Raw genomic sequence first — 72,089 nt, forward strand, 5'->3', positions numbered from 1 at the left:
AATACATTTCCTTCAGCCATTGGTTTGACATTGAAGATGCAGAGCCAAAGCACCACACTCTTGACATCAACGCATCATTGATGCTGCAACTGGAACTGAGGCCTCACACCAGCAATGGACGCATCACCTGCATTGCATACCGCATCATCCCAAAGTGCCAACACCTCAACGACGTTGCACTGCCTTCAGGAACCGATGCATCACCTGCATCCATGATGCATCATCTCCTCTGGAGACCACATCATCTACAATTACCAAGATACTGTCAGCGTGTCATAACTTAGCTCAGCATGTTAATGTGTTTGCTTCAGAAATCCTTTCATAAACTGCAGAAAACAAGTTGCAACCCTTTTAAAATGGCTCAGTGTATTTTGCATCTGTTGTAGAGATGACGTCAAGGAAAAGGTTTGAATCTTTGTATGAATTCATTGAATCTTTTGGGAAGGTTTCAAGTTCCCAAAATGGATACCATTGAGTGGGGTAGTGATAAACATCTTTTATAAAGTACCTGAAAACAAATCACTTTGTATAATGTTCTATGTAAATAATTGTAAGGGGGCAGAGCTTGCACGCTACTAAGATGGGCGCTTAAACCGATAGCTCTGCATAGCCATCTAGCTATCCTGAAGGAATCCTACATCTGTGGGGTCTTTCTGACCAGTATTGTGCTGCCAGCGGTTCTGGAGCAGGTCGGGAATACAATGAGCTGTCCCTGCGCTTTCCATACCCAGAAACGAGCGAACGGAGAGCAACATTGGAAGGAGGAGCCCATGTGCTAGGCTGACATCCCCAGACTGCAGTGGAGAAGAAGCGACAGACATAGACCCGATGGCTGTGTGGCTCGCGGGCGCTGCATCTGCTGAGGTGCGCACGGCAAAGCTTGACGGGGCTGCAGGCGGCTGCTGCTCTTCCCGTTGCTGTGTAGGCAGCATCCCTGTGAGGTCCAGCCTTCTTTGGTGCTGATAGAGTGCGGACACCTCTTGAGGCCGGAGTAACAGTACGGAAACAGTGCAGAACACAGCGCAATTTTCTTTTTTCTTGGTGGCAGCTCTCTCCCTTAGCACTGCTGTGAGAGCCGGGAAGGCACGAAGGAACATCCCGTTGCGGGCCGCAAATGAGCTGCAACGAGGAGCACAGACCCCAGATTGCCATGCGAGGTACGGTGGGCGGTGGGTCGATGTCCCCACGAACTGCCATACGAGCAGTGCGGTGCTAGTGGTGGAACAGGGAAGTTGCTGTTTGGGGGCAGAAGCTGTGATTGAATGATGTGGTGCGCTGTGTATACTACAGCATGGGCTGACACATGTGACACGACGCTTGGAGAAAGTGCCTGGAGGGCTTCAGCTTCATCTACTGTCCTGGTGAGGGATTCCTGATAACAAAGGCGCCATTTTGTGACCCCCCCCTATGAGACGTGCACTGCTTATTCTGAAGCAGGGTGCCAGCGGAGGAGGACTAGAGTTGTGTTGCACACGCTGAGAGGAGCTGACTGAGTGCAACACTGGTAGGCCCCAAGGTGTGAACCCACGCTAGACGCTACTGAAGGTGGGAGTGACCCCGAGTTACTACGGGGAATGACGATGTGAGCACCGGCAGCCTACAGAGCATTCAGTTTGAACTTGAGTGCAATGCCTGACAAGTCTTGGATTCCCAGATTGGTACATTCACTCATAAAGCTTGGTTGGCATCTGGGTCGTGGTGGCAGACGACTGTTGCTTTGTGGTGGAGCACGGCTGGGCAGTAAATATATCCCAGGTTTGATCTGGGCACCTCTCTGGACAGTGATTACGAGCTGGTGTGGAGGTTGCCCTGAGAAAAGCTCTGCCTGTAGGACCCTACTGGCCTGGCTTGAGTGCTGAACACAGGTCACCTGAGTAGGCTGAGGACTAGCTGCAATGGGTAGAGTAGACAAGACACAGCTTAAACTTACATTTGATCCAAATATTGCCAAGGGGAAGGAAAATGCCCCAGAGGATGGGGACAATGTGCAGGACCAAGCCCAAGAGGAAACAGAAGGAGACATTCGCACTATGCTTATCCCAATGGAAAAAGGCCTGCAGAACAGCCTCTCTACTCTGAGGACAAAACTGGACTCCCTCTCATACCGAATGGACAGAATGTCCGAATGAATGGACAAGCATGCTGAACGGCTAGATATATCAGTACGGCGGATCACAGAGGTGGAAGAAGCGCAGACAACAATGGACACTGATTACAAGCACATGGGGAGGGTGCTGCAAATATTGCAAGACAAGACTGAGGACCTTCAGGCGAGGTACCGCAGGAACAACTTAAGGATTACGGGCCTTCCGGAGTCGACCCAGACCAGCAACATGGACAAATTCATTGAGAAGTTGCTGGTAACACTACTTGGAAGTGAAACATTCTCTCCTATGTTCAGGGTAGAGAGGGCGCATCGCTCCTTGGGCCCTTGCCCAGGCCCTGGTGCTCCCCCTAGACCAATAATAGTGAAACTGCTGAATTAGCGCGACAGGGACTCAGCGCTGAAGGTAGCCTGAGAAAATCAGTGTTTGCAGTATGAGGGATCCAACATATCTTTGTATCTGGATTTTACGATTTGGGTGCAGGAAGCTCACAAACAGTTTGCGCCATTGAAGCGCCAACAACGGGATCTCAATCTAGACTATACCATGCTATATCCAGCAAGACTTTGCATCAATCTGCAGGACCAGTCAAGAATTTTTACAGATTCAAAAACTCTAAAGAAGGCCCTGAAGGAGTCGTCTAAAGGGAAGCGCTGCAGCCCGGAGCGGAGATCTTTGGAGGGAGTGGTCAGGGCCGCTTGGACGATCAGGACTGAACGTTGGACTACATGAGTTACAGATAAGAGGGTCGCACTTGAGGGTAATTGGTTGGGAAAGTTGCAAGGGTTTGTGGGACTGCAAGAGAGTTGCCTTGTTTTAATGTGCGACAGTTAATCAGAAAGTACCACTGAAATGGTTGGGCTATAGAATACCTCGCATAGAATATAGCTCTATTCACTATGATACTTTGGGTGCGAGGAGATGGGTGGTGGTGGGGGAGGGGAGACTCATATTGCAGATGCTTCATAATGGTTTGATAGCAAGCGGAGGTGGAACCCGGTCTGGTTTGGTTATATTAACCTACTAGTCGGGCAACACCTTCCCACAATTGTATCACACACCCTGGGAGTTCAACTGAGGTGGGAGGGTTTCTTTGTGCAATACTCACCTGGTTTAGGTTACTGAATGTTCCAATGGCGAAGGGGAGGAAATTTTGGGGGTATCTCGTGTAGGCCCAATTGGAGTATAACTGGCATGAGTGGGGGGAGGGAAGGGTTTCAGACTAATGACGTATGGCAGTTAATATGTTGGCTCCAGGTTGAAGTTTAGTACATACATATACTGCATGTCTGAGTGGCTGGTCGAGAGTTACAGACACGGCACACCCCCATTACAGCCCCTACTAGGCCCAGTACTACTGGCACTACTTGCATGGTCAGAGCACTCACGAGGCCTCAACAACCATAGGAAACTTAGAAAGGTCCTGGCCTACTTTGTGAGACACAAAGTGGATATTGCACTCTTATGAGAGACGCACCTTCCCCTAATAGTCCTATGATGTGCAGTTAGGGACTTCTGGGCAACACACATGCAGTGGCTTTCACCACACATGCATGAGGAGTGCTTACATGGGTGAATCCTAGGGCCACACTAAAATTAGAGCCATTAAACACAGACCAGGATGGGCGATTTGTGATTTTGAGATGTAGGGGCAAGGGAATGGAACTACTTCTAGTTAACGTATATGGCCCAAATTTTGATAATCCCAACTTCTACTCTTCCCTGCTGGAGACAGTTTGTGGGTGGAGGGAGGGGGAACAGCTTTGGGGTGGTGATTTCAATCTAGTCATGAACCCACAGAGGGATCGGTCGGGGGGGCCGGATAGACATGTCATGACGTCAGAATGCACAGTCACAGATGTGATGATACAGCTTGACTTATGTGATGTATGGCGACAGAGCTCCCCGGAGAAGGGGAGATATACGCACTGCTTGGCGTACCATGATTTGCATACCGAATAGAATATTGGCTGACCAGCAAGCAGCTTCAGGAGAGGGTCCAGGCCTGTGAGGTATACCCGGTACGCTTTCGGATCATTCCCCGATATTGCATGTATTTGACACCACAGAAAATCATTCCCCCCTTTACATGGAGGTTCCCACCCTACTCTTTGCTAAACACCGTTTTTAAAGAGGAACTGGCAGAAGCAATGGAAAAGTTTTTTGCCACCAACGTAGGGTCAGTGGATAGTTTCCAAGTCGTTTGGGAAACATTTAAAGTATATATCCGAGGTATTACGATGACCAAACACTCTGGAGTTCTCAGAGCGAAACGCACAAGGCTGGGGGATCTGGAGGTTTCATTGGCAAACCTTGAGAAACGACTCCTGGTTAGAGCGGACAATGATGTCACACAGGAGTTCAAAACGCAATTAGGAAAATATCACGACGCTGCGGATGCAGAAATTAAACACCTGGGTAAATATGCCACGGCACGCACGTTTGGTGAGGGTGAGCGGCCGGGTGCAGTATAGGCCCAGCTCCTCAGAAAGAGACGGGAGAAAACAATAGTTGCGGAGGTCAAATCTGCGGAGGGGGATGCACTGGTTGAAGAGGAGGCTATAGCGGAGATGTTCCGACAATATTACTCAGAGCTTTCTTCCACTCGCAGTAGTGGCACTGAAGCAGATATATTCGACTACTATAAAGCTCCCATGGTTAACAAACATGCACTGCAAATTCCTTATGCGGCCTTTGGAGAGAGACCAAGTCACACTGGCCTTGTCAGGTATGAAATCAGGGAGCGTGCCAGGAGTAGATGGCCTGACAGAAGTGTTTTACTAGGCGTTCATGGACTTACTGGTCCCGCATTTAGTTATTCTCTTTGACGATAAGTGTGTCACAGGCACTATGCCACCTTCGATGAATGACCGATTATTGTTACTATTTTGAAGCCGGGCAAGCCTCCAGATGAGTGTGCTTCCTATTGTCCGCTTTCACTGCTTAATGAAGATGCAAACATTTTTGCAAAGATCTTAGCCAACCAGCTGGTCCCACTTGTCCCGATATTGGTGGCAGCGGAGCAGGCGGGTTTTGTTCCAAGTAGAAACTTTTTTTGTGTTCAAATCATTTTTATTGCTCAAAAGAATGAAAAGAAAGTAAATACAAGACAATAATACATATAAGCATGGTTCTCAAATGCTGGATCAATTAAAATAAAACAATAAGTCAAATGCAGATACAGATATAGATCCACATAGCTTGTGTAAGTTAGGCGGTCAATTATTAGAATAGTACCTACATGTGATTTGGTATTAAACAACAATATGTACAAGTAGGAGTAGGTCCTAGACCATAACCAAAATTCTCAATGACAATGTCAGCGTATAAGACAGTAATGCGAGCTTATGTGGTCCGCAGCAATAAGCAGCAAATAAAATATGCAGTGAATAAACATCCGTTGTGTTTCCATGTTTTGTGTTCTTATGATACAGTTTATGAAACCACAAGGTAGCACCACACCTATTGCCAGTAGCATGATCTATTAGTAGCATTCTCACTAGTGGGGAACCTCTGGGTATACTTGTGAGGGGAATTCTATAGTGGTTTAATGAGTATTGAACAACCTACGCCGGATCAAAGGAGAAGGAGGAAGCGTCAAGAGCGGACCAGAGTTTTTTGTTAGTTACGTGCCATGGGGTTGAGTGCAGAGCAGAGTTATCTATCCCTCTGATGCATGACAGCCATTCCTTCCACATAGCGAAGGAGACCTCTGAGGCAGTCTTCCAATGGCACAAAACAACCTTGCACGCTAGAGTGAGTAGTAGATCAAGGGGTTGACAATCATGGTCTCTTGGTAACATTGGGTCAATGGCACCCAAAATTATGTAGATAAATTCCCTCTTTGGCTTAATCTGAAATACGTGCTCAATATAGTCAAAGACGTTAGACGAATATTTGTGAAGTAAGGGACACTGGAAAAGCATGTGTGGTAGGTCCCCATCATTGAGAGAGCAATTCCAGCATGTGGGGGTATCTCTCAGATTAAGCTTAAATAATTTTTGGGGGGTCCAGAAAACCCTGTTAAGTAGCATGTATTTGGTTTGGGAAAGGATCAAGGACACCTTGTGTGTAAGGGCTGAAGCATGGATCCTATCCCAGTTAATGTCTATGCCCGTAGTGTTAGGTTCTTCTTCCCACTTAAGTTCATTACGTCTTTGTGGCTTGCCTAATGCCGGTGAGTGCAATTTGTATACCTTCGAGACAAAGTGGCCTGTAGACTGTAGGCGTGGGAGTACTGATTTTAACGAGGGATCTGAGAGTGTGAACGAGCGTGTGGATAAGGCTGATTTCAACTTCAGAAATGCATAGAAGTCAATTGGCTGGAGGAAATGCTTAGTCTGAATCATAGAGAACGGCATTGGCATGTGCCCCTCGTAAAGATCCGAGACCATGTTGATGCCTTTAACTGACCAGTGTTCCCAAAAGGGTGGCGTCCCATTGATCTTGATGTGTGGGTTGGGCCATAGGGATGAGGAAGCCGTTTTCTTTACCAGTAGCCCAGAGTTATGGGTTTGGTCTAGTCTAAGAAGAGCTCTTCTGGTGTTGAGCATAATGTACTTAGAGTGTGTAAGGTGTGACAGGTCCATGGTAAGTATCGCTGGGAGAGGAGCTTTGCCTATGATGGACTTCTCTATGTTAATCCACAATGGTGTATAACAGGAGTCCTCAGTAAACCAACATGCCCCTTGCTTGCACAGAAAAGCGGTTTGATAGTTCCTGAAATTGGGTAGGCCCAGGCCGCCTTTAATTTTTGGAAGCTGTAATTTCTTCATAGATATCCTGGGTTTCTTCCCCTGCCACAGGAAATTACTGAACAACTTATCTATTTTTTGTAAAAAGTCCTCTGAGAAAGTCATAGGGAGCATGCTTGCCATGTAGTTAATTAGGGGAGTGACCATCATCTTCAATGTCTCTGCTCTTCCCCACCACGATAAGAACTTGGGAGACCATCCCTCTAGGAGCTTGTGTACCTTCTTTAGGAGTTGTTCTTCGTTAATTTTTAGTGTCATAATTAGATCCTTCTCAAACTCTAGGCCCAGGTACTTGAAACTCTTCAGCTGCCAGGTGAGTCCCGAGTCACCTAAAATATTTTTATCACCCATATTGTTTAGAAGTTTGACCTCAGTTTTGTCTTTGTTTAAGGAATAACCAGATACGTCAGAGAATTCCTTGATCGTGGACAGCAAGGCAGGTATTGCTTTATCAGCCTGTTCACTTAAAACCAAAACATCATCAGCGTAGGCTGTGAGCTTTACGATGCATTCGTTAAATGGAATTCCTGGAATGTTGTCGTTGTCACGAATTCGGTACAGGAAGGGTTCAATTGCCAGGAGGAATAAGGAGGGAGATAAGGGGCACCCTTGTCTAGTACCTTGTTCTAGTTTGAAAGGCGAGGAGAAAGCTCCACCAGCCCTCACCCTTGCAGTAGGACAGGCATATAGCGACATTACCATTTTAGTAAAAAGAGGACCCAGCTTAAATTTGTGTAGAACTGCTTCTAGATATGTCCAGTCCACCTTATCAAATGCCTTTTCTGCGTCGAGTGTTATCGCAGTAGTGGGCGTGGATAAGAATTTTGCCTTTTCAATGACGTGGGCTAGGATTCTAGTATTGTCACTTGACAACCTGTTTTTTAGGAAGCCTGCATGTGAGGGGTGAATTAGGGACGGGAGGACTTTCTGGATACGTTGTGCTAATATTGAAGCCAAGAGCTTACAGTCTAAGTTTATTAACGAGATGGGTCTATAGTTTTTTGGGAGCTTAGAGTCTTTCCCTTCTTTTGGTATTACGGCAATAATCGCCTCAGCCAGTGTCCCTTTTACCTCGCCTGTTTCGCCAATCTCTCAAAACATATTCAAAATTGGCGATGTGAGCGTTTGGGAGAAGCATTTATAAAATTTTGCCGTAAAACCGTCTGGGCCGGGGGCCTTCCCACATTTAAGTGACTTAATCGCACATCTGACCTCCGTCTCTGATATCGGTTTGTTTAAGGACTCTTGTTCTGAGATGGTAAGTGTTGGTAACTCACACTTAGAAAGGTAATCCTCTACTCTTTCCTTCCTCACATTGTTGTTTTTGGCATATAACTTCTCAGTTCTGGGACACCCCCGCGCCGCACGGCCACCAGCTGCTGCGTGTGCCTTCCCGCCCTGTGCCTCGCCTGCCCCGTCTCCGCCCCGAGACCACGCCCCCTGCCTCCGAGTGGCGTGGTCTGCACTCGATTCCTGCACTGTGTCCCTGTAATCGTTTTTGCCTTGTTTCTGGTCCGTTTAAATTGTAATTGTATTGCTGTTTGTTGTTCAAATTGTTTTTTCCCTCCTCCTTTGTTTTTCCTGGTTTGCCTCCTTCTGCCACCCCCGTCTCTTCCCTCCCCGCTCCCCGCTTCCCGCCACCACCGCTAACCCCGCCCCTTTTCTTTCTGTACCCTCCCCGCTCCCGCCTCCCAGCTGCTCCGCCCACCCGCGCACTTGGCCTTATATGGCGACCGTGCGACGCAGGTGAGTGTGACCCAGTTCTGGGACACCCCCGCGCCGCACGGCCACCAGCTGCTGCGTGTGCCTTCCCGCCCTGTGCCTCGCCTGCCCCGTCTCCGCTGCGAGACCACGCCCCCTGCCTCCAAGCGGCGTGGTCTGCACTCGATTCCTGCACTGTGTCCCTGTAATCGTTTTTGCCTTGTTTCTGGTCCGTTTAAATTGTAATTGTATTGCTGTTTGTTGTTCAAATAGTTTTTTCCCTCCTCCTTTGTTTTCCCTGGTTTGCCTCCTTCTGCCACCCCCGTCTCTTCCCTCCCCGCTCCCCGCTTCCCGCCACCACCGCTAACCCCGCCCCTTTTCTTTCTGTACCCTCCCCGCTCCTGCCTCCCAGCTGCTCCGCCCACCCGCGCACTTGGCCATATATGGTGACCGTGCGAACGCGCAGCGGCCACGCGCAGCAGGCGCGCCGATTGTGCGCCGAAGGCGCGCCAAAGGTAAGCCCGTCTGCGCCCGTCCGCGCCTGGACCGCGCCCAGTGCCAGGACCCCTGGCCCCCACCGATGGAAGCCGACCCGACGAACCTACAGCGCCGCCGAACTCATCGCACTCAACACCGGCGGCACCCCGGGATGTCATCGCGCCACCCCGAGGCACACCCACGGACCCTTCAGCTGCCACGCCTGCAAGTTCACCTGCATCCGGACCTACCCTGCACCCGCCAAGCCGAACACCAGCAGCAACCACCTCAAGTGCATCCTCCTCAACACCCGCTCCGTCCACAGACACGCCATCGAACTCTGGAACCTCCTCGACACCACAGCCCCTGACATCGCCTTCCTCACGGAGACCTGGATGAACGCCTCCTCAGCACCCGACATCGCCATCGCCATCTCAGAGGGCTACAAGATCACCCGGAGGGACCGCACCGCCAACCAGATGGGAGGAGGCATCGCCATCATCCACAGAGACACCATCCGGATCACGACCAACACCGACGACACCCTAACCACCGCCGAACACCTGCACTTCCAGATCCACACCGACCCGAAGACCACCCTCAGAGGCACCCTGATCTACCGACCCCCGGGACCACGCACACGATTCAGCGAGGACATCGCCGACTTCATCAGCCCGCATGCCCTCCCCTCCGCCGACTACATCCTCCTGGGGGACCTCAACTTCCACCTGGAGAACAACAGCGACCGCAACACCATCGCCCTGCTCGACAACCTCGCCAACCTCGGACTCAAGCAGCTGGTGTCCACCCCCACCCACCTCGCCAGACACACACTCGACGCCGTCTTCTCATCCAGCAAAGACATCGCCTTCAGCCACGCAACAGGACTCCACTGGACGGACCACAGCTGCGTCCACTTCACCTTCAAAAGAACGACCATCCACCACCACCAGCAACAGGTTGCCCGAAGAAGCTGGAACAAGATCACAGCCGACCAGCTCACCGCCTCCCTGAGCCAGCACCCTCCTGCCGGCTCAGCGAACCCCAGCCAGGCCGCCGACAACCTCACGAAGTGGATCAGCAACTGCGCGGACGAACTCGCCCCTCTGAGGACCCCGCCCAGCAGACCCGGCAGCAGAAAAACCCCATGGTTCACCGACGAACTCAAGAGCTCCAAGAAGAACTGCCGAGCCCTCGAGAAAGTATGGAGAAGGGAACCAACAATGGACAACATGACCACCCTCAAGCTTGCCACCCGGAAACACCACCAACTGATCCGCGCCACCAAGAAAAATACATACAAGGACCGGCTGGACAACAACGCACACAACTGCAAGGAACTCTTCAACATCGTGAAAGAGCTCTCCAACCCCAACGCCGGAAACAACGACATCACCCCGTCGCAAGACCTCTGCAACTCCCTCGCGTCCTACTTCCACAACAAGATCGCGGACATACACAACAGCTTCAGCATCCAACCAACGCACGCCACAACCGCAGCAACGCCACCCACCACCACCCTCCGCGCCTGGACTCCGATCAGCACCGAAGACACCATCCGCACAATGAACTCCGTCCACTCCGGATCTCCGACCGACCCCTGCCCTCACTACGTCTTCAACAAGGCCGACGCTGTCATGGCACCCCACCTGCGGGACATTATCAACACCTCCTTCGACACCGCCACCTTCCCGGAGAGCTGGAAGCACGCAGAACTCAGCGCTCTACTCAAGAAACCTACAGCCGACCCCACCGAACTCAAGAACTACCGTCCCATCTCGCTCCTCCCGTTCCCGGCCAAAGTCATCGAAAAGACCGTCAACAAACAGCTGGCCGCCTTCCTCGAGACGAATGGATCCCTCGACCCCTCACAGTCTGGCTTCCGAGCCAACCACAGCACCGAGACCGCCCTCATCGCTGCCACCGATGACATCCGAACCCTGATGGACAACGGAGAAACAGCGGCCCTCATCCTCCTGGACCTCTCCGCGGCATTCGACACTGTCTGCCACCGCACCCTAGTGCAGCGCCTCGGCAACATCGGAATCCAGGAGAAGGCACTGGAATGGATCACCTCCTTCCTCGACGGAAGAACACAGAGAGTCCGCCTACCACCGTACAAGTCAGAGGCCACCGAAGTCATCTGCGGCGTCCCTCAAGGATCCTCATTGAGTCCCACCCTCTTCAATGTCTACATGAGCCCCCTCACGGCCATCGCACGCCAACACAACCTCAACATAATCTCCTACGCCGACGACACCCAGCTGATCCTCTCCCTGACCAACGACCCCGCCGCCGCCAGAGCCAACCTGCACGAAGGGATGAGAGATGTAGCCGAGTGGATGACGACCAGCCGCCTGAAACTGAACTCAGACAAGACGGAGGTCCTCATCCTGGGCTCCTCGCCCTCCACCTGGGACGACTCCTGGTGGCCCCCCGCCCTGGGCACCGCACCCAAACCAACGGACCACGCACGCAACCTGGGCTTCATCCTGGACTCCTCCCTCTCCATGACCAGACAAGTCAACGCCGTCTCCTCGTCATGCTTCAACATCTTACGCATGCTACGGAAGATCTTCTGGTGGATCCCCACCGAGACCAGGAAGACTGTCACCCAGGCCCTCGTCACCAGCCGACTGGACTACGGCAACGCCCTCTACGCCGGAACCACCGCCAAGCTCCAGAAGAGACTCCAGCGGATCCAGAACGCCTCGGCCAGACTCATCCTCGACATCCCACGAAACAGCCACATCTCCGGACATCTGAGAGACCTGCACTGGCTCCCCGTCAACAAAAGAATCACCTTCCGCCTCCTCACCCACGCACACAAAGCCCTTCACGACCAAGGCCCGAGCTACCTCAACAGCCGAATCAACTTCTACGCTCCCAAACGCCACCTCCGATCAGCCAGCCACGCCCTCGCCGCCGTCCCCCGCATCCGAAGAGCGACAACAGGAGGAAGGTCCTTCTCCTACCTGGCCGCCAAGACCTGGAACTCCCTCCCGACCGACCTGCGCCTGACCCAAGACCACCTCTCCTTCAGGAAGAAGCTCAAGACCTGGCTGTTCGAGCAGTAACGGCACCCCCCCCTCCTAGCGCCTTGAGACCCTACGGGTGAGTAGTGCGCTCTATAAATGTCTTGATTGATTGATTGATTGATCATAGAATTCTTTGAACAATTCCGCAATTTTAATGGGGTCAGGATTGGGGATACCTTTGTCATCTAACAGGGAGTTGATCAAGTTTTTTGGGATTTTAAATTTAAGGTAGGCTGCTCGTCCTTTCCCTGCCTTATTAGATTCGCAGATTTTAAAACGTTTCCTTCTGTCCAACCAGACTCCTGCTCTTTCACTTATTAATTTGTTGTAGGCATACTTCTCGTTAGTTAAGCTATTTAGCGTTCCAGCAGATCTATTTTTCAGATAATCATTCTGGAGTTTCGAAATGTCTTTTTCTAGTTTCAAGAGAGCAGCGTTATGATTTTTATTTATCGCAGACGTTATTTTTATGATGAGTCCCCTTATGGTACTCTTTAGAGCTTCCCATCTGATGGAGTCAGTAGTGTCCCCCTCTTTATTAATTGTTAGATACTCCTCGATGGCGGTTTCTATGGTCTCCCTGTGCTTCTCGTCATTTAGGACGGCGTCGTTGAGGCGCCATAATGATTGACGAAGTATCGATTTAACGTTTGATAAAGTTAGTGAGATGCATGAGTGGTCAGAGACGAGTCTTGGTTCAATGTTTGTGTCTTCTATTCTAGCTGCGGCGTTCCTGGTTACGAATAGGTAGTCGATTCGTGAAAATGAATCATGCGGGGGGGGAGTAGAATGAATAGTCTCTGCCATCGGGGTTTTGTAGACGCCATGTATCTATCATGTTAAATCTGCTGCATAGTCTAGTGAAATCTTTATGGGCCTTGCTTGGACGGAAGTTACACCTAGAGTCCCTATCTAGGGCAGGGTCGAGCGGAAGGTTGAAATCACCTGCTAGAATATGAACCACTTAGTCCGGAATAGTGTCTATTTGCTTTGTGAGATCTGACCAGAAAGATGGTTCATGTGTGTTAGGGGCATATACTGTTGTAATGTAAAATTCAGTGTCATCCTTGATCAATTTCGCCGAGATCCATCTACCTTTCGTGTCCATGGAGGATGAAACTACTTCCACATTGGCCTTCCTTGCTATCAGCATTACCACCCCGTTCTTCTTAGCTATTGCTTCAGAACCCACCATTTCAGTAAAGAATTTGTTTCGTAGAGTATGGAAGTGTTTTGCCTCTAGTTTCGTTTCTTGTAACAGAGCTATGTCGCCCTTTTGTCTACGGAGGTAATCTAGTATTTTCTGCCGTTTAATCGGTTGGTTCAAACCCTTCACATTCAGCGAGAGTATTTTAAGGTTGTCTATTGTCGTTGTCCCTATGGGAGTATCTACAGTGGGAGCCATCATGTGTCATAGACATAGCATATCGAGGTACTGTTGAAAGCTATAGTACTATAAGCTATTGCGATAAAACACAGGTACAATAGGTGCAATAGGACGCAGGAGTTGGTGTTAGTGCAGGTAAGAGCAAAAGTGGTTTCTAGAAACACATTCGGATGCAAAATAGAAAATATAAGACAAAACAGAACAAAGTATGCAACCCCCCCAACCCCTGGAGCCTCCCTCCACCCTCCACCCTCTCCCACATCCCTCCCCTCCCACCCCAATTGTAGAAAAAGAACATGGCGACTCGGGAACGACCGCGAGGCCGCCTCCAAGCAGCTTACTCAGAACTATGTGTTGTAAGAGCTGCAAACGCATTTCAGAACATAAATGCAACATATATGTAGGCAAGTGAGACTTAGTAGAACTACAACAGTGAACTCTTCAGTAGCCACAACAGTGACTGTATTTGTGGAGTATGAGGTACCGGCAATGACATCTAAAGACCTGACCAAATGAGTCATGAGCATGCCAGTATACCTGTAACATCTGGTAACCATATCTGGCGACAACAAGGAGAGCATTCGTGAATCCCTTCCTTTGAAGTTTAGTGTAATTACAGAGGGTAAGATTTATAATACCTCGGTATTAATTAGACTCATCGAGTAATAACCAAAACCATAGAAACATAGCACATAGAGCAGAATACAGAGCGGAAATCACCAACAGTGGGGTCTGCGCTTTGTTTTCAGACAGTTGGAGTACAAATCATAGGAGAACAGGACCCAAGGTGTGTTGGAATTACCCCAGGATTCGATATGAAGTGGTCACTTGTATCTGGACGCGGTTGCGCCTACCAGTTCCGGGGGGGAAACTTCCATGTTACCATATCCCTGGTTATATAGTAAGCGTCTTAGTTTTTGTGGTTCAGAAAAAACATGGGACACACCTTGAATTGTTACTTTAAATTTAGCTGGACCAATGAACCCATACTGATGGCCAAGTGATTTCAGTTGTGGTCTCTGTTAGACCTGTCTGACTTTTTGCGTAGTCCCTCCAATTTATGATTTATTTTTCCCCTTTTTGCCCCTCATGCCTTTATTTATTTTTGTGTCCACTAGATTTTTATGGTGTTGGCCTGGGGGGATAGGTGCTCTTTTTCCCTCATAAACAGTCACCTCAGTTTAGGTGCCTTTCCTGTCAGGGATTTACTGAGTTTCACAAAATGGTGGCCACCAACTGTCCCCAACTGCCACATCCTAGACTGCCCCATAGGTTAACATTAGGCCTTCCAGAACTTTCTGGACCCTACTGGACCCTGTGTGGTTTGGCTATAAAAGGGCAAGGGTCAGGGAGCCATTTTGTGTAGAACAGGGAGTTGGAGGAGAGAGGCAGTGGTGTGAGGAGGAGGACGCACTGGAAGCAGTTAGTTTGTCCGTGTGATAGACAACCACTTCAGGGAGACGTTCCCCCTCTGGCCCCTGACCAAACCCTCCCAACCGCCTTCTTCTTCTGTGAAATTGGCCCGGCTGTGGCGGAAGACCCCCCCCTTGAGCCCTTGGCCCCTCTTTCCCCCGTTGTCCTAGCTCCTGCTGGGGACCTTCTCCCTACATTCCCCTGGTAAACTTCACCTACCAGCGTTTTGGTGGAAGCGGATTGGAGCGAGGTGTGGCGCCCTGCGCCTCCAGGAAGCTGCAGTAGAGAGGCGAGTGACAGCGGAGCTTGTGCGGCATTGAGCACAGGAGGAAGTGAGCGTTCGACTCTGTGCAGTTCCAATAGTGCGGCAGGGTGAGGCGAGAATTGCAAAAACAACAAGTGATGGACTGAATGTGGATCAATGTCACACACTCCCCCAGTCAAAGGATCTGGGCCCAAATCCATCGTTTTTTTGCACTCCACACCACCCTGGGTTAGACAATGGCGATATGCAAATCAGCTCTGACCCTGTTGCCCCATGGGAACAGTCCAGTCCGAACTACAAAAGCCATGTCCTTCCCAGAACGGAATCAAGCATCCGAGGACCGGACCGGTTTCGAGGTAACACCTCTCTTCAGCCCGGCTAGCTTGACTCCAAGTGGTGTGGAGTGCCTGGGACCCACGTCTGGGCATCCCCAGCGCACTTAGGGCGGCAATTGCAAAAACAACAAGTGATGGACTGAATGTGGATCAATGTCACACACTCCCCCAGTCAAAGGATCTGGGCCCAAATCCATCGTTTTTTTGCACTCCACACCACCCTGGGTTAGACAATGGCGATATGCAAATCAGCTCTGACCCTGTTGCCCCATGGGAACAGTCCAGTCCGAACTACAAAAGCCATGTCCTTCCCAGAACGGAATCAAGCATCCGAGGACCGGACCGGTTTCGAGGTAACACCTCTCTTCAGCCCGGCTAGCTTGACTCCAAGTGGTGTGGAGTGCCTGGGACCCACGTCTGGGCATCCCCAGCGCACTTAGGGCGGCAATTGCAAAAACAACAAGTGATGGACTGAATGTGGATCAATGTCACACACTCCCCCAGTCAAAGGATCTGGGCCCAAATCCATCGTTTTTTTGCACTCCACACCACCCTGGGTTAGACAATGGCGATATGCAAATCAGCTCTGACCCTGTTGCCCCATGGGAACAGTCCAGTCCGAACTACAAAAGCCATGTCCTTCCCAGAACGGAATCAAGCATCCGAGGACCGGACCGGTTTCGAGGTAACACCTCTCTTCAGCCCGGCTAGCTTGACTCCAAGTGGTGTGGAGTGCCTGGGACCCACGTCTGGGCATCCCCAGCGCACTTAGGGCGGCAATTGCAAAAACAACAAGTGATGGACTGAATGTGGATCAATGTCACACACTCCCCCAGTCAAAGGATCTGGGCCCAAATCCATCGTTTTTTTGCACTCCACACCACCCTGGGTTAGACAATGGCGATATGCAAATCAGCTCTGACCCTGTTGCCCCATGGGAACAGTCCAGTCCGAACTACAAAAGCCATGTCCTTCCCAGAACGGAATCAAGCATCCGAGGACCGGACCGGTTTCGAGGTAACACCTCTCTTCAGCCCGGCTAGCTTGACTCCAAGTGGTGTGGAGTGCCTGGGACCCACGTCTGGGCATCCCCAGCGCACTTAGGGCGGCAATTGCAAAAACAACAAGTGATGGACTGAATGTGGATCAATGTCACACACTCCCCCAGTCAAAGGATCTGGGCCCAAATCCATCGTTTTTTTGCACTCCACACCACCCTGGGTTAGACAATGGCGATATGCAAATCAGCTCTGACCCTGTTGCCCCATGGGAACAGTCCAGTCCGAACTGGCTCAGAAGCAGTGTCAGGGCAGGCGAGCAAGCAAGTGAGGCGGCGCCAAGCGGGAACACTAATCACCCGCGCCTGCGCTGCCTCGCATCCTGACAGTGAGTAGTGCGTCTTGCCCGGGAGCCGGAAACCCCTATTGCTTCAGCCCAGATGCCGCCCCCTGCGAGCCCAGGCGTCTAGGGCGTGCTTCGTGAGCGGGTAGCAGCGGAGGCGGGAGAGCTGAGGGGAACCGAGTCAGCGCCACCCTCCGCTCCATTATCAAGTAAGGTGGAGGCTTAAGGGAGGAGAACAGCTTGACTGAGGGGATCACACGAGAAGCGGAGGAGGAGTTCTCTTGAGCCCTTTATTGGAATCACCTGACAGAACCCTCCCTCATTACCCGCTATTTCCTGGGGATCTCCGTGTTGAGTCAGGAAGGGCCCGGGAGAGCCGGAGACAAGCCTACGTTTAACAAGCTCAGAGGGAGGCGTTTATGAAAAATCTCCACAGTGCTGGGGGAGTGTCCTGCAATTGCGGAAAGTTATAAACTTGAATGCTGAAGTGTGAGATTCTTTTACAGAGGGGGAGGGGAAGAAGAAACGGTGACCTCATTTTATTTACCTATGTGCAAGTGATAATTGAGCTATAGAAACATTCCATTTGAAACTTGAAACTGTCATCTTGGGGTTACTGATCTCTTGCGAGGAGGGTGTTGCTCTGTCAAGGGGAGGTAACCTTCCAGGGTTCTAAGACCTGGACATTTCTAATGTGTTAAACTGAAGTGGAGGAAGTGTCAATGTTGTGGACGTTATGGTGATATAATTAGAGAGCCTCCACTGGGGTGAGAAACCTAACACTGTAGAAGACCAACTTCTTTTGAACTAAATTCTACTGAGGTTATATGTCAACTGGAATCTTCTGACCAATTTGTACAGTATATTGAGATGTAAAATGACTGAAGAGTAGATAAAATATTTTTATAAAACAAGCTCGTATTTTTACACAAACATTGGTGTAGTGTCATTTTTGAGTGATATTGCATTAGATTACTGCTGGGTGGTTTGCAACCTTTACACATGTGCCTCTGTTGATATTGCCTTACCCTAGGCCAGGCTACCCTAGGTGACCTGACATATTTAGGTTCCAACAAGTTGGTGTCTAGCGGTGGGATCTTGACTGTGGTTGCAACTACTCTGTAGTAATTTAGTGTAATCCACTAGCCTACACCTGGAGTTTTCTCCTAGCGGCCCTCCTAATTTTTACTTTTGTTTTTCCAAATTTGTTCCTGGTGGTGGGGTGGAGGTAGCTTCAGGTTGCCCTTGCCACTCTATTCTTTTTGTGTGCTTAACCTTGTGTTGCCCTTTTGCAAAATGGAATTTGCACTGGAAAAACTGGACACTTATTCATTGGCCCAGCTAAAAGATTTCTGTCAACAATTGGGAGTGTTCTTTAAGCGTGGTGCCAAGAAGGGGGAACTCCAGACCAGTTTGAGGGCTTGGGTGGAAGCGCGCAATGAGGAGGGAACGGTGGAAGAGGAGGAATCGGACAGAGGTACTGTCATTGATAGGACTGCGGAATGTTCCCCGGGGGTGGGTGAGATGTCAATCAGCCCCAAGGCAACCTCACGGGAGGGCAGCAGTGTGTCATCGAGAGGGTTGTCAGAAACCGAGTTAGCTGACACGAGAGAGGATAGACTGTTAAGGTGGGAAATAGCAAAAATGGAGTTGGAAGAAAGGAGGGAGGGGAGGAGGTTAGAACAGGAGAAGCAAGAGTGGAGAATGGCTCATGAATTCAAACTAAAAGAGTTAGAACTCCAGGCCCTGCAACGGGGACCCTTTCCAACTCCAAATGGTGGCAGCGAAACCAGAGAACCAACCAGGGAGTCCAGACCCTATCTGCCTAAGGATATAATTGCCAGCTATAGTCAGGGGGATGACATAGCCAAGTGGCTGGCAGCCTATGAGGTCTCCTTAAGAGCCCATGGGATCCAGGAGAAGCACTGGGGGGGGTGGGTTGTATAAGTACATGCCTCCTACTGGTCGGGACACCTTGCTGGCCTTGGAATCAGAGGAGCAGACCAACTACCCCACCATGAAGCTAGCATTGGTCAGGAAGTTTGGGCTTACCCCGGAAAGGTATCGCCAGAGGTTCAGGGGGAGCCACAAGTTAAGCACCCAGAACTGGGTGGACTTCCTTGATTATGCAAGAAAGGCATTGGAGGGCTGGGTAAAGGGCAGTGAGGTGAGGGATTATGAGGGGTTGTATGATCTACTTTTGAAAGAGCACCTCCTCGAGAAATGCTTTCCCGAGCTGCGCCAACACCTGGTGGACAGCAAGCTGACCAATCCCCGGAAGCTTGCAGAGGAGGCGGACATCTGGGCAAGTACCCGGGTGTCCTCAAAGGGGACTGGAGGGGATTCCCAAAAGGCTGGACAGGGCGCCCCTCAGAAGAAGGAGGGGGAGATAAAAAACGGGAGTTCTCTAAAGGTCCCCAAAACAATTTCCAGGGAAAGGGAACAGGTTTCACCCCTAAGGCAAACCCGCCCAGGAACCCTAATCCTGGCCAAAGCCAGCAGCCAAGAGTTCTCCACTGCTTCGAATGTGGTGGTGTTGGACATTATAAGGGAGATGTCAGATGCCCAAAAAGACCACCCCCTCCCACCGGAGGAAAACCACCGGGAGTAGGTAGTGTAGCGCTCTGGGAGGAGTTGCCCTTAGATAAGGGGGGTGAGTGGGCGGGTGTCACCTTAGTGTCCCTGGGAGAACGGGAGATGGTTCCTAAGATCCAGGTGCCCCCAAATACTGTTAAGTATGGGCAATGGATCACCATCAATGGCCAGAGAGGGGAGGCTTTGAGAGATACAGGAGCCAGTATGACTATGGTGATAAGTCAGCTGGTGTCTCCAGAGCAGGTGGTTCCCAATGTACTCCACTCCGCCGAGATGGCTGACGGCAGAATGGGCCACTATCCCGTGGCTGAGGTTCCCTTTGAGTGGGAAGGGGTTGCAGGTTCACTTCGAGTTGCCGTAAGCCCTGCCGTGCCAGTTGATTGTCTGCTGGGGAATGATATGGAGCACAACGCTTGGAGAGAGGTGGAATACCGGACGCATTCTGCGATGCTGGGTACACCTGACTGGGCCTGTGTGAGCACAAGGTCTGCGACTACCCGGAGAGGGAGTTCGCTTGGGTTGGAGCCTGGAACAATGGCCCAACCCGCTGCCAAAAAGGGACAGACCCGAAGACAGGAAGAGCCTGCTTCGGCTTCCACATCCCATGTGACAGATCGGCCACCTGCGTTGGTGGACCAGGAGTCCGTGGAGGGGGAAGTAGTCTCTCTGGAGGACCTACCCATCCCTGCTGAGTGGCATGTGGAGGGAGGGCCTACCAGAGAGGAATTCTGTAGGGGGCAGAGGGAGTGCCCTACCCTTGAGGGACTGAGGCGACAGGCTGAAGCCCAGGCAGCAGGTGATGTTACGGGACACTACCACATTTACTGGGAGGATGGACTCCTCTACAGTGAACCCAAGGTACCCTTACCTGGTTCATCAAGGGCCTTGGTAGTCCCGCAACAATACCGAGCCTTTCTGCTGGAATTGGCTCATGCCATACCCTTGGCAGGACACTTAGGTCAGGACAAGACCTTTGCTCGGCTTGTCCTCCACTTTTACTGGCCTCAGATGAAAGTGGCGTCCAACACCTACTGTCGGACATGTGTATCCTGCCAGGCCAGTGGGAAAACAGGGGTGAAGCTGAAAGCTCCCCTGGAACCACTTCCAGTCGTTAGCACCCCCTTTGAAAGGGTGGGCATCGACATTGTAGGGCCTTTAGATCCACCAACAACAGCAGGTCACAGGTTCATCCTGGTTCTGGTGGATCATGCCACACGGTACCCAGAGGCAATTCCTCTGAGGACAGTCACTGCACCTGTGGTGGCCAGGGCCCTAATGGGGATCTTTACCCGAGTGGGTTTCCCCAAAGAAGTTGTGTCTGACAGGGGGACCAACTTTATGGCAGCTTACATGCGGGCAATGTGGACGGAGTGTGGAGTGACCTACCGGTTCACCTCTCCTTATCACCCCCAGTCGAATGGACTGGTTGAGAGGTTCAACAAAACCTTGAAGGGCATGATCAGAAGTCTCCCCGAAAGCCTGCGGAGGAAATGGGACGTCCTCCTACCCTGTTTGCTATTCTCCTACAGGGAAGTGCCACAGAAGGGAGTGGGCTTTAGCCCCTTTGAACTTCTGTATGGGCACCCTGTACGCGGTCCTCTCAGCCTGGTGAAGGATGGTTGGGAAAAGTCTCCCAGGAAACCCCCCCAGGATGTGGTGAGCTACATGCTGGCCTTCAGGAGCCAAATGGCGAAGTTGTGGAAGCAAGCTTCTGACAACTTGGAGGCCAGCCAGGCAGTCATGAAAGAGTGGTATGACCACAATGCTCACCAGGTGGAATTGGAGCCTGGCCAGAAAGTGTGGGTGATGGAGCCTGGAGAGCTTAGTGCCCTTCAGGATCGCTGGACAGGCCCATTTGAAGTGTTGGAAAAGAAGGGTAAGGCCACATACCTGGTGGACCTTAAGACCCCTCGACAGCCCCTACGGGTGCTGCATGCCAACCGACTCAAACCCCACCATGAGAGGCCCGAGGTCATCTTAATGATGGTGACTGATGGGGGAGAGGAAGCGGAAAGCGAACCTCTCCCAGACTTGTTCACGTCTCAAGAGAAGGATGGGTCAGTGGAGGGAGTGATTCTCTCTCCCACTCTAACTCCTGAACAGCGGGAGGACTGTCGCCAGATACTGGAGCAGTACTCTACGTTGTTCTCCCTTGTCCCGGGAAGGACTCACCTGTGTACCCATGATGTGGACACAGGGGACAGCCCACCAGTGAAGTCGAAGACCTACCGGCTGTCCGACAAGGTGAAGACTAGCATCCATGGAGAGGTTGCCAAGATGCTAGAGCTAGGAGTTATAGAACCTTCCAACAGCCCTTGGTCCAGTCCGGTGGTGCTAGTGCCAAAAGCCGCTCCACCGGGCACCACGCCAGAACTGAGGTTCTGTGTGGATTACTGGGGACTGAACTCAGTTACAAAGACTGATGCTCATCCGATCCCTAGGGCGGATGAATTAATTGACCGGCTAGGAGCTGCCCAATACCTAAGTACCTTTGACCTCACTTCAGGGTACTGGCAGATCTCCTTGACAGATGGAGCGAAGGAAAGATCAGTCTTCTCCACGACTGAGGGACACTTCCAATTTTGCGTGATGCCCTTTGGGCTCAAAAATGCCCCAGCCACATTTCAGCGGCTGGTGAATCAGGTCCTCTCTGGAATGGAGGGTTTCTCCGCTGCTTACCTGGATGACATTGCTGTCTTCAGTAGCAGTTGGGAGGACCATTTGCAACATTTGCAAGCAGTTCTCCAGGCCCTGAAACAAGCTGGATTGACAATCAAGGCCAGCAAATGCCAGATTGGGCAGGGGTCGGTTGTGTACCTTGGACACTTGGTTGGTAGGGGGACAGTGCAGCCCCTGCAGGCAAAGATTGAGGCAATCATGGCCTTGGAACCCCCCAAGACACAGACTGAGGTCCGAGCTTTCCTGGGCCTCACAGGATACTACGGTCGCTTTGTGAAGGGGTATGGCACTATTGTAGCGCCCCTCACAGAGCTCACCTCCAAGAGACAACCTCGACGGGTAGTTTGGACGAAAGCTTGTCAGCAAGCTTTTGAAAAACTGAAGCAGGCAATGTGTGCAGCACCGGTCCTGAGGGCCCCAGACTTCTCCAAGGAGTTCATTGTCCAGACAGATGCATCAGAACATGGCATTGGGGCAGTGTTATCGCAACTGAATAAAGAGGGCCTGGATCAGCCTGTAGTCTTCTTATCCAGGAGACTGCTTCCCCGGGAACAGAAGTGGAGTGCAATTGAGAGGGAAGCTTTTGCGGTGGTGTGGGCTCTGAAGAAGCTGCGGCCATACCTGTTTGGCTCGCACTTCCTGGTTCAGACTGACTACCAACCCCTTCGTTGGCTAATGCAGATGAAGGGGGAGAATCCCAAGCTGTTGAGGTGGTCCATCTCCCTACAGGGAATAGACTTCCGGGTGGAACATCGGCCTGGGGTGGACCACGCCAATGCAGACGGTCTCTCTAGGTATTTCCGCCTTAGTGATGAGGACTCCCAAGGGGTTGGGTAGCTCTCCCCATTTTCAGCTGGGGGGACGCGTGTTAGACCTGTCTGACTTTTTGTGTAGTCCCTCCAATTTATTATTTATTTTGTCCCCTTTTTGCCCCTCATGCCTTTATTTATTTTTGTGTCCACTAGATTTTTATGGTGTTGGCCTGGGGGGATAGGTGCTCTTTTTCCCTCATAAACAGTCACCTCAGTTTAGGTGCCTTTCCCTTCAGGGATTTACTGAGTTTCACAAAATGGTGGCCACCAGCTGTCCCCAACTGCCACATCCTAGACTGCCCCATAGGTTAACATTAGGCCTTCCAGAACTTTCTGGACCCTACTGGACCCTGTGTGGTTTGGCTATAAAAGGGCAAGGGTCAGGGAGCCATTTTGTGTAGAACAGGGAGTTGGAGGAGAGAGGCAGTGGTGTGAGGAGGAGGACGCACTGGAAGCAGTTAGTTTGTCCGTGTGATAGACAACCACTTCAGGGAGACGTTCCCCCTCTGGCCCCTGACCAAACCCTCCCAACCGCCTTCTTCTTCTGTGAAATTGGCCCGGCTGTGGCGGAAGACCCCCCCCTTGAGCCCTTGGCCCCTCTTTCCCCCGTTGTCCTAGCTCCTGCTGGGGACCTTCTCCCTACATTCCCCTGGTAAACTTCACCTACCAGCGTTTTGGTGGAAGCGGATTGGAGCGAGGTGTGGCGCCCCGCGCCTCCAGGAAGCTGCAGTAGAGAGGCGAGTGACAGCGGAGCTTGTGCGGCATTGAGCACAGGAGGAAGTGAGCGTTCGACTCTGTGCAGTTCCAATAGTGCGGCAGGGTGAGGAGAGAGAGCGCAGGCTCAGAAGCGGTGTTAGGGCAGGCGAGCAAGCAAGTGAGGCGGCGCCAAGCGGGAACACTAATCACCCGCGCCTGCGCTGCCTCGCATCCTGACAGTGAGTAGTGCGTCTTGCCCGGGAGCCGGAAACCCCGATTGCTTCAGCCCAGACGCCGCCCCCTGCGAGCCCAGGCGTCTAGGGCGTGCTTCGCGAGCGGAGTAGCAGCGGAGGCGGGAGAGCTGAGGGGAACCGAGTCAGCGCCACCCTCCGCTCCATTATCAAGTAAGGTGGAGGCTTAAGGGAGGAGAACAGCTTGACTGAGGGGATCACACGAGAAGCGGAGGAGGAGTTCTCTTGAGCCCTTTATTGGAATCACCTGACAGAACCCTCCCTCATTACCCGCTATTTCCTGGGGATCTCCGTGTTGAGTCAGGAAGGGCCCGGGAGAGCCGGAGACAAGCCTACGTTTAACAAGCTCAGAGGGAGGCGTTTATGAAAAATCTCCACAGTGCTGGGGGAGTGTCCTGCAATTGTGGAAAGTTATAAACTTGAATGCTGAAGTGTGAGATTCTTTTACAGAGGGGGAGGGGAAGAAGAAACGGTGACCTCATTTTATTTACCTATGTGCAAGTGATAATTGAGCTATAGAAACATTCCATTTGAAACTTGAAACTGTCATCTTGGGGTTACTGATCTCTTGCGAGGAGGGTGTTGCTCTGTCAAGGGGAGGTAACCTTCCAGGGTTCTAAGACCTGGACATTTCTAATGTGTTAAACTGAAGTGGAGGAAGTGTCAATGTTGTGGACGTTCTGGTGATATAATTAGAGAGCCTCCACTGGGGTGAGAAACCTAACACTGTAGAAGACCAACTTCTTTTGAACTAAATTCTACTGAGGTTATATGTCAACTGGAATCTTCTGACCAATTTGTACAGTATATTGAGATGTAAAATGACTGAAGAGTAGATAAAATATTTTTATAAAACAAGCTCGTATTTTTACACAAACATTGGTGTAGTGTCATTTTTGAGTGATATTGCATTAGATTACTGCTGGGTGGTTTGCAACCTTTACACATGTGCCTCTGTTGATATTGCCTTACCCTAGGCCAGGCTACCCTAGGTGACCTGACATATTTAGGTTCCAACAGTCTCAGTGCAAGAAAAGCTTTCCTGATGTCCATAGTTTCTTTGCTGAAGTCCTGTGAAATGAAAATGTTGTGACCCTGCCATAAAACGTGGTTGTGTTTGCGGACAAATGTGAGTATCTGCTCAACATGTTGAATTCTCGATGGCTTACATACTATCGCTCTCGGTCCTTTCTGGTCTTTTGTTATTCTTCCCGGGACTCTATGCGCCCTGTCAAACTGTAATGGCTGGGTGAAGGTTAGGTTTGTGGCCTGTGTGAACCATTGTTCGAGGAAGGCTATGCATGATCCATGGGATTCTTCTGATTTTTTTGGTATGCCAAAAATTCCTAGGTTCCCTCTCCTATTTATATCCTCCAGCTCCGCAACCTTCCTCGAAAGGTGGTCAGAGCTCAAGGTGAGGTTTTTGATAGCTCCACAGGTACTGATCTCAGAATCTTCCAGTTTGGTTATCCTATTCTCAGATTCTGTCAGCCTCGAGTTGATGTCTCTAATGTCTTGTCTGACCGCAACTACCTCCTCTTTGGTGGATTTGGCCAGGTCTTTAAATTCTTCTAATTTATTCAAGATAATCTCTATTGCATCACTGAATTCCTTTTTCCCTTTAAATGGTCAGACCGGTGTTGGCGGATCAGACTTCAGACGTTTGGAAGTTTTCCCATTCTCTTTATCCCCCATTTTGAAGGTAGACAACAGGAGGTGACTGTTGATCTTTATACTCTCTTGTGCACAGCCTGGTCACAAGCCGCCTGTTTGTCTAGCGCATCAGCGTTGAGCAGCGCACTAAGCTTTTAAGGTTGCTTCCGTCGTGCCTACAACGCGCAGAATTGCATTCAGAGCTGGCAGGAGGTTGTAGATAGCGATTTGCGCTACATTTAGGGGCTTGTTGATCTTTCCTTGTACACGAGGTACGCAGGCGTAGAACAAAATCAGCTCAATGAGTTGTTGTAATGGATATGATCAAATCTGTGTTAACATTGCGAGGCTATGTCGGTGCGCGTTCCAAACAGTCGGTTTACGCGGACATTCAAGTAGGTATTGCATCAGCAGCCGCCATTTTGTGTATCGTGTAATGCGTTTTCTTGTCTGGTTGTGCGCTGCTTCAAGACACTGTAAGGGCCTCCAGTCAGTATATAAATGAGCCTCTGCCCTCAAAGAACTTTATGTCCAATAACGTTATATAGATCATCCCCGTGCTGATAAATACGCGCATTATCACATTGATGGTATGCTAAAGTGTACTGGCCTTGTTACTATGCGATTTCCATAGTCGATCGCCTTCCAGCCAGTTACGTGTTGATTGCGCTCGTCGTGGAGTGCTGCATGTAAGCAAACTACCCTTATTATCCTTGTATCGGTAGCATGGGTCGCAGGAGCGGGGACGCTGGATGACTTCGGGCGAAATGCCTGTGGAGCGCGATCAATCCGCCATTTTAAACGGGCAGATTTCGCGCCATTTTCTTCCCCTTACTTTAGCCGATAAGCGCTTGGGTGTAAAGTGCTTTCATTACTCACTGCCTAGATGTAAGTCTTGTCGCTGTGTCTACTTTCTTGAGACCATCATCAGCGCTGTGTAGGGTCTGCCTCGATCAGCGGTGAAGCGGACCAGGTACTTCGGGAAGCCGCGTAGTCTCAGCCGGCGTCGGGTTCCATCGGGTTCTGTCCCGCCCCGCACTCGCTAGCGGTCAGGACGAAAAGGTCTTTTTCTCAGCCTCCCGAGCACGAAATCGGCACAAACTTGCAGGATAGCTAGGGTTGATGGTCCGACATCCGAGTTCACTATCGGGTCAGGAAATGGGATCGGAGTGTAGCCCTCTGCATTCAGAAAGTCGTAGCTGCCTGGAGGAGGAAAGAGTTACGCCGCCATTCTTCCCGGTGGATTTATCGACATGGAGAAAGCCTTCGACTCAGTTGAATGGCCCTTTATGTATCAGGTCCTAATGAGGATGGGGTTGGGAGAAATTTCTTTGCAGCTGATAGGGAAATTATACAGTGCACCACTCCTAGAATCAAACTTGGCAACCTGGTGATGGATGCTATACACATCACTAGGGGCACGCGACAAGGCTGCCCACTATCTCCTATTTTATATGCATTAGTGGCTGAGCCCTTAGCCTGCGCGCTCCAAGAATACAACAGATATAAGGGTTTAAGATTTCCGAGTTACGAGCTGATAGTTTCCACCTATGTGGATAATACTCTATTATATGTACAAGACCCAGAACAACACCTCTCCTCTGTCCTGCGTGAAGTGGTGAGATTTGGAGCTGTGTTGGGGCTACGTGTTAAGTGGCCGAAATCTATAATATTTCCTCTCACACAGGTTACGACCCCATTTGAACCTGACTACCCACTGCAATGGACAACAGAGTTGTGAGATACCTAGGCATCAAGATACATATGGACTCAGAGGTAATGTTCAGGGAAAACTACGGGGTAGCAATAAGCAAACTGTAAGATGATGTAGTAGGCTGGATTTGTTTGCCACTGTCCTTGTTGGGTAGAGTTTCCTTCATGAAAATGGTGATACTCCCTTGTTTTTTGTTCCTTTTTGCTGATATTTCCCTGGCTCTCCCTTCCTCTTTCTTTCGGCGACTCACAGCATTAATGATCAAGTTGGCTTGGGCTGTCAAGCAGGCGCAGGTCAGATGGGACGTACTTACGTTACCATACCATATGGGGGGGCTGGGTACACCGGACTTGGATATTTATTACAGGGCATAACAGAGCGCACACACTTACCACTGGATGCATGGCTCACTGGACACCCCACACTTGTGTATAGAGAAAGTAGTGGCCTAACCTCTACCCATGCCAGTATTACTGTTTTTGCCTCCAGATCGTAGGACCAGGATATTAGATACAGTGAATGCTACAACGCATGCCTGGCACCACCTCCTGAAGTTGCAGGCACGTGCCATACTGTACTTCCCGCACACACCGCTGGAGTGGTGTCACTGGCTGCTCCCTTGCAGGGAAAGGGGGTTACATGAACGCTCAATTCAATAGGGGTACGAACAGTCTGGAATTTGTTTTAGGGGGCACAGCAAAGAGCTGGGAGGAGATGGAGACTGGAGATTCAGTAGTAAACCTCTTACTACATTGCAGTTCCACAGAACACGGCAGGCATTGTTACATATACTGGGTAGGGACTTGTGGGAACCACCGGAGCTGTCCTCCTTATCCTATGTTATCAAAGCTGAATCGTCACTCCTGATAGTGTCGAAGATTTATAGACTGTCCATGGCTCGTCTAGCTTGGCAGAGGGATTTGGGCAGGGATATTGATGACGTTATGTGGACATATTGCTGTACTAGTACGTAGCGTATATCTTTAAATGGTAGACACAGACTGATTAACTTCAAATATTTAAATAGGTTATACTACACCCCAGAGAGATTGTTAGTATATGGTCTGAGTGATGGGGCTGATTGTGACCTCTCCAGCGAACAGATAGCTGATTTTCTACACTTGGCCTGGCTTTGCCCTGGGGTCGCCACATTTTGGGACGTCGTTTTTAAGGAACTGGGACAGGTGGTCGATCTGGCCCTCTCCCCGGAGCCGGCATTGGCACTATTGGGCTTCTCCAAACTGATACCAAAAGGGGCCCGTAGGTTGGTTGATATGGGGTTGCTGCTAGCTAGGCGCAGAGTTGCGATGTGTTGGTTGAGAGGCCCGACCCCTATGATAGCACAGTGGTCAAGTGACATGTTGTATTGTAGCACACAAACTGAGAATTTTAGTGACCTCGTCCCGCCACGAAGTAGGCCTAAGAATTTTGGGGCATTGTACAAAACATATATAGCCACTAGGGAGAGGGACACTACACCCAAGGAAGCTGAAAATCAGGAGTTAAGTGTGATCAACCTTGCTGACTAGTGGCGCAGGGTTCACGTGGTTCACGCAAAATGTCAGAAGTGTATCATATTGCTGCTATGTGGGATGTATTCGTTAGGCACCTACAGGATGTTATTACATGGGAGTGCAGAGATGGAAAGTCTGAGATGGGGCGGTGGGAGGTGTGCTCTGCTAATAAAATGCCACGTGTTATGACAAGCCTGATAACTTTCGGAGATGTATTGTATGCTATGTGATTGAAATGTGTCACTGTTATTACCATACCAAAAGACTAAGTCTCATGTTTGTATTAAACAAAAACTAATAAAGTGTTTAAAAAAAATCATTGTAAGAGTAAAATACAGATATAAACCTACACATCTTACATAGTTGCAGAGCTTGAGAAATCAAAACACTTTTATATGTCGATTTATCTCTTCTTCAACTTGTGAAATAACAAAGAGTGCATCTTTGCTTTCCCTATTGGGCCCAGGAATACGGTGACAAGGCATGACTATTTTTCACTCCACCGACCCTAGAATCACATAATATAACTTGTCTCACATGTTTCACATTTCAGCAGCTGAAAGTTAAAACTCAGCAGCCATCATCACCTTAATCCTTGCTTTGCTCTCCCAAATTTCCAGGGGAAAAGAGGCAATTGTTAGATTGTTATTTATTGTATGTTGCACGCTCATATCAGATTAACAAAACACATATATGTTACATAACAAAGAAGCTCACACTTGAAAAATGCCAGTATGGAGAAACATAATGGCGTCTAAGTGTTAATTTTACAGCTTTAGGTTTGAAAAACGTGGCAAGAGTCGATAACATGATTAGATGGTTTGGGGGGTTTGATAATGTATGCCATTTAATGTCCGAAACTCGAGTTGGGAGGTGCCTCCCATGTATGAAGAGAAAGTCAAAAGTGATCTCACAGTGTCTGCTAAAATTACTTCGAGAAAAAAGAAGCTACACATGCCACTAGACACAATGCAGAATCAAACAGATGCCCATTTAGTTTTAGTTTTTTTAAACTCTCAAATATCCTAAGAAGAGTTCATTTACAAACAGATAGTGAATATGTATTGGAAATCATCGGTGATATCAGCGAATCTGAGGGCTGTTGTTGATCCACTGAGCAAGAGCAACTGTATCTGGTTTATATTGAGGCATAATGGGTAAAGAAGCTATTGTAGCGACCATAATTGTCTGTTAGTACAACACGTTTTAGTTTTTGCCAGAAAAAGCCTTCAGCATTTGGATTTTTAGGCCACTCAAGAATGGAGCTTTTGCAAAGGCGCTTCCTCAGGCGCATGTACTGGGAGTGCTGCAGTACGGGCTGCAGGAGAATGAGGACAACCACATCCAGGCTCTCGTCCATCAGTCTCTGCAGTGCGATATAGAATGCAGTTTTGAAGGTACCACTTTTCACATACCGCTCTGTGAGAACAAATATTGTCTTCCTACTTTGATGGATGCTCTGCACAAGATTGTCAATGACGGCTTTGCCTGGCTCCCAGTCTCTTTCTTCCAAACAAAGAAGAACCGGCTTATCTCCCTGCCCTTCCAAGTGAACAGATAGCTCCTTCAAAACCCAATCAGACGCTGCCGAGTCTTTCGTGTCATACGATATGTATGCATCATAAATACATTTTGCCATAGAAACAGAATGATAGCCTTTAAATTTTGCCAAACAGAAAAAGTAAATATACCGCAAATCCCAATAGAATAGATGTTTGAATACTGATAATATTGTGGTATTTAAGATGATGAGGAAGGACAACAAAAATAATAGCAGTCCAATGTGATCCAAATTACAGGTCTCCAAATTGAACAACACTACTTTGGCACCATTCTTGTCAGAAGGGGTTAAGCATGTTACATCAGTTGCTAGCCGCGGTATACTAAGGTTATTTGACTGAATCCACCTCAAAAAATCACTAGTTTCACAGGTGCAGTGAAATGGATTTCCCCTTAGCGCCAGAATCTTTAAGCTTCTTTGATTTAAAAATGCTGTTTGGTTGATGATCTGCAGTTGATTGTGACTCAGGTCGAGTTGTGTAAGGCAAAGGGCATGATCCAGAAACCCATTTTCAATTTGTGCAATTCTGTTATGATTCAGGAGCAGGGTCTTCAAAGACCACATGACATTATTGGCATCCGCACTCAACAATTGTAGATTGTTTGTACTCAAATCCAGCTTTTCTAGGAAATGAAAGTCCTTCAGTCCTGTCCAGAAAAAGTAATCCAGCTCATTATTGTTCAAATACAACTCTTTGAGGGTCAGGGGTAAAGAGCTGAAAGCATCATTGGGAATTCCTTTCAAGTTGTTGTATGAAAGATCAAGATATGTAAGATTGCTCAGAGATTTGAAACATTGTAGGTATCTTGTATCTCCCACTCTCCACATTTTATCAAGTCGGTTCCCTTTGAAAACAAGTTCACTCAAGGAGCTGCTGTTGATCTGTGAGTGTGTGAGAGTAAAAATCTTATTCCAGGTCAAATTTAGTACCTTAAGATTTGGAAGGTGTTCCAGGAATCCCAACTCGTGAATGATTCCTTCGACAACGAAATAGTGTGAGTTATAACTAAGGTCTAGTACTTCCAGCTTATGCAATTCTGTGAATGCAACAGTAGTTTCCAAATCCAGCTTATTATAGGAAAGATCCAAATAAGTTAGATTAGTCAAGTAGATGAATTCAGTACCATTTACAGATTGACCAATACCATTGTTTGACAGGTTTAAACAAGCAATGTCCCCAAAGCCTTTAAATTGTTCTGGATCAATATAGAAAATACTATTTAAGCTGAAATCTAAGGTTTTACCATAGCTACTGCACTTTGCCTTAGTTAAGGGTTGGTAATTATTGTGGATACCATTGCCAGTGATCATGGTAGAATCCCACATGCCGGAATTTGCCAGTGCCTTCGAATTTTTTAAAATAGAGCGTTTTTTGATTCTATGGTCCCGCATTCCATTTCTGTGAGTATTGTGGAGTACGTTTTTGGACAGAGGAGAAATTCTATTCTCTGACAAGCAAATTACACTCAAATTGGAAAACTGCTCCAATACTTGGAGGTCAATTTTTTGGATGAAATTGATTGCAAGGTTAAGAATATTTAAGTTGGTAAGATTTTTAAGGGGAGTTAGGCTAACTTCCGACAACTTTTCAAACACATATCCTTTTATGTGCAATTCCTGGAGAGAAGATAGTTTTGAAAAATTGGGTGATAAATTCAGATATTTTGGATATGACCTTCTGTTATAATTAAAAGACAGATCAAGTACCTGTAAGTTTGGTAGTGTCAATAAAAATGGTGCTGTAGCAATTTCCTGCATCAAATAGTTAGTTTCCAGGTTCAGCCTCTTTAATTGTGTTGTGCCTTCAAACCAGGCAGCAGGTATATGCCTAAGTGAAGTGCTGCCAAGGTTCAGTTCTTGTAGATTAACCAAGTTTTGAAATGCCAGGGGGTGGATTTCAAGAGCAGCACCGTTTGGGCACCTTTGGCATGGGTAGGGAGCATTGTAACACCTGGGGCAGTTCCCACTTAAATGAAGAATTTCCAAATTAGAAAGGTTCTTAAAAACATTTTTAGTGATTTTTTTGATCTGATTATTGCTGAGATAAAGTTCCCTCAATGAAGCTGGCAGGCCGAGGGGCACATGGGTGAGGTTGTTAAAAGAAAGTGTAAGTATTTCTAAATTTTGGAACTCTTCAAAAGCATCTTCTGGAACTGAAATAGGTTTGCCACATGCATTGCCATAGTAACAATTGTAACCCAAACTAAAGTCAGTCAGATGTATAAGTTCGGAAAGGCTTTTTTTGCTGATTGAATGTATGTGGTTGTATTGCAAACTAAGTGTGCGCAAAGATGAAGGGATTCCCACTGGAATTTCGTAAAGGCCGAATCCATCCACAAACAAATGGGTAAGCTTGTTTAAATTGGCGAACGCTCCCTCGGAAATATTCACCCCTCTCTCACAGAAATCACTGGCACTTTCGTTGTAGTAATGGTTCCAGCTCAGAATAAGCTTTGTGAGTTTGTTCCACCCTTGAAAAGATTCAGCAGCAATGGACTCTATCTTATTGTCTGACAGATTTAACTCTCCAGAACTTTCGTTGAATTCCACGGATTTCGGCACTTTCTGTAGTCGGCGGCTTCTGCAGTCAAAGCGAATGATGGAACCTTTTCTTGCCACGTCACAAGGCAGCGTCTTCCAACTATTTTCCACAGCAAGTGATTCCAAAGCGCCGTAGATGAGCAGCACCGAAATTAACTTGTGTGCCGAAATCATTGTGTGGTCTGAAAATAGAAAAAAAACAAAAATGCATTAGTGACATTTAAAAAACAAGCATTTACAAAGCAACGGTCTCGCCTTTGCAAAAGTTAGAGCTATTGGCATTGTAAATGACCAATTTTTTATTTATGTGTTGGTTTTGAAAACAGATAAATAAACAGAAGCATGGTCTGAAGGAGGGGTGATATGGTGAGAAGGAGGGGTGATATGGAGATGGAGGGGTGTATAAATAAGAGTGAGGCTGGTACAAGGAGTAGCAGAGGTGTTGGGAGGACACGAAGCAATGCGGTGTGTGGGGATCGGACAGGCAGGAGGGGGCAGTGATACGGGTAGAAAATTGACGGGTAAGGTGGTGCAGATCAGAGTCAGGCAGTAGAAAAGTGGGACAGGCCAAACGGAGGGTAAGGGGCACAGCAGGGGGGTGCGAGGGGATGGATAGGTGAGATCCTCCAGATCCTCGCATGCCGCGGTCACAGAACAATAAACAGGGACACACAATTACATTAAATAGTTAATGGCGCTAATTAAGGCAGCCGAGAAGGCCCAGCCTTGTGCGTCTGCCGATCTCACGCTGTTCTCTCCTGAATTGGGGGGAGGGGCACGGGGACAGCACCCGAGAACGAAGTCTCGCTGACAGATGTCGCGTACCTCCGCGGTCCTGTGCTGCAGAACCACAACCAACCGCACTACCGCACCGTCTGGAGGCACCGGGCATGGAAGAGGCACTGAACAACCCCTCACCCCCTCACGAATGGGGAACGTCACGTGTGGCACAGAAGGCAAACGTCGCACCCTCACACACACTCCTCACAGTGTGAATCACACGTAGTAGGTGGCGGGAGCTTGTACTAGTATTCAGTTAACTCATGTTTTGCCGACTTGCAATGCGCCAATATCTACTGTGACTGGCACTTCAAGAGCTCGAATCCCGGCAGGGCCTGATCAGCATTCCATTCTTCCGAAATCGGGACATCGAGTACCATTAATTGTAGGATTCAGAATGTACTCGGGGCTGCGTACAGCGTTCAGGAATATCTTGCCTCAAGGCACAGTCATGAGGGGGGGTACGCTTCCTCGCTGAGCAGCCCCCTAACCCGGACCCACCAAGGCTGCAACAGGCAGCGTCTGGCTGGAGTCTCAGTCGTGTAGCGCTGCTGCGGGACCAGGAGCCTATGGATAACAGCGTCAAATAGGCAGAACGCGCGGCTCAAATATTGCAGAGGGGTAGCTAGGAACGGTGGACACCCCCACCCCAAAGTGAGCATAATCTGTGACTGGGTCAAGAACAGAGGGGAGGGCGTGAGTAGAGAGCCCTATCAACCTTGCGAAAACGTGATGTACAGAGGAAGGCGGCCAGGGGCCCAGGCAGGAACACTCTGGCTTGATGACACTAAACGTCAATATACAGATTTACAGGATGCTGCCCGGTGAGAGATGTGGTCGGAGGGCGGAGACAGTCTCGTGGAATACAAGAGCGCAGCTGGTGCCCTGGGAGTGCTGGGAGTCAGCTGGTGCATCTGGAGGTGGGGCGAGCTTGCAGGCGCATCGGAGGGCAGCGTGGAGCCTTGGGGGGAGAGGGCTCAGCCGTAACTTGCCCATGACGGCGGCTGGAGAGGAGGTGGCACTTGGGGGCCGAGAGATGACCACTGAGAATAGGTGGATAATGATAGGAGGGCAGGCGAGATTACAAGCGGAGAGAGGAGGCGAGCCTGCGGATGGAGGGCAGAGTCCGGGGATGCGTGGCTGATGGAGCATCAGGGACGTAGCCAAGCTTCTGCGGAGCATGCCCCCCCCCTCCCATTCAGCCGAATGTCATTAAATATAGGTGAAATGTGGGAGACCCAGGCACCCTCGTCACAATCTACCCCTCCCCTCATTTTGGGTTACGCTGCTGGAGAGAATGTACGCTAGAGAGGGCGGAGGTTGCTACAGAATGAGCCCCGTGAAGACGAATTTAACACCGAGGAGCACAGAAAGACAGAAGGGTACAAGAAGAGGGGGAGCTATACAAGATGACAGTGGAGGGCAGCCAGGGCGGAAGTGAAGTAATTGACGGATGGATGCTGTGTAAATGTGACTACGTAAAAGTGTTATCGGGAGAAAGGAGGTTTAACAAACTGCATCGAATTAAACAATCACGCAGCAGCCTCTGCTCATAACAGGCACACGTGACAGGCATATTCCTCTTGGCTGACAGTAGTGAGGTTTTGATGGGGGGGTGTTGCTCAGCAATGGACTGCAAGCTGACACATCAGCATACACACAACTGGTACCTCTGTTTCCTCAGCAGAAACGAACACAGATCTGAAACAGCAGTCACTGCTCACGACCACAGGTAGTCGGTACCTGCACCCCCAACATTGCAATGTATTCAACAGCCAGAGATGTTAACTCTGCGGACGCATCCATATCCAGAAACCGATGTGTGCCCCCCCCACATGGAAGTTGTCGACGGAGGAGTAGCAAGAAATTGTGTAGCAAGTGCAGTGGCATCGTGGCCCTGCCGCCTGTTGAAGTCTGATTTATTGTTTTTATTTTACGACCGACCCAGCCTGTGGGCAGTTCCTCCTTTACAAAAGGGCCCATTTAACATTTGTTACATCACTGGTCCAAGTTTATTTTCGAGCCCCGCCAACCTAGTCCATCGACCCACGTGGTCTGCAATTCTATGATGCTGTCTTCGGATCTCCATACTGACCCCAGAGGTGCCTCGGGTCCTAGCTTACGACCCTTGCTCTCCCAAGTAGTCAATGACATCCCAGGCAAACCACGCAGTAACATAAGACGGAATGTCTCTCTCATGGAGAGCCACAACACGTTTACCCAAGTTGAATCATGAATCTTAGCAACAGAGAAAAAAGCAGCACCCCGTTAGTTCTCGGATTTGAAGTCAGCACCCCCTTAGAGGGTTGCGAGGCTGGAGCAGGCTGAATGACAATACCCGGAGGCCCCACGACACACACAGGCTAACAAAACAAGGCCGGGGAGGTCGCAGGGGTCAGACCATCTGCGAGGACCAGAGGGTGCGGGGGGGTAGGTGAGCACTTAAGAGACTGGTCTCTTGCGACTTCAATGAAAGAAGAGAAATCCGGCCTTTCACCGAGGTACGCACTCCCCCATCCACCACTCGGAGACGATCTCAGTAAGAGCCCCCTCATACAACCACACGGCCGAATCATGTGACAAAACATATGCACCACGAAGGGCTCTGCAGCGTGGGGCAGGACCAGTAAAATCGCGCAGCCCACTCCTGCAAAACACACGTCCAAAATGTCAAAAACATGCAGAGACAAAAAAAAAAAAACATCCGCCCACCGCCTCATGACGTTTTAAAAGGGGCGGGATGCGAAAAAATCTACGGAACGCCCACGAATCTGGTCCGACAATTACGGACAGATCTATCTTCCAATGGCTAGCCTCCATTTATGGATCTAGCCAATGGAAGAGAGAGGCGAGACAAAGCCCCGTACTGGTAAACATAAGATTTCGCCTGCGCGAACACTGCTGCGCAGTGCTACGCCAGGCGAAACCTAATGAAGGCACGTGCGTCTTTTTCATGCTGAGAAGAGATAACGTTAAAGGTTCACGACTGTCATACGAGCGGCCATATTGGTTTTGGCTGCTAATACTTTGAAATGCCTGCAAATTGTTACAAAGGGGGGTATAGGATTACAATTTGCACAAATAAATGTATCAGCAGCCTCTAGATTTTCCACCTTTTCTGTTTTTTAACGAGCGTCTGTGAAGCTCCAACTAATTGACTTGCAGTTTAGTTTGAATGATGCCATTTTAGCCAAATACATCTTTTGTTCTACTAATAATTTAAATTGGAATGTTTGAGTTAGTTCATTGTCTACTCCGATTTGTCTTAGAATTACATTTTTAAAGTACTTTAAGGGTCTCCCTTGTGACAATATTTGGCTGTATGGTTAGGGGATAAGTTATATTCTATTGCTATCCCTGAAGTGCTCATACAGGTCTACATCCTGCTGATATTGCTCCCTCCTCTACTGCACCCTTTGAAGGATGAAGGCCCGCCTGCCTGAGGTGATTGGACTGCACACATCAACCTCACATGTGTGTGGATGTCACAAACACAAAGGGGCATATTATCAAGAAAGGGCGTTACATTATCGCCCCTTTTATCGGGAGGCAACTGCCGATAAAGCGGCGATAATGTGCTTGATAATATGCTCTATGGAATTCCAATCGAAGCCCATGTTAGATGTCTTCACATCTAAAATGGGCTTCGATTGGAATTCATAGAGCATATTATCAAGCACATTATCGCCACTTTATCGGCAGTTTACTGGCGATAAAAGCGGCGATAATGTAACGCCCTTTCTTGATAATATGCCCCAAAGTTTTGCTCCTGCAATGGAACGACATACCTGCTTTGACTGTAAGAGGAGCGGGCTCAGCACATGCTGAGCTTCCCAGGCTGAATGTAGGCGGGGAGACAAAAGACTACTGGTGATTTTCTGCCCCAGGATGACAATCACTCACCAGCATTAGGGCAGCCTGGTGCCTCTACCAGACAGTAATTTGGCACCCTACTTCGGATACACTGATGTGGCGTATGATGCCACTACATAATTTGGAAGGCTATGGTTTGCTAGATACAGCCACACTAGGTCCCATACTGCACCACAGCTAGTGCTTAATTTGAGCCAGTGGTTGCCGGTGGGGTCCACTGGCACCCTTTTTTGGGGGATCAGCACTTATTTTTCCTCATTGGAAAGTTTCCGAGAGCAAGACAGAAAAATAAAGGGGAAAGAAGGAGAAAGAGATTGACTGAAAAAAGTCACAAAGGGAGAAAGTAGGAACCTTCACCCTGGCTAGCTCCGCCCACCCTGACTACTAGACTGCTTACTACATTACATCCCCCCCTTTCTTAACAAAACGATAGAAACAGTGTTTTAATCCATCTCTTCAATGAGTCTCTTTGGCGGCTGGATATCACGACAGGGCCGCAAAGACATGGTCCCTGTAAACTCACCAGGCAAGGGTTCACTTGGCTGACCTCTGTTCTCTTGGTCACCATGGTCATGTTCTTCAGGTGTGAGTATGTCAGTCATGCTCATCAGAGGTCCTTTCATGCCTCGAGGACACTTCTTAAAATGATATATGTTCCTGGTGATTCGTCATTGATCAGATTCCGCAGTTAGCATGGTGCCCTTCTGTTGGGCAACCAGCAAAGGTTCATCTCGGAATCGACAGTCAGTCTTTCTATGTTGATCCTGTTTGACAAAGACGTAGTCTCCTTCATGCAGGGATGGAGATCTCACTCTCCTCTTGGCATCGGCATATGATTTCATTTTGTCTTTGTTACATTTGTCAGTCACTGCCATCTCTTGATGACTGCGGATGGGTGACACAGCTTGCAAGGCCCCTTCCCACGTTGGGATGCGATTTCTCATCGGGCGCCCTAGCATGAGGGTTGCTGGGCATTTTCCGGTGGTCGAATGTGGGCTTGTCCTATAAGCTCTGAGGACCTCATTGAGGGCAACTTGCAGGTCCTTTTTCTCAGCCGTGGCTTGCTTAAATGTCTTTTTGATCGTAGCCATAAATCTTTCGATGGTGCCATTAGCTTGTGGCCAGAGAGGTGTAGTTTTCCTGTGTTTGAAGTCCATGTGTTTTGCAAATGCACTGAATTCGTGTCCATTAAATGGGGGTCCATTGCTCGTTTTCACTTCTTTGGGGACACCCCATGTTGCAAACACTTCATCTAACACTTTGAGAGTGCAAGAGGCACTTGTGGATGACACGAATTGTGCGATGGCAAATCGTGAATATTCGTCAATAATGGCTACCACATATTTTCCAGAATATAGCGGTCCGTAGAAGTCCATGGCAATTTCTTGCCACACTCCGCTGAGCAGGGTGGTCAATTGTAGTGGGGCCGGCGGATCACCTTTGTTGGTCAACTGGCACAGATGGCAATCCTTCAGAATAGACTTGTTGCGATCTCCCTCGCCGTCACAGCCAGGAGAAAGGCACGTCGCATAGGGCGTCCGTACCAGACGGACTACATGTCCCAGAGAGCAATGCGACGATGGAAGGCAGGAAAACGGGCTGATCCTATATAGGCTCCTCCCCTGCAACAGCAAGGTGCTTGACAATTGTTTTGGTGTTCCAGGTAATGGCGGATGGTGTTGTCCCCGCCGGATTTATTACCGAGAAGCCCAGCGCTGACGAAGAGCCTGCGAGGTCAGAGTGTGTGTCCCAGCGCTGACGAAGAGCCAGCGAGGTCAGAGGAGGATCGGCTTTCCTGCTGCAAGCCGCAAGTATTGCTAAAGGAGAACGGGCTCATTCTTCTTTTACAAAACCTTTTTTCCTGATTGAAATCCAACCGCGCGATTGCGCATCCTATGTTTATTCCTCGCATTCAGATTCTTTTTTAACATTGGATGTCGAGTCATTGAAGGATATTCCGGAACCTTTCTTTAGATCCGATTGCAATCTTATTGTTCCCAAGAGTAATTGGGGGGCAAATAGAGATGGGCAATAAACGCTGCATCTGGTTACAAACTGTATCTCCTAGAACAGGAGGCAGGATACGTCCCTCGGGACAAACTATTTTCGATAGAGGAACGTGACATTAACTTCCCTTTTCAGTGTATCCCGTTGTCTTGGAGAAGGGGACAATATCACAGCATCGCATGAATCCACATTTGTGGTGTTGATGGTAGGTGTACTAACCTAGGGACAGGGTGGGGGTTGAATCCAGTCAGAGGAGGTTCTTACTCTTGCTCTCTGTCTCCCCACGCTGCAGTACCTTCTTGAACCGAGAATTCGTTGATATTCCAGACCAGACCCTGATGAGAGTGCAGCAAACCCTGATCATATTATTACCTTCCCACCTCCCGGCTTCTTCCTATACACGCTCAGGGAGTGGCGGTAGATCTACTGCTGGGTGTTGTGTTGGGCAAAGTTGAGGGGACTTACGTCTGATCGTCTCTGCTGGACATCCGAGTAAGGTTAGTGGCGCGCGTTTATTCTTGCGCTACTTACAATCCTGACAGATTGTCAAGCCCAAGAATACCGCCCAGCCCAGACGATGAATACCAATACGGTTCTTGCTTCATTATTGGAAAGCTTTTCGGAATTACAACAAGAGGTCCAAACCTCTCGTACAGAGAACCAAGCGTTGTATCAGGAAGTGTCTCTAATGCGCAAGGAGTTGTCTGATTTGACGCATCAGGATTCCGGGGTGAAACCTATATTCAAACCTGCCACATTGCCCCCTCCTCCTTCGTTTAGACCAGGGGGGGTTTTTGTGCCTATGTCTCCTCCGTCTACATCTACAGAGGCCCTACCTACGGTCCAGATAATCCAGAACACTGGAATACCTCTTGCTCCTCCTGAGAGATTTTATGGAGACCCTCGGAAGTTTGAGACCTTTCTTAATCAGTGCCGTCTCCATTTCTTGTGCAAGCCAGCGGTCTTTCAGGATGAAGCAGCGAAAACTGCATTCATGATGTCGTACATGGGAGGGAATGCATCGAGCTGGACCATTCCATTGCTTGAACGGAATGATCCAGTGTTACATAATTTTCCTGATTTTTGTCTCGAGTTGAGGAAGTTGTTCGACAGAAAGTCTCACATGTTAACTCTTGACCGTGAATTAATGACATTGAGACAGGGTTCGCAAGATCTTTTGTCTTATATTACCACCTTTAATCGCCTCCTAGTTGAAACTGACTGGCCTGTGGAGAAACGGATTTCCCTCTTTTATCAGGGTTTGAGAGGGGAATTAAAGGACGTGTTGGCTCAAGTGGTACACTTGCCGACAACAGTAACGGAGCTCATTGATTTGACCGTCCAGCTAGACCATCGCTTGCTGGAAAGAAAAGGGGATAGATCCAGGGGGGAGAACCGATTCTCCTATCCTCTAGCAAGACCACGAGGAGAAGAAAAAGCCAAGACACCAGAGGAGCCGGAACCTATGCAGATAGGAGGAATTAGAGGCCCCCTCACTACCGAAGAAAAGGAGAAAAGGAGACGACTTAAGCTCTGTCTATATTGCGGAAAAGGAGGGCATTTTATCAAAGAATGCCGAGCTCGTAATTACGTTCCCGGACGTGTTTCCCTTCCTCGAGTCCAGGCCACGATGAAGGCCGAAGACCAGTCGGAAAACTGAAGATCTCATATCAGACGGAGGTCTCTGATTTGAGATGCCAGCTTCCCATGATCTCCCCTATTCTGGCCAACACCCTTCATCCAGCAGTGGCCCACATGAACGTTAGTGTGTCTCTCTGGATTGCTTCTCGACATAATGTACAGATCGAGGCCCTTCTGGACTCCGGGGCCACCGGGAATTACATCGACCAAACCTTCGCATTACGGATGGGAATCCCTTGCGAAAAGAAGCTGAAACCCGAAAAAGTTAAGGCGGTGGACGGAACGGTCCTTTCATCGGGCCCGGTGGTATATCACACCCTTTCACTTTTGATGGAGTTTGGGGTGGATCATCAAGAACATATTCAGTTCGACCTGATCGATGCACCGCAATTTCGTCTTATCCTGGGGATGCCATGGCTCACCCTGCATGATCCCTGAGTGAGCTGGTCTTCCCGCACCGTCAGTATGACTTCACTCTATTGCAAGGAACATTGCAAGAACCAGGTATTCCTTCCCTCAGCCACTGAACCCACACCAGCCACCTACTTGGCGAATGCATGCACCCTCGAGAAGTTCTGTTGTGCCACGGTTCTGCCTGAGGAATACCAAGAGTACCACGCATTGTTTGACAAACAAAAGGCTACCCAGTTACCACCCCATAGGGTCTATGATTGCCGTGTATACCTGGTACCGGGAGCGGATATTCCTTGCAGCAGGGTGTATGCACTGACGGAAAAGGAGACCCAATATCTGAAAACATACATTGACGACAACTTGGCAACTGGGTTTATTAGGCACTCTACCTCCCCTGCTTCCTCGCCGATGTTTTTCATTGCTAAAAAGGACTGCGGTGAGCTAAGACCCTGCATCGATTATCGTGCTATCAACAAGGTAACGATAAAGAACCGTTATCCTCTCCCCTTGATTCCTGTCCTGATGGATCAATTGAAAGGGGCACGTTATTTCACCAAGCTCGATCTCCGGGGAGCGTACCATCTGGTAAGAGTACAGAAGGGGGACGAGTGGAAGACGGCGTTCAGGACCAAATTTGGCCTTTTTGAGTATAGGGTAATGCCCTTTGGTCTCTGTAACGCCCCGGCCGCCTTTCAATTCTTCATGGATGAGGTACTAAGAGGGTGTTTGGAGTCATTTTGCGTGGTCTACATTGATGATATTTTGATCTATTCATCAACTTTGCTAGATCATATCATCCACGTGAAGACCGTGTTGAGCAGGCTTCAACAGAATTCGTTGTATGCTAAGCTGGAAAAATGCCTCTTCCATGTCCAAGAAGTCGCCTTCTTGGGGTACGTGATAGATGCCCAAGGGTTCAGGATGGACATGAGCAAGGTTGATGCTATTCTTACCTGGAAGACTCCGATGAACGTTAAAGCTGTACAAAGTTTTCTTGGCTTCGCCAACTATTATCGGCGTTTCATTCAGAACTTTTCCAGGACTATACATCCCATCACAGCCCTCTTGAGGAAGAACGTAGCTTTTCTATGGGGAGCAGAAGCAGAAGCCTCCTTTCAACTCCGGAAAAAGAGGTTCACTCAAGCCCCCATTCTCAGACATCCGGATCCTCAGTTGCCATTTATTCTAGAGACCGATGCGTCTCAGTTCGCCCTCGGAGGGGTCTTATCTCAAAGGCATCCTACTACAGGGCAGCTCCACCCGGTGGCCTACTATTCGAAGAAACTCACACCCTGTGAGGTGAATTACACCATCACGGACAAGGAGCTCCTTGCCATTAAAAGTGCGTGTGAAGAATGGCGACACTATCTTTTGGGGGCTTTGCATACTGTTGAAATCATTATGGATCATCGGAACTTGTTGTTCCTAAAGACAGCTAAGGCCTTGACTCCACGGCAGCTCAGATGGACCCTGTTCTTCTCCGACTTCGACTTCATGATAAAATATAGACCTGGATCCCGTAATGGAAAAGCAGACGCTTTATCCCGGTTAGGAGAAGAGGAGACAGTCGAACCTGAAGAACCCCCTTGTATCCTTAAGATAGCAGAGGATCCTAAAACCTCGATTGCCCTGATCACTTCTGAAGACTTTTTGGAAGATGTTAAAATTGCATTATCCGACATCGATGTTCCCTCATGGGTACAGGAGGCACCAGAACACCGACACACAAAAGACGACTTGGCATACCATTATAATGCTTTGTACATACCCCTGTCTGAGTTACAACAACAGGTGTTGAAGTGGGCACACGATTCCGTACTAGGAGGACATATGGGAATATATAAGACCACAGCAAACGTGGAACGTTCCTTTTGGTGGAAGGGTGTACGAGCTGATGTAAAAGAATACGTTAAGAACTGTGCGATTTGTGTCCAAGGCAAATCCGTCCATACTAAACCTTCGGGCTTACTTCATCCTTTGCCCATTCCTCCTAAACCTTGGCATACACTATCTATGGACTTTATCGTGGAGATGCCTCCCTGCAGAAATCAGACTGTTATTTTGGTAGTGGTAGACCACCTCACAAAAATGGGACATTTTATAGCATTACCTGGTCCTCCAACGTCCGTAGAGTTGGCTACAGTGTTTCTCCAACACATTGTGCGGGCGCATGGATTGCCGAGTGTGCTGATAACTGATCGAGGAACACAATTCACGTCCCACTTTTGGAAGGCTCTCTGTGCCATTTTGCAAATTGACGCGCGACTATCGTCCAGCTACCACCCTCAGACAGACGGTAAAACTGAACGTCTGAATCAGACATTTGAACAATATCTCCGCTGTTTTACCTTGCAAAACACCACAGAATGGACCACCCTTTTGTGGTTAGCGGAATTCGCATATAATAATGCTGTTCACACCACTTTGGGGTGCTCTCCCTTCTTCTGCCTCTACGGCTTCCATCCACATATGCTTCCATTCGATTGGCCTGCGGAATCGTTGGTTCCTACCATACACGAATATCACGCTCACTTAAGAGCTATTTTGATCGATGCTCGGAATAATTTGGAAACCGCTCAAGCTGCTCACAAACTCTTTGCTGACCGGAGGAGATCCGAGGAACCTGCTTATAAAGTGGGGGACAAGTTGTGGCTTTCTACACGCAACTTACACTTGAAAGGGATTAGCAAACTGAAACCTAAGTTTATCGGTCCATACGGGATTTGTGAAGTGGTGAATTCCGTAGCGATGTAGCTATCCCTGCCTGTCTCATGGTCCATTCATCCTGTATTCCATGTGTCTCTCCTCCGACCCTGCCCGCTGGGTATGCGTTTGCCGGAGCGTCCTCGAGCTTTAGAGGTTGAAGGTCAGGAAGAGTATGAAGTTCGTGAGGTGCTGGATTCGCGTATGGTGCGTGGCAGAATCCAGTACCTGGTCGATTGGAAAGGGTATGGACCCGAGGATCGGACATGGGAACCTGTGGATAACCTGCATTGCCCTGACTTGGTTGCTCTCTTCCACGAGCGGTTCCTAGGTAAACCGGGTTGACCGCCGGGTCGGCTGTCCTTGAGAGGGGGTACTGTCGCGATCTCCCTCGCCGTCACAGCCAGGACAAAGGCACGTCGCATAGGGCATCCGTACCAGACGGACTACATGTCCCAGAGAGCAATGCGACAATGGAAGGCAGGAAAACGGGCTGATCCTATATAGGCTCCTCCCCTGCAACAGCAAGGTGCTTGACAATTGTTTTGGTGTTCCAGGTAATGGCGGATGGTGTTGTCCCCGCCGGATTTATTACCGAGAAGCCCAGCGCTGACGAAGAGCCTGCGAGGTCAGAGTGTGTGTCCCAGCGCTGACGAAGAGCCTGCGAGGTCAGAGGAGGATCGGCTTTCCTGCTGCAAGCCGCAAGTATTGCTAAAGGAGAACGGGCTCGTTCTTCTTTTACAAAACCTTTTTTCCTGATTGAAATCCAACCGCGCGATTGCGCATCCTATGTTTATTCCTCGCATTCAGATTCTTTTTTAACATTGGATGTCGAGTCATTGAAGGATATTCCGGAACCTTTCTTTAGATCCGATTGCAATCTTATTGTTCCCAAGAGTGATTGGGGGGCAAATAGAGACGGGCAATAAACGCTGCATCTGGTTACAAACTGTATCTCCTAGAACAGGAGGCAGGATACGTCCCTCGGGACAAACTATTTTCGATAGAGGAACGTGACATTAACTTCCCTTTTCAGTGTATCCCGTTGTCTTGGAGAAGGGGACAATATTACAGCATCGCATGAATCCACATTTGTGGTGTTGATGGTAGGTGTACTAACCTAGGGACAGGGTGGGGGTTGAATCCAGTCAGAGGAGGTTCTTACTCTTGCTCTCTGTCTCCCCACGCTGCAGTACCTTCTTGAACCGAGAATTCATGGATATTCCAGACCAGACCCTGATGAGAGTGCAGCAAACCCTGATCATATTATTACCTTCCCACCTCCCGGCTTCTTCCTATACACGCTCAGGGAGTGGCGGTAGATCTACTGCTGGGTGTTGTGTTGGGCAAAGTCGAGGGGACTTACGTCTGATCGTCTCTGCTGGACATCCGAGTAAGGTTAGTGGCGCGCGTTTATTCTTGCGCTACTTACAATCCTGACAAGACTCTACCATCTGGTCAAGGAAGGGAAACCAGACGCGTTGCCGGAGAGCTCGCTTCGTCGATACTACTCCCCTGTGGCCTTCATGGGCCAGATTGACAACTCCCTGCCGTAGTTGACTAAGAATCACAATCCGTTGACCTCGTAGTATTACTCCATCTGTGGTAGCCGACAGTTCATCACATACGTGCCGGAATGCTTGCATCTGTTGCTTGACAGCCGGGTCCATGTCATCTTCTTGAGGGTCATGTCTCCACCGATTGGTCTGGATCCGACGGAGTTCCATCTGCAAGACGGTGTCTTGGGCGGTGACCTCACAAATGACTTTCATGGGGATAGTTTGTGGCAGCGCCTGGTTGGCCACGAAGTGGATGTACTCCTCAGCAATCGATGGTTTGGATTCTGATGATGGATGAGGGTGGCGGGACATATAGTCAGCCGGGTTCTCCGCCTTCCCCGGTTTGTGAACAATGGTAAATGTGTATTCCTGAAGTCTGAGACCCCACCTCTCAATCCTTGGAGGCATCTTAGATCTAGGGTTGCCGTAGATGGTGACCAGCGCCTGATGGTCGGTGATCAAGGTAAAGTGCTTGCCATACACAAAGACATGAAAATGTTCACATGCCCAAACCACCGCAAGACTTTCCTTCTCAGGTTGCGAGTACGCCTTTTCGGGATCAGACAGACTGCGACTGGCATAGGCAACGATACGTCTCTGGTCAGAGTCATTTTCATATTGTGCCAAAATGGCCCCTAACCCAAAGGGGCTGGCGTCTACAGTGATCTCAGTCTTTCGTTGAGGGTTGAAGTATTAAAGGCTGTCAGCTGATTCCACTGCCCGCTTGATATCCCTGAACGCCTGTTCACACTGGGGGTTCCAGACAAACGGTTGGCCAAGTTTAGTGAGGATCCGAAGGGGATGACTGATGGTCGCATAGTCTCTGATATAGCGGGCACAGTAGCTGGCCATCCCCAAGAATGATCTCAAGTCACTGACATCTTGCGGGCTCTTGGTGTTGTTCGGGGCCGCAATCTTATCCGGATCAGGCTTCATACCTGCGTCCGAGAAAATGTGGCCAAAGAATTTCAAAGTGGCCTGATGGAACTCACACTTGTCTCTGTTCAATGTCAAGTTTGCATCCAACAGGGCATGACAAACGCGATCAAGCGCGATGTCGTGCTCACGAACATCGGCCCCATACACAAGGATGTCGTCGCTGTAGTTCAGAGTGTTGGGGATGTGTTGAATGATCTGTCGGATCGCCTCCTGAAAAATTTCCGCGGCAGATGAGACACCAAAACTCAGTCTTTTGTACCTAAAAAGTCCTAAGTGAGTCACAAAGTTCGTAATGTAGCGGGACTTGGCGTCCAATTCCAGCTGGTGGTAGCCTTTGTTTAAATCCAGCTTCGAGAATACCTTTGCTCCGTTCAACGCAGCGATCATGTCGCTCAGATGCGGTCCAGGGTGGCGCTCCCTTTCGATCGCAGTGTTGGGTAGACGCATGTCAACACACAGTCTCACCTTGTTGGGAGTCCCTTTCTTAGGAACAATGACCACTGGCGATACCCATGGGGTTGGACCATCCGTGCGCTCTATGATGTCTGCAGACAGGAGTTCTTGAAGTTCGTCCTCGACGGCACTTTGAAGATGGAATGGAACACGTCGAGGGTGCTGTGCCACAGGTTTAATCTGTTCATTGATGTGCAGATGTATTTGACACCCTTTCAGTTTCCCCAGGCCTTGAAACAGCTTGGGAAACTTGCTGACACAGTCCTGGTTATCACTGACTTTGAATAGAATTTCAACCAGACGAAGACGCTCCGCAGTGGGGAGACTAAGTAAGCAGTCGGCCTCTGGGCCTTTGATGACATGTATGACTGCTGGTATGGTGATGTTGTCGTGGGTGAGCGTTGTGGGGAACTTCCCCAGACAAGGGAGTGGCTTTTTGGACATCCAAGTGAAAACACGGACTGGTGCAAAAGTTAGTGGGGGCTTAGGAGTCATTTTCTCATATTCTGTAACTGGGATGGAGTTCAGCGAAGCTCCGCTGTCCATCACAAATTTAGTGTCATGGTTCCCTACTTTAATGTCCAGGCGTGGATATTTTTTGAGTTGATCGGGATCTGCAATCATGTTCAAGTATTCTACGGTGTATTCCGAATCCCTGGATGATGATCTAGAATCCCGGGACGGAGATCTGCGCTCCCATTGAGATCTGCGTGATTCTCGGCTGGAGTGTGAGGAGCCTGAGGACAGCGTGGACTTTCCTTGAACAGCTCGTATGTGGTGTTTTCTAGTGTCGGAACGAGACGACCTCGCTGTTTCACTTTGCCTCTCCTTGTGATAGTCTCTGCACATTGCTTCAAAATGGTTTGACCGCCCACATTTCCTGCATCGTTGACCCATGGCAGGACATGTGTCTACATGAGGATAGTCATATCCACACCGGTAACATCTTTTTGTCCTTTCCGGTTTCCGGTCTCTTCGCCCTGGTTCTCTCCTCCTGTAGTCCGGGCGCCGTTTGCGAGATGAGGGTCTTGGTCTCCATTGTTTCTCCTGCGAGTACCTTCGGCTACTGCCTTTTGCCTGGACGCGGTGCGCCTGCTCATGACTTACACTGTGTCCTGTTTCAATGGTGGTGGCGTGCTCCTCAGCCTGATCATAGACACGAGTCATTTCTTCGATTTCGTCCAGTCCATGGGGTTTTCTCAGCAGACGTCTCCTGAGGGTTTCTGAGTGACAACCGGTTATGATTTGTGACTTGATGGCGGCATCTGGTGAGAAAGTTTAAAATTCACAGTGTCTCGACAGCCGCCGTAATCGGGTGATGAACGCGCTCATCGCCTCGTCTTTTCCTTGGCGCGCTTGGTGAAATGCATGACGTTCATAGTCTACGTTCCTTTTATGGAGGAATTTCTTGTTCAATGCCTCACGTACTTTGTCATAAGTTCCAGCATCTGCAGGCGGGAGGTCTTTGATTATTTTGCTTATTTCTCGACCTGCTAGGTTGCGGAGGGCAATCAATTTTTCTTTGTCTACTGTTACTTTGGATCCCTCAATATAATCTTCGAAGTCTTCTAGCCAGTCTTGCCACTTGGGGCCCATGCTCCCTCCAGTGGTCAGGGTTAGAGGTTCCGGGGCTCGCAGGTGTGATCCTCCCACAATGGTGGGCTTGGCTTCATTTCGCTGTGGGGAGGCGTCTGGGGTCACCATTGTGTCGTCACTTGCTTCACACCCTTTTTCTGACTCCGACTGACCAGTCGCTGTTCGCTCGCACAAGCTTTGGGTGAGCAATTTCAGTCGTCTTCAGTCAATGTTTGTTGGGTTTGCTCGTGCTTGTTTGGCTCTGCTAGTTTAGGCTTGCTGTGCCTCTTCGTAACCTGAGCACGTCGTTTCTCACGGACTATTTGCTATGCCTGACTTTAAAATGGCTGCCTACAGTCTGCACAGGGAAGATGTCTCAAAAGTTGCCTGACTTTAAGATGGCTGCCGCCACCGAATTCTCACTCCTCAGGAGGCTTCACCTCCAGTCATTCAATCTTCTGGACTCACCGGCAGCCGATCTCGGGGGCAGCGCACTCCACGTTTCGGATTCCTCAACAGCTACCACAGTCAGGTGAGGTTTGGGGTGGGCTCCCACTGCGCCTCTCCGGGTCCCGCGCTCACTCGGCGACCGCGTGCCACTGATCACGCATCGGGAGTGAGATTTCTGATGCCGGGACCCTCCGAGCTCCGTCTTGAGCTCCGCTTTCGTCGCGCTCGTTGGTGCCTGCCAGCAGGTCCTCTGGGGGCAGTTTCCTTTACCTGGGGCACTCTTCACCACCTCGGGGTGCAAGGCAGAGTCGGGGTGAACTCCCGACTTCTGTTCCTTTGGGGCACGCCAAATTGCACGCATCAGGCGTGAGTCGCGTTTTGGCGCGATCGAGCGTTTCTTTTCTTCGGACGCTCGGGCGGTCGTCCCCTCGATTCTTTGGGGCTCCCTCGATCTCCTGGCTTTGGGGAGAGGGTTACTTGCTGCTGGCCTCTCTTCTTTAGGCGGCAGCTCGGCTCCACACGGCAGTGTTCTTCTCTTCTGGACACTGCATGGGACAGGGTACTCTCAAAGGGTTCTGTGGGCAGTGGGCATGCCAATCTCACCCTCGTCGCCAGTTGTCGTGTCTTCTGAATAACGACAGAAAATTATCATTGATTTATGAAGGAGCTTTATTCTGTACCTCCTTCTGTGTCCCTGTCCCTACTCTAACTAACCCCATCTTGTCTACACTCCTCCTCTTCCCTTCACCCTAGCTAGCTCCGCCCACCCTGACTACTAGACTGCTAACTACATTACACCTTCTACAAACCAACAACTCACACAGCTCTTGTACCATATCTTGTGCAGCTGTTCTGTAATATGTATTTATCCAGGGAACATGCTGGTGTTAGGGGAGCTCTTGGCTACAGGAGCACAGCTTTCCCTGGACCCAGGGTAAAGTCTGCGATCCACAAGTGATTTTCCCCTGGGCAGGCCAGGGGATGGCAGTATACTGATATATGGTTTCCGGTACTCCTACCTATCACCACCCACTTTGGGTAGAATACTGAAGAGATCACTTGAGCTCCAGTCACTTCCAAGATGAGGGAATCAATGGAGCCCATCTTGAATACCTAGTTACTGGCTTCCCCTCGGCCCAGGCAGAGCCTCAAGTAGCTATTGTTGAATAACAGGAGGACTGAAATGGTCTAAACATCTGAAATAAAGCTAGCACACAGCTCGGTATGAAGTCACATTGTGTTGTTGACAGTCTACAGAGGGCGCATTTTTTGAGATAATCATCACATGCATGGGATAGAGCTTTGCATCTCCTGTACAGATTGGATTATCTGATCTGACAATCGTTCCAAAGCCTGGAGGTCAAATACAGGACTTCTGAAGACACTCTGGACCTCCTCACAGGACAGTCAGAGGGGGCATACATGGTGCAGTCTTTTCCCTCCTCTGGCCTGGGCCATTCTCGGGCTGCTGATCCCATTATAAAGGGTATCTGAGAATAGTCAGAATATTCTTCACTGCGGGTAGACACCTCACTTCTCCCCCTTTTTGCTGGGACCCGATTGACTGATCTGTCATCCTCCAACATACAAAACTTTCTTTTCACTGACCACCGAGGGGGGATACAGCTTATCAGCAGTTGTAAGAATATTCATTTCCTTTTCTACCCCTACGTGGGAAACTCTGGGAGATGGATTGAAGAAAGATGTTAAGGATATTTGCCAAAGGTTGCTCTATTAGAATACAATGTCAGTTCAGATTCTTGGTCGATCTTATTACTCAGTCAGTCAAAGTGACTTTTTTGGTCTAAATAAGATCATAAAAGTATATGAAAACATAATTGCACACACAAATCCAAAAAAGGATAAAACATCAATAAAAACATAAACAATTAATTCCGAAATACAGAATTTAAACAAGTTTAGTCATCAAAATTGATACAGCTTTAAACAATCCCTCCATTAGCAGCCTCATATTAAAACTAACAAACAGCCCATTTAATCAAAAATACTAACATCCTGGTTGAAACATCCTGTAATCCCACCAAATCGACATATAACACACCTATTTAACTAAGATCAACATAACAAGAAAATTCACGTCAATAAAAAAAGTGCACATGCATAATCAGCTCCCCCCCCCAAAAAGAACTTGGGAACACTTAAATGAAATCACTTCCCTCATCAAACAGCTTTCTCAATCTCAGAGATGAGGCAAGAAAGCGAGCTATAGCATAAATTCAATGTACACCCGCAAGTGACTGCAGATACATCCTTCAGTTGATCTCATAAAAGCCACATAAAAAAACACAAAATGCAAGAGGTCCTGGTGGAAACATAATCGCAGGTACAGGGACTTGACTTTGTGTTCCAGGCTTCAGGTTTGGGAAATGCTAACAACGTGTCGAACTGGCTAAACTTCAACCTAGTAAGGAGGAATTGGTGAGGGACATTAATAGTAGTAAGCAAATAGGCCTCCATGGCAGGACCTGTTATGATCCGTGCGTAGCCAAGAACCATGGGTTTATCCAGCTCAATAACTTCCCTCTCAGATGTCTTCCATCGCAACAAGTTGTCCCTGGTCCAAGCAAGGTCAGCTTGTAAAATAGAAGAGGGCGACTCAAAAAGGGCGGACCTGCGAAGCTTGGCAAAAGTGTCTTTGATATACATAAGTCATTTGCCTGACCTACACCAATCAAACTTCAGACAGTAACTATTTCTCTGCCCAGAAGATTTTCCCGCTGCACTCGATGTTAAGTGATCCAATCAAGGGGCGAATTACAATAAGGTCCAAAAGACAGGGCAACCCAAGTTCCTTAAGGACCATGAGAGCAGGTTGGAAGCAAGTACCGCAAGTAAGCGTCTACAAAAACATTTTCACTTGGAGTGCCCTCAGATTTTCATAACCCTGCACATCGCTTTCATAAGTGGCTACTGGAGCAGATTTAGTCTTATTCAGGGCCTTCAATGGTTCTGTTCTCCTTTTAGTCACTTGGGATCATTATTGTTTCCTACCTGTCGACTTTTGTATCCTGGACAATTTTTCCCAGTAGGTCTTCCCAAGTGACATACGTCTTTGCTTTGCTGTAGGGGCTCAGTGTTACAATTTCAGTCCACCCAGTAAGCCCAAAGAGTGTTACCACTTGCTGCACCCTGCTGGTAGACTGGTTAGCCTATCCTGGCCTTTGTATCACCATCGCTCAGAGAGTTTAGCTATTATGTCACACTGTCCTTTTGTAATCCCAGACCTTTTACATCCATGCTGGGGATAGACTAATCAGCCATATTTAAATCTGGCACAACACAGCCTACTGCATAGTTCCATGCAGTACACAAACCACTATACTGACTCTACCTTTGCTGTGCATAACATCTTGATCATCTCTTTATCTTCGCCACCATTTGCACTTCTGAGTATGCCAAAGGCCACCTTATTGTGGTACTTTACAGAATGTTTTCCAAAGATTGTTTTTTTGGACTGTTTACAGTAAGTGAATCATTATCAGACTCCTTATCAGACATGGCTCATGTGTAATGTTTATATATGTTGTTGCCCCAATCTTTCCAATATGAGGTAGAGGAATGAACGCTTTCATCATGTATTTGGAACAGTCGTGGCTTTGTTTTACTACGCATAGCTGCTCGTCATTATTTAAAAAGTAGAAGATAGGGAGAATAATGTTCCTAGTGCCAAAAAAGATTTTGGTTCCACTTTATTTCTTTAACTAATTCCAAAAGCTGACCTCAGAATATCGAGTTCCTGATTTACGGTTGTGAAGCAATAGAAAATTTGTCAGGTACTGGTGGGAGTGCTACATTCGCAGAAATATTCAACAGCTGAATTTTCACCACTACCCAGTCCAATTGGCGGTGTGGGGTGGATACCCTCCAAAATTAGCATTTTCATATAGAAATTGAATGATTTTTCTTTATTACTGCTCACTAATGATCTCACTTTAAGTTTGTCTGTGTAGGAAAGCGCCTCTTTTTGTATGGTCACCCCCACTTTTTGCTCCAAAAACTGATGATTATGACTCTTATAGTGCACAGGAGTCTGCTGCCTGTGCTCTCTCCTAAAACTGTCATGTTTGACTTGGTAATTGCAAACTGGCAAAAGCTTTACCACTTTATAAGTCCCTAGTATATGGCACCAGGGGTACTAAGGGCATTGATTATAAAGAGGTCCCCAGGGCTGCAGCACGAGTTTGTGTCACCCTGGGTGACCCATGCAATCTACCTACAGCAGGCCTGCCACTGCAGACTGCAGGAGCAGTGCAAACTGCTAAAACTGGTCCTGATGTGGGAGTAAAAGTCCAGATGCAGCAGCGCAGGGAGCATGCGCAGAGCGGGGACACATCACTGTGAGCAGGGACGCAGATGCATCTGAGACGGCCGCTGGTCCTGATGAGGGACAATGAAGTCCAGATGCTGCGACGCACAGAGCATGCGCAGAGCGGGGACACATCACTCTGTGAGCAGGGACGCAGATACATCTGAAACGGGCGCTGGTCCTGATGAGGGAGAATGAAGTCCAGATGCTGCTGCGCTCGGAGCAAGTCCGGAGCGGAGGTGGACACTCTGCGCACGAAGTACGTCGGGTACGGAGATGTGCGCAGGGATGGTGTGACATGTCATAGAGAGACACATGCTCAGATGTGTCTGCGCTCGGAGCATACCACAGAGCAGATAAAAGATGGCTGCCGATGCAAGGAGCTTCCAGAGGGGCTCCCGGTTTGGGGATTACCTGTTGGTAGTTTATCCCCGTTAAAACCATTCCATTCGGCCCTAAGCCCACCAGCTTGAAGACCTGGCAGCTTACCCCTTCTGAAAAATATCTAATAGTCCGAATTCGACTCCCGACTCACCTGATTTATCGACTGCTGCTGCTTCACTTGTCTGTGCCATTGCAGTCGGCTGATTTCTCACCCCAGGCCCTTCCTGCAGCAGAGGGGTGGACATCTAGCTGCGGGATTTAGGAGCCTTCGCCTGTTGTTTTGGCACCCATCATCTGGTGCTTGGTTGTTTCCAGAGGATCGAGGTTCTGTGCCCGGCATCGTTGCTGTGTTTTTTGCGTCTTTGGCAGCTGTCGCTGGTGACGAGTCCGGAGCGTAGCTGGTGCGCATGCAAGCAGAGTGCTCTGTGCCTGTGGCCCGCCAAGCGACACCCATCGATAGCGGTGGGAGCCCTGAATTACACCAAAGGGCGCCCAATTAAAGGGCTGGTAGAAGCGGAGATCCAGGGAAGTACCGGAGAATTCACACATTTTGGGCGAGCCATGCAGCGAGTGCCGCCTGACTCTAAAATGGCGGCCAGCCGCGGCAGCTCGGGTCCGAGAATAACTCCCTAAACAGCGGAAACCCCAACACTTGCAGGCGGATGGGCCCGAGAGGTGAGTTAAAATGAGGCGCAGCCCGGGTGATCCACAATCTGCTCAGTTGGGCCTGAGGACATTGCCGAATTTTTTAAACATTGGAGCCCGACTGGCCAGGCATAAAATGGCGGCCACACCGGACAGACAGTCCAACCGATGGTGAGGCTGACGAGCTTGAAGTGGATCGCCTCGGGAGCACAGGACCGATCCTGACGGCCAGCTCTGCCCACTCTGCTCCCATTGATGAGCGCGGAGCCTAGTTGGGAGGCAGCAGTAACTTGCCAATGGCTCCTGCAGACTATCAAGCAGCGCCATTTTGAATTCTGGGGGGTGGGCGATTTTATCCTCTGGCAATCTCCTGACTGTGATGAGATGCCCTGCCAGTGTCCTAAGGTATTACCCGCCTGCTGCCTCAGCGATCTTGCCAGCTTGTCTGCCCTGAGCCTCCGGGTGCTGAAGAAGCGAAGTGAGCGACCCCCCCCTCCTCGCCCCACCCATACGCGAGGCAAAATGGCGGCCCCCATTGTGTACCAGCTCACCTACAGGGCAGGGCGCCCAGGGACGCCAGGGGAGTTCTTTGTTGCCTGTCTTAACAACTAATGGGCGCCCCATCCCTGAAAAGCTCTGCCGCTCTCATCACACTCCATATGGAACAGAGTCCAAGGATGCCAGACCCCATCATGGCAGAAAATGATGACTTGTTCCCCCCCTGCTGAACGTTGACTTACTCTTCCCGTCCAGGACTGCGCCTACCCTTATGCGTATATCTGCAATTCTTTCTTTCCTCCCCTCTCTACTCCTCTCCACATGCCTGCTACTGACCTCTGCCCTCACCTTGTCCTGGCCCTAGTCCCCATCCTGCTTACACGTGAATTTTCCCTTGTCTTTTGAGATCTAGCTATGTTGCCTGATGCCCGATGGAGCTACCTGGTTTAGCTATAAGTGAGGAAGGTCGGGATTGCCTCCTTGGACGTTACCTACCGAGTCGGTCTTTAGCCAGACTTTCTTTCATCTCTCCTGTCATCTCTTCCCGCATCCTCCCCCTATTTATGTCTCTCCTTCTCTCCTCTCTCAATGTTTTCAGACTGAACTATGTTGTCTGATGCCCAATGGAGCTACCTGGTTTAGCTATAGGGGAGATGGGCCGTGGACTCCCTCCTTGGTCGTCACCTACCCAGTCAGCCTTTAGACAGACTTCTTTTCGTCTCTCCTTTTGTCTCTTCCCCTATCCTCCCTTTTCTCACCCTCCCGTCTACGCTCCATTATTTTGCCCTCCATGTTCTTTTAATGTTTCCCTTGAGACCTAGCTATTTGACCAAAGCCCAGTGGAGCTTCCCGATAGCTATAGAGGAGATGGGTTTTGGGACTTCCCCCTCGACCGTCACCTACCCAGCCGGACTTTGGGCAGACCTTCCTTCGTCTTTCTGCTCTATCACCCTCCCACCCCTTACCCTTACCCCCTTCCCCTCTACACTCCACTTATCTCATTCTCTATGCTCTTGTAATTGTTTTTCTAGCAACTGTTGTAAATTGAAACTGATGTAATCTTGTAATTTTGTTGAACCTCATGTAAAGCGCTCTGATACCTCCGGGTCTAGCCAGCGCTATTTAAAACTCTTTAAATAAATAAATAAAATAAATGTAATATATATAAGGCACCCCTAAGGAAGGCCTTATAAGCCGAAGAGATAGAGTGCATTATATTTATGGTGTGAACATGTATGTGCAAGCTTATATGTCCCTATAGTGACATTACACATTGAATACTACTATATATGCTAGAGGTGTGTAGGATAACATGGGCTGCCAACCGGGCACCCTCAAGATTGGCATCTCTGTGATGGTACCACCAAAATAAGTCATGTTTTGGTATAAAAAATATGCCTTCTCACCATGCTATTATTTTCCTGCCATGGGTGATATGCCACAGGGAAAACAAGGAAACCCTACTCACTAAGGAACCAGGGTACACGCTATATATAGGAAACAATGGTTCCAGTGGCACAAAAAATGTACAGTCAATAGTCAATACATAACATAATAACAATAAACATTTTTGAAGGTACGGGGGATGTAAGAGGGAAACACAAAGCACATGACACAAAATTTATACCATCATTACTTTTGTATTGTTTCAGAAAAAATCATCATAGATATCAACATTGTACACATAGTGTTATAGTGAAGTGCAGTAGTGTCCCAAGTGTAATGTGAGAACCGAACAGTTGTACAGTGAATTGACACGAAGTGCAAAATATATACACGGTTTCTGCAAGGGATCATTTACAGAGGAAGGAAGAATGACCATTAACACAATATATCATAAACAGTAATGTTACAGTGACTATTCTAAGTCATAGACACTGTATTTATGGTTCATTTCCATGTGGCGTCGACGGCTTTTTGACCCTCTCAGGGATGGGGGGTCTTTTCAGGACTTGGGGGGTGTGGGACATCTGGGGGGGGAAACAAAGTTTCAAGGCTTGAACACTATGTACAAAATGGGATGTGGAAATAAAGAACCATCGTGTAGGTAAGGTACCTGGCTTAGGAAGGGCTGAATCGCTCCTGTTAAAGTGCCAACCATGCGTGAGAAGGTAATGTAAAATTACTTACAGTGGACCAGCCGGGTACTGTTTCAAGGCATGGCAAGGGAGGGAAACAGATAGGCATTAGAAAGGGACATGGCAACCCAACGTATACAATGTGCGCGGGCAATGGAGAGACTTACCACTGCGGGTGATTAATGAATAAGGTGACAGCTCCGTGGTAGTGTGTCCAATTTATGTCACCGGGACAGCCGAAGGATGCATAAGTACGGCTGTATTTGACCAAGGATGAGGTGAGTCAGGACAATGCCTAGAAGAATGAAGGCATGGAATGAATATCGGGCGCACAACAGGTGGTAGAGGGGATATGAATGCCCAGGACGAGCGTCTTACCTGATGAAAAGTAGCGCGGTCACCACTTGCAGTCTCTGTGATTCAAAGATACGAGAGAGCAGATTGCTCGATCTCGGTCTGTGCGCGGGGCGAAATGGAGGCTAGTGGCACTGAGAAACTGATGGGTCTAGGCAGGGAGGGACAGATATATACAGGCAAGCTAGCATAGGACAAGGGAGCAGTGGCTTGTAATATGGAAAAGGAGGAAATAGATAAAATGGTGGTACTGGATGTATAATCCAGGTGCAGTAGGAGTACAGTTACAAGGATACGTATATGAACATGCATAGCCATGTGCAGTGTGTAGATGCCACACAGTTGGTACCAGTGTGCAGGTGTAACTGTTGTGTTTATACAAAAGGGTAAACCTCAGAAATAAAGGGTAAACCTCAGAAATAAACATCAAATTACAAATAATAAAAATTACAAATAATACATATTCTGCAATGTTAACAACAGGGCAACATGTTAACTTATTCCACATTAGCAGATACAGCATCGAAGTGATTCGATCAATCAGTGCAGGGATGCAGACAGCAAAGAAAGGCATAGAAAGTCCGGAGTACCGGCATGATGACTGCAATAGCAGGAGGTCTGAGGCACCATGAGTCCTAACGAAAACGTTGTATCAGGGGCCCTTGCATGCAATTACTGACCTAAGGTGGCTACGAAACCTCTCCATTCCTCAGTTGAGTTCAAGCCCTCATTAATAGAGTTGATCCTATCAATCCAATGGCATTCACAACGTTGGAGTATCTTTGCTATGTTGCCACCTCTGGCTGGTAGTGTGGCGACATCAATGACCTGCCATTTGATTTGATCAGGTGTGTGATTTTTGTCCTTAAAGTGCGTGACTAGGGAGGCCGTGATAATTGATCTTCTGATGCGGCTGCGATGTTGCCCTATTCTAGCTTTGATGGGTTGCTATGTCTGTCCAATGTATGGTAAGCCACAGGGGCACTAGATACAGTACACTACGTTGCGCGTGTTGCAGTTGGAAAAGAAGTCTAATGTCTGCTCGCAATTACCATGTTTGAATTTTGTAGTGTTTTCAGTGAAAGGACATATGACACAATTACCACATTTGTGGTGACCAACAATTGGAGGGAGGCCCCAGGCTGATTCCAATGTGCCTGGTTTTTTAGGAATTTCAGTGGAGGATCTGACTAGGTGATCCTTTATATTCTTGGCCCTTTTGTATGCAAATAGGGGGACTTCTAGCGAGGGGTCAATGCTTTTAATGATATGCCAGTGTTTGGTAATGAGACTTCGAATTTTGTTGGTGTGTGTCCCAAAAGTAGTGACACAGACAATTTTATTAATCTTTTTTTTGGGTTTGGTAATGAGGAGTTCCTCTCTAGGACAAAACCATGCCCGTTTAAGTGATCTCTTGACTAATTTGTTGGGATAGCCTCTCACTAACAGTTTTTTCTTTAGCACCTCAGCCTCTTTCATATAATCTTCTTTGCGGGCACAGTTTCTGTGTATCCGCAAAAACTGACCGAAAGGTAACCCATCTCTAAGGGCTCTGGGGTGTTGGCTACTGTATGACAAAAGCGTGTTTCTCTCTGTTGGTTTTCTGTGTAGTGAAGTAAAGAGTTTGCCGTCGGCATGTTGGATATTCAGGTCTGAGAAGGCTATGGTTGATTTATGAAGTGTTGAGGTAAAGGTGAGATGTGTTTGGATTTGATTCGAATAGGCGACAAATTGATTAAAATTCTCTTCATTGCTTTTCCATACTAGAAAGATATCGTCTATGTATCTGTGCCAACATCTATTTTTTTGTGGATTGAGGCTGCTAAGTGCAAAGGTGAGCTCCACATGATTCATGTAAATATTCGCCAAATTTGGAGCAAAAACTGCGCCCATGCTGGTGCCACAGCATTGCTGGTAATAGTGCCCATCAGACACAAAATAATTGGTCTGTAGTGCTATCTGGAGCAAAGAGATAATGAATGAGGTGGGGACAGTAAATGGTCTGGGTCTCGTATTGAGAAGTGCCTCCACAACTTGAATACATTCAGATAGGGGGATATTTGTGTACAAGGATGTAATGTCTAGGGTGGCCAACCAATCAGTGTCTACATCGTACATCAGTCCATCGATCAGGTTGATCATGTGCGTGGTGTCAAATACATAGCTCTTTTGTATGGGGACAAAATATTTAATAAAGAAGTCGATGTATCTTCTAATCGGTTCCAGAATCGAACCACAGCCTGATAAAATAGGTCTGCCAGGAGGGTGGGTGACACTTTTGTGAATCTTAGGGAGAGTATATAGAACCGGTGTTCTTGAGTTTTCTGCATTTAAAAATTCAAATTCCTTCTTGGTATGAAAACCTTGTTCTAACCCTTCTGTTGTTATGCGCAAAACCTCTTTGTGAATCTCAGATAGTGGATTCTGCTTAAGTTTTTTGTAATGTTTGTCTTCAGAGATTTGTTTGGCCATCTCTGCGTCAAAGTCAATTCTTTCTTGGATGACTATGCCCCCTCCCTTGTCGGCCGGTTTCAGTATTATGGAGGTGGCCTGTTTGAGAGTGTGGCGAGCTTGCCGTTCTGCTAATGTAATGTTGTATGGTGTGAACTGCTTAGTATTTTTGAGACAGTCTACACTTTGTAAAATGAGCTTTTCAAATGTCAGTAACTCGTGGGGCATCATACCATTGGTGGGATAAAAGGTTTAGGGGAGTCTAAGTCCAGTGACCGATTCATGTGTGGTGAATTCACGATCTTTGAAAAACACTTGTTTTCCCCCCCAGATGTCCCACACCCCCCAAGTCCTGAAGAGACCCCCATCCCTTAGAGGGTCGAAACGCCATCGACGCCACATGGAAATGAACCATAAATACAGTGTCTATGACTTAAAATAGTCACAGTAACATTACTGTTTATCATATATTGCTTTAATGGTCATTCTTCCTTCCTCTGTAAATTAACCATTGCAGAAACCGTGTATATATTTTGCACTTCGTGTCAATTCACTGTACAACTGTTCGGTTCTCACATTACACTTGGGACACTACTGCACTTCACTATAACACTATGTGTACAATGTTGATATCTATGATGATTTTTTCTGAAGCAATACAAAAGTAATGATGGTATAAATTTTGTGTCATGTGCTTTGTGTTTCCTTCTTACATCCCCCGTACCTTCAAAAATGTTTATTGTTATTATGTTATGTATTGACTATTGACTGTACATTTATTGCGCCACTGGAACCATTGTTTCCTATGTGTATAATGGGTGATATGACAGGCACCGAGAGGACACCTTATATGTTACCCCCAGCTTTATTGTTTTCTGGCTGATCAGCCCATGCAGTTCCATGACTGCTGCCGCCAAGACAAGATCATGACCTCCTGCCAGGCAATGTGATCACTCCTATGAGTCAGAGACAAAGGTTGGGCAGGAAGGAGGTCACACCTCCCTCCTCCACAGATGGCTAGTGAATTGGCACATCAGAGCTATGAGCTTCAAAGGCTCCACTGCCTCTGATATGCATTTGGGCTGTCCCCCTGAGAAGAAAACAACTCTCCCTGTGCCCGAGGCGTACTTGCACTCAGACAAGGAGGGAAAATTAGCTATGCAGCAAGTGTACTCCCCCAGGTAGGCTGGTCAGACCTTTAGACTGAGCAGCCTGGTTTGTACCTCTAAAAGTGAATTCTGACACCTTTTTGAGAGCAGAACTAGTGGGTTCTGGGTAGAAAATGTGACCTACTTTATCGGATGTGGTCTACTCAGGGACTAGCTGCCCATTGGCTATTAGCTCCCACAACCCTAACTCCCCTAAATCTAGGATTTAAAGGGACTCCCCAGACACCAGAGCCTCAGATCCGAACAACTTATTCCAAGGAAGGACCAAGAAGAGAACTGTGTCACCGACAACAGGAGTTTTGTGTACTAGCACAAAGCAAGAGAGAGCTACACAGTCCCTGAGGCAACAGACTTGGAACTCAGTCAATGGCCCTCGTCCTTGGCAAAAAATCGACACTCCCGAAGAGAGGGAATCTTGTAGAAGCCAAAAGCACCCTTAGTCTGCCCTGGACTAGTCCCCTGCAAACTGCAGGTAAAAAGACTCACTGGATCTAAAGAATTGCTGGCCATCAGGCCCTACAATGGATTGCCCAATTCCAGGTGGTTCAGTGCGTTATGAGACTTGTAGTCTCAGCTGCACCAAAGTCTCAGGCTGCTATGTTACTCCCCTGCTCCAGTGAAGTTTCAAAAGCTTTTTGTTGTGCTTACCTATGCCAAGGCCTGTTGCTCATCGGCTAACCAACCCCTAAACTTGACGTTGCTGCTACAGAGAATATCTTGCAACTATCATCCGTTGTCAGCCGTTTTGCACCTTTTGTGCTTTTGCATTTTGTTTCTTGCAGCACTGTGAAAGTGAGAAAAACAGCACCACCCGGAACTCCCGTTCAGCACCAAGAACAGTGAGAACAACGCTAGACCTGGACTCCACATTCAGGGTAAAATTGGTCTGACTATTGTGGCCTAATCCTGGGGTCAGCCTGACCATATCCCTATAAGGGCTCCAAGTAACTCAACCTACAAGTGACTGATTGTCACTAGTGGATTTTGCCATTGACCCCAATTTTATTTTATTTATGTATTTTACTGCACTGATTTAATATTGCTTTAAAAATCTATAACTACAGTTATATGTATGATATTCCATTCATTTTGGTGTCTAAATTAAGATAAAGTACATTCTAGTTGTATACATTGGTGTTGCATTTCTCTCGATCCATGGCAATTACTTATTATCTATGTTGGTACTATGAAATGCTTAACACATGTTCCTCTAATAAAGCCTGACTGATCTTTGCCACTCTACTAGGACTGAGCTAAGGGTGTATTAGTGTGAATCCAATGACCATCTTTGGGGTATTGTGATCACATTACATGGTAATACCACCCAGCCATACCACATAATATTCCACTATCTTTCATGGGCGTTTCACCTGTGAGGATCATGCACCTGTGTTTCACAGTAACGCTTGCTCATAAGCGATTTTGCATACAAAAAATCCACTTAGTTGACTTTAGCATCAAAAATATTTTTTTCTATTTTTTTTCTTGGTTTTCTAATTGGATTGTTAGGGCCCTGTGTAGACCCACATTTGCTTACTACATTTTAAAAGACTAATAAAGGTAGGTAACATTTTCTACATTTTAACCCCTTCCGTGCGGGGCTGTTTCCCCCGCTGTGCTGGGGGGCGGGGGGGACAGCGCCCCGGTGCTCATGACAAGGTCAGCTCGTTATGAGCTACGGCGCTCCGGTGCTCATGACGAGCTGAGCTTGTCATGACCACAACCATTCCAATGGAACGCTCAGCACAGCAGGGGAATCAGCCCAGCATGTGAGCGTTCCATGTAACGGGCGCGGTCATGACGAGCTCAGCTCGTCATGAGCACGGGAGCGCCGTAGCTCATGACAAGCTGACCTTGTCATGAGCACTCAAGGACTTAAATAAGGGCCCAACTTCTAAGTAAAAGTTAGGCACAATGGAGGCTGGTCTGAATCTTGACAAGGTAGTCATCCCATCCCTACAGATCATAGATCCAAGGGTATTGTGCAAAGCAAGAGGCATTAGCTACAAAGTGACAACCAAGAGGGAGGACCTGGAGAGGCTCATCAGCTCCTATGAGAAAGAGAGAAGAGTGAAGGAGGGCTATGCCTCAGAAGATGATCTTGAAGAGAATGAGGATGAAGTCCCGGCCCAGATGAATAATTGTGGGGAAGGAGGTGAACACTTCAACTCTACACCCATCCCCAGACACCTCTCACCATTGGGAAGTGACAGAAGTCCCTCTAGAAACCCCCACACTAAAAGGTTGCAGGGGTCCTGGGGGATGAAATTGACCAAATCTGCCTGGATGAGAGAAAGCTTGAACTTCAGGAGAGGAGATTAGTCCTTGAAGAGAGAAGGGTTACGTTGGGCCTTAGGCCCAAAGATGGTGGCAGTAATACTAATACAAGGGACAAGGAGGAATTATTTGACCCTAAGATCCCCAGAGGGATTGTTCGCAAGTTTAGTGAGGGTGATGATATTGACAAATAGTTTGACGCCTTTGAGAGGGCGTGCACAGTGAGGAGAATAGAATACCAAAGATGTGGCTCTCTACTTATCTTATCAGCATATAAAAGAGGCCTTGATAGAAGGATGTAGACTAACTACTGAAGAGTACAGGGTAAAGTTCAGAGCCACCCATAAAGGTCAAAAACAGACATGGGTGGAATTTGTGGACCCTTCAGTTAAAAGCAGTAGATGGCTGGATCAAGGGCAATGAGGTGGCCACTTATGATGGCCTGTATAATTTAATTATGAAGGAGCTCATTTTAACTAATTTTACCAGGGAGAAATTGCATCAGAATTTGGTGTATTCTAAGTTGTCTGCACCCAGAAAGCTGTATGAGATCTGACAGATGGGACCGAACCAGGGTTTCCAGAAAGACCCATTGTAGAAGTGGCCAGAAAAAGGATTCACAGACCTCCCAGCAGGGGAAGGAGGTAAACAGAAAGCCAAGAAAAATAGTTGATCTCTAAAGTCCCCCAAAATGCTTCTCGGTAGGGTGGGGCCGAGACTACTGCCTGGCAAAAGCAAGGGGTAACCTGGTAAGAACTAGAATCCAGCAAAGGCTTCTGTGTTATATCGTGACAGTCATCAGGCAAGTCATAAGCAAGAAAATACAGCATGTTCCAAAAAGTCCCCTAATGTTGAACAGTCCAAGAGATAGGCTAACATAGGAGTGGGAGTAGAGGTATACTCTTGAGCCCTGGCTGTTTTGCCTCCAAGCTTGGAGAAGTATAGACAAGGGCTAAATATCAATGTGATGGAGGTAGAGGCTTTGAGGGAAACATGGGCCAATGCCACTATGGTGGCAGCTAGAAGGTTTTACAAGGACAATATTTTACCTAGTGTCAGTCACCAGGTTACCAATGCTGACAATTAGACTAAGCTCCATTCAATGGCCTTGGTATGCTTAGAATGGGGAGGGGTTACTTGCCCGAAGAAGGTGGTTTTATCCACTGCCATCCCAGTGGAGTGTCTGTTTGGAAATGATCTTGAGACTTCTGCATGGGCAGAGGTGGTAAGGAAGTCTCATGCAGAAATGCTGGGTCTCACTGAGTGGGTGTGTGTGTTACTACCAGAGCACAGGTAGTACTTTAGGAAGGTTCATGGGGCCTTGGATCCTGAAACACTGGATCTAGTGACCCCAACCAAGAGAAAGGGCAAGAAGTCTGCTAAGGCAGCTTCTAAGAGGTTATAGCACCATGGTAGAGTTCTCCTGAGGGAGATGCCCCAGTACTTGAGGAGAGAACTGCAGCTGATGGTGTCTGGCCTGACCTGGCAGAGTTTTTCATTTCAGGTGTACCCTCCAGAGAGGACACATGCCAACGGCAAAATCAGTGCCCTACTCTTCAGGGGCTTAAGCAGTAAACTGCAAGGCAGTAAGAGGGAGATGACAGTGCTACCTAAAAACTCTACTGGGAGGATGGGCTTCTGTACACTGAGGCCAGGGACCTCAAGCCAGGTGCAGACAAGAGAATGGTGGTCCCCTGAATGTACAGAGAGTCCATGCTTACTTTGTCCCATAACATCCCCCTAGCTGGACATCTGGAGCAAGCCAAAACCTGAGAAAGGTTGTTTGCCCTTTTTTTATTTGCCCCTGATGTCTGTAAAAAGTGACAGAGTTCTGTTGCTCTTGAAAGGTGCACAAAGTCAAAGTCAAAACGTTTTTATTTGTTTCGGTACTACACTGAGGACCACAAATATTATATAAAACAATTTACAGGAAGAAAAATCATTACAAGTTAATACAGTGTTAAAAAAGATTTTAAAAATTTATAAAAATTATAACATACAAGTTCATTTGGTGGATGTTTACACACCAATAATAGTTCCTTTACTGTTGAAATTCTACATTTGCGGTATATGGGCTCTAGATATCTTAACCGTGCTGTTACTACATTAGGACTAGGGCATGCAAATAGGAGATGCTCAATGTTCTGGTCACCCCCTTGACAAAGGGTACATAAAGGGGATCCACCGGGTGGCCATCTTGATGTAAAGGTTAACACTGGTAGGATACCTAATCGCAACATTGTAATTGCCCTCCTTACACCATGTGTGAGGGAAAACCCTATGTATGGCTGTCCCTGCTTGTACTCCAATGGTTCAACGAAGAGTTTGTAAATAGATAATTTGTTACAATGTGCGAAGTCAAGTTCAAAACTCAGTTTAGGGGTAAAACATTTTAAAAAATGTTTCAGTTGCAAGGTTGACCAGGTGAGCAAAATATCCGTACTGATTTTGGCAATTTGGAATACCACAGTCATATTCCTAAAAAAGGTTTGATTTGAAGCATCTAATTCAAAAGTCTCGATTTTTAGCAGGGAACGTAATGTTTCTTCTTTTGCATGAAGGAGATTGTAAGCCCACCTAATGACATTAGCAACAGCTGTAGCATAGGAACTTGTGAGTGAGAATTCTAGTCTTAGAGCTTGGACCGGTGTGGATTCTGAAACCTTCAAGATTTTTTTCAGGATTTTCCCTTCTTTTTGGTCCATATAAGCCCATTGTTTTATAGGGATGTGCTCCATAACATAAGATAAAACAGGAGGGATTTTTACTCTGTATATTTTTAACAGTGAAGAGAAATGCCTGTTCCCTGTAGCAGAGTAGAGTCTTGAGAGGGCACCAGCATGTAGTTCTGATTTCCTTTTTAAATTGTTTATCTGCTTTGTATTTTTTAGATTCTTTGAAAAAATCCTACCAAGATAGGTGTATTCATCAACTTCTTCTACTTTTTCTCCGCCGAGCCTCCAACAATACTTAGCACTTTGTTTCCTGCCAGAGAAGGAAACAACTTTTGTTTTCGTTAAATTTGGAATTAGAAAATTGTCCTTTGAGTATTTATGTAAAATATCTAGGAGCTTTTGTAAACCAAAGGGCGTAAGGTCCAACATCACAATATCGTCAGCGTAAAGTAGGGCGTGTATACTTTGTGCAGCAATCTTTGGCGGCAGACTTGAACCTTGTTGTAGTTGATATGGCAGGTCACTGAGATATAATGAGAATATTATCGGAGCTAAAAGGCACCCTTGTTTGAGTCCATTAGCCGTTTTAATTGTTTTGGTCAAACCTTTTTCACACCCCATTTGCACTTTACACCATGTATTGGTACGGAGATTAATTATAATCTGTAGCAGTTGTTCTGGTATTCCTAATCTCCTTAGTTTGTTCCATAGAGTTGGTCTGTCGACGCGATCGAAAGCGGTAGAATAGTCAATAAATGCTGCGTATACAGGCTGAGATTTCCGTACTATATATTTGTCAAAGATAGTCTGGAGAATTGAAATATTGTCAATGACAGAATGGTTAGGCTTAAAACCTGCTTGAAACTTAGGTATTAGACCTAGCGAGAAAGCCCAGTCTTTTAGTCGATCTAATACCTCTGCTGCAAAAATTTTCCCTGTAGCATCCATCAGTGCTATTTGGCGATAGTTGCCGGCTATGTTTTTATTCCCCTTTTTATAAATAGGGATAATAATGCTCCCTTGCCATGACTTTGGTATTTTCCTAGTTTTAAAGATGTAATTAAAGAGGGGTGATAGCATCTGACTCCACTCCTTGGGGTCTGCTTGCAGGACCTTGATGGGTATTTGGTCAGGGCCTGAGGCACCAGTGCTTTTAGCTTTTCGAATATGCATTGCTATAGAGAATGCTGAGGTGTTTATAATCGGGGAATTATTCTTTTCCATGGTGTTATCAGCGTCCTTTTCATCAGGATTGGTTGGATTTGCCTTATAAAGTTCGCTCAAGTAAATTTCCCAGTCATAAGGAGAGACCGGAATAGCTTGAAGTTTCTTTTTTGTTCCAGTTATTTTAGCAATTAGGGACCAATATTCTCTCTGATTATATTTTTTTGCGGCTATTTGGATATCAACCCAGTTACGGTCTTGCAAGATTCTTTTGTGGCTGTGCTTCTCTCTTCTTAGTTGGTTTTTGAGTTTATTAATTTCTGCCTGAGTTAATGAAGAATAATTCAAGTATTGAGCTTGTATGAGTTTGTTAAGTATTTTAGCAGTAGTTGTCTTCCAGTTTTTATTTTTGTTGTTCTTCTTATTATTTACTGATGAGACCTGTTGTAAATTGTCTAGAAGAGCACATTTAAGTTTGTTAACTATGTATTCAAAGTTTATTATTGGATCATCTGAATATGTTTTTGTTAAAAGTTGAGTATTTGTAATCAGAGTGGTTATATTGGCCAAGGTTGCTGAATTCCAAAAAATCCGCCTCTGATCAGCCTTTACCAGGATAGTGCTATGATAGAATGTGATCTGACTTGTAGAGGAAAGGTGCACAACAAAAGGTTCCCTTTATATCACTACCAGTGGTTGGGACCTCCTTGAGAGGGTATGGGTTGACATTTTTGGTCCCCTTGACCTGCAAACTGCATCTGGTAATAGATTTATCCTAGTAGTGGTGGACCATTCCATTAGATTCCCAGAGGCAATTACCCTCAGGACTATGACTGCTCCTGCAGTAGAAAATGCCCTTCTTGAAATATTTACCATCATTTGGTTTCCTAGAGAGGTGGTCTCTGGTAGACCTAAAAGCTATGTTGGAAGAATGTGGTGTGAACTATAAGTTCACTGCCCCTTATCACCCTCACACAAATGGTTTAGTTGAACGGCTTGACAAAACCATGAAAATCATGATAATGGGCCTCCCCGAAAAACTCAAAAGGAGATGGGATGTACTGTTACCTTGCCCACTGTTTGCATACAGAGAGGTGCACAAAAAGTAGTTGGATTCAGCCCATTTGAACTTTTGTTTCACCATCTTGTAAGGGGTCCATTAAGTCTTGTAAGGGAAGGATGGGAGAGACCTCTCAAAGAGCCCAAGTAAGACACAATGAACTAGGTGTCAGGCCTACGTCCGCCTACAACAGAGTACATGAAGATGGCAAACAGGAACCTAGAGCACAGCAGGAGCTTATCAGGCACTGGTATGATCAGATGTCAACCCTGGTGGAGTACCAACCAGGCCAGCTGGTGTGAGTGTTGGAGCCTGTGGCTCCCCAGGCGCTCTAGGACATATTGACTGGGCCCTATCCAATCTTAGAGTAATAAGGTGGGTGTTACCTCTTTGGTTGACTTAGGGACCCCAAGTAGTCCTCACAGAGTTCTCCATGTAAACCACCTAAAACAGAGCTGACATAACCATGCTCATGGTCACTGATAGAGTCCAGTAGAAGGTAAGAGAACCCTCCTTCATCTGCTGTCAAACAACCCCATGATGGGTCAGTTGAAGGTGTTTGACACTCTTACTGCAAAAAAACAACAATCTGATTGCAGGCAAGTCCCGGAACAGTTTGCTGATCTATTTTCCTCAACCACTAGAGAGACAACATGTTGGACCCAAGATGTGAACATTGGAGACAGCCTCCCTAACAAAAACACAATTTACAGGTTTTCACACTAAGTTAAGGCTTGTATTTGGATGGAGACCAGCAAGATGTTAGACCTCAGGGTTCTTGAAGATTCTGACAGTCCCTGGGTTAGCCCAGTGGTACTAGTCCCCAAACCTCACTCTAAAGGGTACCTTTGATTTGACATCAGGGTACTGGCAGATTGGACTCTCCCAGGGACTCACCCTGGGAGCAAAAGAGAGATCTGCATTTTTCCCCCCAGAAGGCCACTACCAGTTCAAATGATGCGTTTTGGGTTAGAAATGCACCTGCTACTTTCCAGGGGTTGATGAATAAAGTTATTTCAGGATTGGATGACTTCAGTGCAGCATATCTAGATGATATTGCTCTCTTTAGCTCCACCTGGGAAGATCACCTGGTTCCATCTCAAGGAAGTGTTACAGGTCTATCCATCAAGGCCAGCAAGTGCCAGATAGGGTAGAATACTGTAGCATATTTGGGCCACCTTGTAGTTGGAGCCCAAGTAAAACCTCCACAACGCAAGATTCAGACTATTCTGGACTGGGAATCTCCCAAAACTCAGACTCAAGTCAGGACATTCCTTTGATGACTGGGTACTACAGGAGGATTGTAAAAGGTAGTTGACCACTGTGGCTCCACTCACTGAACTTACCTCCAAAAAGCAGCCTAAGAAGGTCATATGGACCACAGGATCCCAAAAGGCCTTTTATACCGTGAAATAGGCCATGTGCTCTGCTCTAGTACTGAAGGCACCTGACCATGGAAAGGAGTACATTGTCCAAAAATATGCTTATGACCATGGGAATGAGCCAGTATCATCACAAACCAATGAGGAGGGTCAGGATCAACCAGTTACCTATATCAGCAGGTGACTCCTCTATAGTGAGCATTATTGGAGTGCCATTGAAAGGAAAGCCTTTGTAGTGGTTAGGTCCATGAAGATGCTAAGACCATACTTGTTTGGCACTCACTTCAAGATTCAAACCGACCCCAGGCCTCTCAGATGGCTGATGCAGATGAGAAGGGAAAACCCTAAACTGTTGAGGTTGCCCATTTCCCTACAAGGTATGGACTTTACAGTGGAACAAAGAGCAGGGTCTGACCATGTCATTTGCAGATGGACTTTACAGGTTTTCCCCCAGGATGATGAGAACTACCAGGAGGTAGGTTAGTTGCTTATCACCTTTCACCTGAGGAGGGGCATGTAGGAACGTGCCCCTTTTTGTATGTTCCCCCCACATTTTGCTCCAAATCCTGATGGTTATGACTCTGATAGTAAACTGGAGTCCAATGCCCATACCCTAGTGACTGTGCTATCTCCTAAAACTGTTATGTTTGACTTTGTAACACCAAATTGGCAAAAGCTTTACCCCCTTAAAAGTCCCTAGTATATGATACCAGGGGTACTAAAGGCATTGAGGGTAAAGGGGTCCCCAGGGCTGTAGCATGAGTTTGCGCCACCCTGGGTGACCATGCAACCTACTGACAGCAGGCCTACCATTGACAGACAAAAGGAGCAGTGCAAACTGCTCAAACTCGATTCAATTGATTCAAAACTTTATTCAGTATATATAAACAGCCATAAAAGTGAATACAGGAATAAAAACAGATACAAATAATTAAAACCTGTAGTCACAATCATAAACAGTACCTAATATAAATAAATAAATAAATAACTTCATCCTTATTCATTATTTACAGTTACTAGTCATCAAATCAAGTTAATATTTCTACAGTCCTCCAACATTTAGGACATGATACTTTTTTGCGCCTTGATTGCTTTCAGGATAAAAAAGTGCAATGTAAAAATAGAACCCGCTATAATTCAAGTCAAGCATACATTTTAGGGTAGCAATATGTGATCTGATGTTTTGTGTTAACAGAAGGGGTTTTAGATAAAAGCTCCTGAAATACATGTAGAAATCTCAAAATAACATAAAATGAGCTGTACTTTGCTTGCTCCGTCCATCACAAGGACAGGTAATCGTATCTTGAGAGCAGGATTTCATTGCAGGGAAAGCCACCAAATGATGGGCAGTCCCAAATTTGAATCTAGTTAATACAAAACAATGTGATAAATTATTAACCCTAGATAAATAGCAAAATGTAAAACATACCAGTTGACTTTCCCGCTTCAGATCTCATACAAGATTCCCATTGATAATTCGTAAAGGTATCTTTAGTAGACAATTTTGAGAAAGAGTTCACTTGTGAGGGATTGGACCGGATTGGTCCCTTAAACAGTTTGCTAAAAATAGAATTGATGTAACCTAACCAGAGAATGCTCAGGGCTTTTTTCAAGGACAGATGATCTAATATAACTGATTTGGTGAAGCTGGTCTGATCTTTAACCCAAAGAGAGTGCCAGAGTAGCAATGGACGTAGCTCAAGCATGTCTTCTAAATACCGAAGCCTATCTTCCTGGGGAGCAATTTTCATAGATGTGGAGATACGTAAACATAGTACACATTTAAAAAAACCATTTTCTTCAACCTGCAATGATTTGTTATTTTAAAAAAAAAACACCAGCCCCATTGGTAGCTGTAGCAACTACTCTAGCTTTATAAATCACTACCATATCTCTGATTGGGTGAATTCCCAATTTTGCTGAGAACCTAAACATCCCATGGGAACATCTACTCATTTTAGCTCTAACATGAGTTAGCTCATGCAGCAATGACCCAATACTTGCATATGTAATACAGAAATACAAGAAAGTGTTAACAGTGACTAGTGGGGTATTGTCAATGTAGAAGGACGACATGTGTTTGGCTTGTCACCGCATATCAAGGTAAAAGTTGTAGTTTTATTAACCACAATTTCCTTGCAGAGATAAATTCTCCAAATGTGTTCATTAATCCCTGTAGGCCAACTGGTGTCCTAGAAATTGAAACAGCATCATCCACATATAATAGCACTGGTGTAGGACTCCCAGCGACTCGTGGAGCATTGACTTGGACCACATGAAGGGCCTTGTCCTCCTCGTAAAAAAACAAGGGAAATAATAGGGGGGCAGGGCACAACCTGGCTGGATGCCTCTTTTCAGATTGAAATTTGGTGTGCACTCAGCATGGCGTCCAAACCGAA

General features: G+C 47.8%; 1 pseudogene; it reads right to left on the reverse strand.

Moving 5' to 3' along the window:
* Positions 1-29,868: 29,868 nt before the first annotated feature.
* LOC144771859 (toll-like receptor 8 pseudogene) lies at positions 29,869-33,006 on the reverse strand (annotated as a pseudogene).
* Positions 33,007-72,089: the final 39,083 nt, after the last annotated feature.

The sequence above is a fragment of the Lissotriton helveticus genome, chromosome 8 (genome assembly GCF_964261635.1).
Source record: "Lissotriton helveticus chromosome 8, aLisHel1.1, whole genome shotgun sequence".
Classification (NCBI taxonomy): Eukaryota; Metazoa; Chordata; class Amphibia; order Caudata; family Salamandridae; genus Lissotriton; species Lissotriton helveticus.